This window comes from Phoenix dactylifera, chromosome 13, assembly GCF_051530095.1.
Source record: "Phoenix dactylifera cultivar Ajwa chromosome 13, Ajwa_hap1_PhDact_Kaust_v1.1, whole genome shotgun sequence".
Taxonomy (NCBI): domain Eukaryota; kingdom Viridiplantae; phylum Streptophyta; class Magnoliopsida; order Arecales; family Arecaceae; genus Phoenix; species Phoenix dactylifera.
This window is the reverse complement of record NC_143202.1, coordinates 24,202,190-24,259,088: the sequence shown is the minus strand read 5'-3', so window position 1 is coordinate 24,259,088 and position 56,899 is coordinate 24,202,190. Positions and strand designations below refer to the sequence as shown.

The following is a 56,899-nucleotide window of genomic DNA, read 5'->3' as shown; positions in this document are numbered from 1 at the left end:
GGTCCACTGCCCACCTCTACTCCCTTGGGACGATAAGGTCGCTGACTCTGCACCCAGCCAAGCACTCCGGGTCAAGGAATGTAGGCCACCCACTCAGCGGTCGTGCTGCCAACCAGATGTCCTCAAGGACATCAATCGCTCGTCCATCTCCAACCCCCACCTGATCGCCTCCAAGATCTCCGGGCCTCGACTACAGATCTCTCTCCAAAGAAAGGAGTTCTGATGACCAACACAGAATGCATGTGCTCCCATCAGTTCTCCGTACTTGGCCCTCATCAAGGATCTCCACAGACTGTTCGGCTCGAGGAGGAACCTGGCTGTATATCTGGTCGTGAGTATCTCCTGCTCCTCTACCAAGGAGTGGATCCCGAGGCCACCTCCATCGGTCGGCTGACAAATCACCTCCCAGGTAAGCAGGTGCACACCTCTCCCTTCCCCTAATGTCTCCAGATGAAGGACCTGAAAAGTCGCTCCATCGCCTGCAGTGGTGCAAACGGCACAATGGTGTTGGAGAGTAGAAATATCGGAATCGAGCTGAGGAAGGCGACACCACTATTCATCGTAGCCTAAATGTTTCGAAGCAAGAGGTGGCCCTCTCCACTACCGATGGTGCTATCCTGAATCCATCCACTCACAATGGCCAAGTTATCCTCAAGTATGATTAAGCTAGCTTGCAACATTCATCAAGCATGACCCAAATCGGCCCATGCTGCTCTTAGCTCTGCTTCAGAAACTGAGGTATCGAAAATCCAACAGCTTGCAACAATCACCACTCTAGAGTCTCTCTGAGAAGCCAACATCTCTTCTCCTGCCATCATTAAGTACGCATTCATGAAAGTTAACACTCGAAAATCGGAACTCTTAAGTAAAAAACAGAAGGCGATAGGTGATAATAATTGCTCTCTTTGAAAAAACAAAAAAGCTTTGATAAAAGAACTTTTGTTGGATCGCTTGTTGTTGGATTCCTCCCGCGACAATGGAACGAGAAAAAAAAAAAACCCTGAGAATATGCCATTTCATTATAAATATAAAATTCCAAAAATACCCTCTAACATCACGCACTCGGAGTCACTCGCCACCGCAAGCGCTCTTCTTTTTCTCTTTTATTTTTCGTCTTTCCAGAGAATCCAAGATTGCGTGTCCTCTCGGAGGATTGAGAGGGCCGGGATTGAAGAGATCGTTCGATTCGTTTCTCAGGGAAGTCTTTGAGATCTCTGAGCTCGTAGACGACTTCTGAAGCGATTAAGGCATGCGTTTTCCCCCCTTTTTTCCCAGATCTATTAGAGTTTTTTTCACAGAATTTTTATTTACATTGTCTCACAATTGATCTACCATCGTAAAGATACTAAAAATATATGATTAGATTGAAGAACGGGAGAAGAATTTCTGGCTAATAGTCTCTCTGGATTCCTTCATTGAGAAAAAATCCGCCCATCTTTCAGGAAAAGTCAGATTTTTTTTAGAAAAATTGTTTTTCTCTCGCTAACTGTTGTTTGCAATTGATATTCCAGATCAAATACTTAAATTTCTGATATGTATATTACTTCATTGCTTAATTATCGACTGAAATTTATGATTTTACCGATTTTTTTAAATATGTCATATTTCTCTACGCTTTTCCCATCTTATTATACTGCTGGTCAGAGTTATCGTTTTCTAGAAAATGGTAAATGAACCATTAATTTATAAAGGAATAACTTTTTCTTTCTCAATATGCTAAATTCTCACCTTTCTTTAATTTCCTTTTCGTTCATCGGTATGTTTGTGTAAGTTACAGGTCTCTCCTATCACATCAAGACATGGAGTCTTCTGTCGCACTCTACAACCAACTCAAGGTTCTTTTCTCTCACAGCATGCATCTTTTTCAGGATTGTGCTTTTAAGCTTCACCCACACACAGATTATAATTCGGCAAGCCTTGCATTGGAGAGTAACTGCTTTTAGTTATTCTTTGTTCAAGGGGAGGGAAGATTCTCTATTCTGATTAGAATTATCTTGTGGAATACGACTATGTATGGGTTCGGGTAAATATGAACCGCCACCCTGAATTTTCCATTTGTCCGCAGTTATTGAATTGTAGCCATTTGTTCATTTGTCCAAGAGGCCAACTTTGTGTAACTCTACTTCATGACACAGTTGTCCTAATGATTTTCAGTTTCTTTGTCTTTAAATGTATGAAGTGAGCACTCTAATCATGGGAGTAGAGATAAAAAAGCCAAGGAAAACAGGACATACTATGCCATTCGAATTCTGGTTATATCATTAACGCTGCCATGTTGTCTTAGCACGTAGCACTGCAGCAGCTAAAGTATCATTTAGTTGTGAATCATTATTCACATATTAAGGCACCGGCATTTGTGCACATTCATTATTGAGGTGACAAGTCAAGGAGTTCAAAGGATTTGGAGGCCAGTGGATCAGGGTCAATTGCCAGAAAAAGCACTATTACTGTATAAAAATTGGATAAAATTAAAAGCAACTAACCATTTGAAGAACATTATCTACCTTTCAAATGAAAAAGGCCCTGATCTTTAGAAAAAGATGCATTTGATTCCCTTTCATACAAGTACAAGAGGGGGGGAAGCTGTGCCAGAATGTTTTTGCTCTTGTTCACAACATGACAAGGTCGATAAAAGATCTAATAATTGTTTCCTCTATTTTTTGAGCAGTTAATTTAAATGATTCATATATAATTTGATGCTATGTTTAATATCCATTTATGTCCCCATCTGAGATGTAACATGTACTGCATTATAAGTGAGATATCTTACTTTTTGAGATATGAAAAAGATCTCCATAATTGTCATTAATTTTGTCTATGTTGTCTGTAAGCTACATCATGTCAATGCTATGCGTTCTGATTTTGTAGTCTCTGAACAGGCTGCAGAGCCGTTTTTCTTATTAGCAGGCCCTAACGTAATTGAATCTGAGGAGCATATTCTCAAGATGGCCAAACATATAAAAAATGTCACATCTAAGTAAGTAGATGATGATTTAAGTAACACTTGATCAACGCAAATGAAATATGAGTCCTGTACTATAATTAATTTCTGATTAACATTTTGAGTGACTGATAGGCTTGGCTTGCCGCTGGTTTTCAAGTCCAGCTTTGACAAAGCTAATCGCACCTCCTTGAAATCATTTCGTGGTCCAGGGTTGGAAGAAGGCTTGAAGGTAGCAACTGCTTTTATCTGGTTAACCTAAATTAAAAACCTTGCCTCTTACATATCAATATACTTGATGACCAGGAAGGATGTTGTTGTCAAGGAAAAATATTTCTACTGAAATTGGCATCTTTTTTCATGTAGTTTCAATCATGCTATTTCTTTTTTATTTTTTAAGAAGTAAATAACTCATATTATCTGGATTAATGTGGAACTAAGATCATTTTCATCTTTTCCAATTAGAATTTCCAATTCTGTTTGCAATGCATGCCAAAACACTCCTTCTCATTATAAACTGTGATAGCTTTCCAATAGTAATCGAAATAGTTAATTCAACAGAAAACACTGAGGTCTCTCCACACATTGTTCCAAGAATGAGTTCAAGTAATGCAAAATCAGTCATAGGAGAGTGTAAGAGTGAGGATACAAGCTTCCACATCTCAATCATGTGAAGGCATCTCTTTCCAAAAGAATTCCATTAGCACTATGCTACTCAAACTTTTGTGGTATTTCTATCAGATGATGTAAAAGCTCCATTGCATGTTTTATTTTAAATTGATGTGCTTGAAGAAGACAGGAAAGTCAAAATATTACCTATGAGGTACAGGATATTCATGTATCAATTCAGTTATATTAAAATGTTTCAAGAGTAAAATATTTGTTTCAATATAGTATTTCTAACAATCTAAGAGGTGTTTATAACTGAATTTGGTTCCGTAGGATAGACTACTGATAAATGGATTTAATGTTTAATTTTTTCTTTTCTTAAAAAAACTCAAGCTTCATGTATCTCTCAAAGACATATAGTTAGTTTTCAATATATTTCCTTCTTATTTAGTTATTTTTGTTCAGATAAAAAATAAAATTCTGACTAATGTATTTTATAAATTTATTTCTTTTCTGCAAGCTTTTGAACGCCACCAATCTCTCACAGATCTATTTTCTACATTTGATATGATTCCCTCTCCTTCAAGAACATTTTTTTTAAGTTTACTGTCCTCTGCCTGTCCCACTCCATGAATATTGACAATGCATGCTCAAGTTTTATTCAGAATTCACCTTGGTTGACATGCTTTGATTTAAATTCCAGATCCTTGAGAAGGTGAAACTAACATATGATCTTCCAATTGTAACTGATGTGCATGAGAGTAACCAGGTTAGTTATTGCTTCAATGCTTCTTTTATTTATTGTTTTAATGGGGATGAGACTGTGTGTTTAACATGGAGATTGATTTTAAATGAAGTATCATGCCCTCTGTAGCTGCATTCTCGTTGTCCTGACTTGTTCCTGATATTCTTTTCTAAATATCTATTTGCAGCATAATGGATTTGAGAACATACTTCTATTTTTGGACAAGGATATATAATAAGATGCTGAGGCTTAATCTCCAATTTTTAATCTAGGCTGAACATTTGCATAGAGGTGTACGAAACAGCCGATCCAAGATTTGGCCAATAGCTTCACATTAAGCACACAAGCATGCATTGACTATGATCCTGACTCATGTGTACCACATAACACTCCTTGCTTCACATCAACCAAAAAAAAAAAACAATCAACAACCTTTCTTCATTTAATGCCATAGGAGGAAAATAGGTTTGACATAATAAAGCTTTTTGCCTAAATCTTGATAATGTTTTCCATAACAAGGCCTTTTAATTGATCCTTTGTTACCAGTAAGAAGGTCCAATGTACCCTTCCTTTTGTAGTTTACTCTGATTTGTTAATCTTCTCTGGCTAAAGGTCCTATAGAATCTGTAACTTAATTGATAGCTTATTACATAAAAATGCAAACCATAAAAACTAGATCAATTGTCTCTAGCATTATCAAAGATCTCAACCAGGTGCAAATATCACTAGTTCAGCTCACATGGAGTTGAAATCAAGAGGTATCTGCAATACTAAATGTTTGATCTCAAAGAATTGCAAGTATGTTACCTCTAATTGTAATAAAACTTTAATATGGTCTCCCTTATGTCCTCAATCTACCTCCTTTCCACTCCTTGGTCCTCCCCAGAAAGTTGATACTTCTACTATGTGTTAAACTATTGTAGTAGGTCACTCTTAACTTTTGGCACTGATGGATCTTTTGACATCTCAAAACCCCTTCTTTGTTCTTCTTTTAGTTTGGTGCACTTTGTTGTATTCGCTGTCCATTATCTTAACATTGCTCAACTAATCGATTTCTTCTATTTCACAAAATGCCTTTTCTTATTCTTATTCTGTCTCTTAATTGTTTCTTTTAGATTCTTTAGATTAAGCATAAAATCACTACCCCACCTCCCTTTCCTTCCTGATCCATCCATCAATTGACTATATTTTTGAAATTCAGTTTCTCAACTTACATATTATCAGATTGGAATATATACCAAAGAAATGCTTTCTTGAGTCTAAGACACTGGAAGTTTGCCTGGAAGTGGTCCTGAAAAGATACCAGGGATAGTTTCTAGGAGGATCCTTGTTCATTTGGAAACTGCAAGAAACCTATTGAATCTACAGCAAGGATGCTCTTGGAAATCAGATCAAATTTAAGGTCCCTTCCTGAGAGATAAAATGGCAAATCGTAATACTCATCAAAATGTGAAGCCTTTTTTACACAAATTGATATTGTTATTCCTCTTCTTTTTCAAATGTAAACAATTGGACATTGAAATAATGTTGAATTTTATCTATATTCATTCCAAAAGTTTAGTCTTTCATGATGATTATTAGGTCCATTAACATTTGTAACTTGTGAGCGTGTCCTAAACCAGAGAGGATCTTTTCAATTTATCAGTTAAGTTTTTTACATTGCAATAGTTGTTTATTTCATTGAACTTTTGTTTTGCTGCATCTCCTATGTTTGTCTGTTGAGAATTCTGCATGCTAGTCTTTCGTAAAATAGCTTATAGGTACACTTCTGATTTTACCCATGATCTTTATTGACTTTGTTACTTTTGTCCACGAATCCAACCAAGAATTGATTTCGGTTCTTTCCAAACTCCCTTCTTGTTTACCTGTTGTGTTAATTGAAAGGTTTGATTCTTATGTTTCATGTATTGGTGGTTGTAGCCTTTTGTAGAATAGAAAAGTTTAATCACATTATGAAACACAAGCAGTGCTAAAAGCTTTTAACCTGATTCCTTGAATCCAGTGTGAAGCTGTTGGAAGAGTTGCTGATATTATCCAAATACCTGCTTTTCTTTGCCGCCAGGTATTGTTCCCAGGCAGAATTCTTACCTGTCCATTTACTAATTACTTGATGAATTTTAAATTGGTCATTTTGGTAATCTAAGTGTTTCCTCCCCTTGTTTAATTTAAGGTATTCTGTTGTAACAGACAGACCTTCTAATTGCAGCTGCCAAGACTGGGAAAATAATCAACATTAAGAAAGGCCAATTTTGTGCTCCCTCTGTAAGTGATTGGTGATATTTTGATCTGTTGTTTTCTGAACTCTGTTGACACTTCTTAGGTGCTTGAAAATGTATAGTCAGAATCCAGCATTTGATGCATCCGTAACACATTGATCTGTCAGGAAAACTTCTCCAACTTCCACAAGCAGGTGGAAATGTGGAGTGGCATTTTGCTCATGTTTTCTGTCATATAATTGATTAAGTTGTGATAACAGCTTCTTTTTCATAAAAATAAAACTGTAGACTGAAATTTTCATGGACTGTATTCTGGCTTTAATGAATTGCATGCGGTGTTCTATCTGATATGATATAATTAGAGCTTTTATGGTTCCTCAAAGTTTTTCAAGAAGGACACAAGACTGGTTCCACAAGCCTATTCTTCAATTTTTTGACCAGATGGTTATAGTTAGGCTATTTTCTTGAACTTGACAAGTTTCATGAAATTGATGTATTCTAGAAATAGCAAGTTTTAAAGAGCAGCATAGCTGCTTCTTTTTAGAATCTGCTTGAGAAAAATTGCAGTCTGAATGCTTAAAAACAACTCTCATGGAATACACAGCTCCTTCTTTTAACCTGAAACTGGATGTTATTATCATGTAATTTCATAAAGGTGATGGGCGATTAAACTTGCTGAAGGTGTTTTTACAGTGAAACCGTTATATTGTAGTCATTTTATCTGACGATTACACGTATTGCTTTCTAATCTTACCATATTGTAGTCATTTTATCTGACAATTACAAACCGTTATATCAAAATTTCTTTTTAGAATCTAAACAGTAGAAGTTAAGAATCTCATTTTCATAATTAAGAAAGAAAGTAAATGATCTGCCCCTTAGGCAAACCAATTATTTTTTTTATATTATGATACATATTTATTATAAGCAACTCTTGTAAAACTCAGTTTTGGTGTGCTAGAGCCCCATTATGAATCATGCAGAACAAGTTATGAATTTTCCTGAGAAGAAGTTCACCACTCATATATAGAAGTATTAACTCCATGTGTTTGCAATTTCATGCATGCATTTACATTGTTTTATTCATTCATGCATGTACATTGTTTCATTCATACATGTGTATACATTTTGAGTGACTTTGGAGTTTGGCAGGTTATGTTAAATTCTGCAGAGAAGGTTAGACTAGCTGGAAACCAAAATGTTATGGTTTGTGAACGAGGCACCATGTTTGGCTACAGTAAGTTTCCTTTATTTTTTTTATTCTAACTTCCTAATTTATCGTAGTAATTGTATCACTATGCCCATCATCAATTTAATATCATATATGTGTTTCTTTGTTGCAATCTGGGGTTCACCTCTTGTTATATGTGGGTGGTAACTCCAATGGATCCCAACAGCACTCAGCTATTGTGGCTTGACCTGTGGTTGTTCTAAACAAGGTCAATTTGCAGCATTTGGGCTGTTTGTGAAGCCAGGTTGCATGTGGATCTGCTGTTGCAACAAAGCAAAGAATGAAAGGCAAATGTTGCAGTAATTAGACTTGTGGGAAGTCCAGTAGCAGGCAACCAAACACACGATATATGCAGGATTTCTGCAGCTAACCATTTTTCAATACTAATCTTGTACTGAATGACACTCATTGAACTTTGTCAGTTGGACTATAAGATGAAATGCACCTTGGAGATTGTGGTTCGTTATCGTTGAACTCGGGGATACTGTAACAGAAGTTAGGGTCCATCAGTTGCTGAAAAGGGAAACTTTTCCAACTTAAATTAGATGACTTTGTGCAGCAAATTCTGTTCTTGAAAGCGAGAATGCTGTTTGAGTGAAGTTTGTCTCAACCTTTTAAAGATGGCCGGAACTTGAAATTGCAAACTGAACTTTATCATTTAATGGTCCAAAATCTATAAGGCTGGATGGTGATCTCAATGTTGCCTTGGATTTTTGTCCATTAGAGATAATATTCTACAGACACTCATTGACCTACACCAACAAGTTATCATTCCTTTAATTACATGCATATCGATGGAATTGACTATGTCCTCTTTAATTTTATCAACAACTGGTCAACCATGTAGAATTTAGTATGTCTTCCTGTAAGCTTTAATTTTGTCACTTTTTTAAATCTGCAGATGATTTAATTGTTGATCCACGCAATCTGGAGTGGATGAGGGAAACAAATTGCCCTGTTGTAAGTATCCCATTCCTGTTAATATCTGCATAGCCTCCTTTAGTGTAATTGTTGTTCTGTTGGGGATCTTCACCCACCATGACTTTAGTGAGCTGCTTTCACCCACCATGCGTCACCTCACCAACTTCACCTAACAATCATATTAAAATTAACTGCAACCAACCACTCCCATGCCCTCACATAATGGATACATTATAAGGCATATTGCATTTGAATTTTTTGCACTTCAGTATTGTCCTGTTTCATAATTTTAAATTGTAAAACTCAAAATTCTAATTTCGAAGGCTACCTCAATTTTGTTATGAAATTCTAGGAAAGTCGAAGGATTATTTATTGAGTTTATAATTTTTTTAGGGAATGTGCTTCTTTTTCACATCATAGCATTTTTTCTAACATGATTCTTAACTATCTATTTGTTGTGCTAAAATGTTTTCCAATTCTTATTTGGCACGGAACTTCAATTAAACAAAAGTTCCTGCATATATGCTTTAAAAAATCCTACTATGTTTTATGTTACAGTGCTATAATGCATCAATATCACAATGCGGCAACTCCAGCTAACTGTAAATACTTATATGACTTGTAGCTTATAAAAAGTTCACTACAGTGATGGTCTTGTACTATTATTATTATTATTATTATTATTCGAATATAATATATGAAAACCGTAGCCGTGTAGCTGCATATCATTTATAGTAAGTGGTTGCTATGTCTTTGAAGAAGCTAACTGGCGGTCATTGTTTTATTACAGGTTGCAGATATTACACATTCACTACAACAACCTGCTGGGAAAAAGGTGCACAATTGTATTAACTTTTAAGTGATTGGTCTCCTAAATTGATTAGCAATGAGTTGCTAAATATAACATGTTGACGTATGTATCTGCTGTTATATTTGACACTGGCCCCTAATTTACATCTTGAGGTGTGGAAAATTTCCTTCCCATGATGGAGACTACCTTGTCATCTTATTTTAGAATTCCTAGAGTTAATACCAAAGGTGAGAAAGGACTGTTTGACATGTGAACTTAAAGTCATATATTAAACAACAGTTAACGCTTGATAATATTCCTCTTTCCTGACATATTAAATGGAAAAATACAATTGTTAAGGGAAAATATGTAAAAACATGGACAATAACATATAGGAATGGAGTTTTAAAATTCTTGGGAATGTAATTATCTTTGCTTGGTAGACAATCTAGAATTTCCATGCAAAGATCAAAATGGTGGAGGCATAAGGTGTGATATCAGATTCTTAGGGCATGTTTATGTTGTTTTCTCACAAAAGGAGAAGCCAGTATCTCTTTAGCTTCTCTTAAAAGCAATTATTTAAATTTTTCTTCTCATAGAAGCACTTTGCAAATATGGTTACCAAACACTTATTTTTTCTGGGAAGAACTTCAAAAATTACAGAAGTACTTTCTTAGGCAACACCAAAGATATCCTTAACAAGGAGAGGCAAGTCTTTGTGGCATAAGCCATAGGTTTCATTCATGGGTTTTGTGTACATGGAAAATTATTAAGAAAAGGCAACATAATTTTGTTTTTGGATTTGGTTACCTGATTTTGGTATGACTCATGCAATACACCTCAAAGGCAGGTTTATAAAGAAAAGGGGGCCTATTTGGTGAACATCTCCATGTTTCAATGTTTAAAATAAAGATTCAAGTGCATTTGGGATTCCTTTAGTTGCTGTACTTCTTTGTTTTATTTCCTTCAACTTCAGATGACGTGGAAATTTTGTTCTCTACTGTCCTGTTGCACTGGCTTATTTCCTGGTCTGACCAAACTGTAATTCCCAAGGCTTGTATAATATTTTTAATGTGATTGAAATTCTTAAAGATTATTTCCTTCAAAGCTGAAATCCATAGAAGTTACAGAATTTACTGACTTGAAAGGAAATTTGCTTTTTTCCCATTTAGCTGGAAGGTGGAGGTGTTGCAAGCGGGGGTCTGCGTGAACTAATACCATGTATTGCAAGGACAGCAGTTGCAATTGGAGTGGATGGAATATTCATGGAGGTAATATTTGATAACATTCATTTCTTGCTGCGACTAATTCTTTTTATAATTACTGTTGCTTAGCTTCTTGGTTGACGGGACTTGATGCCTGAGATTTTAAGAACATCAAGAGATCATTCCTCTTTTTTTTTTCAAATAACTCTATTCCTAATTATCTTTTAAAAAACCTCCAACATGCTCTAACTCTAAATGGCTTAAAACTAATCAATAACATCACATGCTTGTTGTAGCCTTCATGAAGCATATGGAAGTTGCAGTCTACGATCTATGAATTTTATTAATCAGAAGAGAGATTATATGATTAATAATAGTGTCAATTCATTTGATTTGAATTTTAAAAGATAAATTCCCTACTTAAGCTTGAGCAATTAGACCTTGATTTCAATTCATGTTCAAGCTAGAAGAGATTATATAATGTTAGAGAGAGAAAGAGAGAGAATTTCAATTCATTTGATTTGAATTTTAAAATAAATTCCCTGCTCAAGTTTGACAGTTCAAACATCAATCTCCACTTACAATAGCTTCTTTATTCCTGTTTGAGTAAATGAACCTTGATCTTCATTTACGTTCCTGCTAGAAGAGATCTTATAAGATGTTAACATCAGCCTTTCTGGGCTATTTTTACATTAGTAAAGTAATTAATGCTATAACTATGTTGAGTTATGCATAAACCTTGATCATCTCTTTCAATCTTCTCCCTTAGAACATCATGATGATAGTTTTTACTGGGTTTATTTCACTTGCTGAAAGAGGGAACGCATCAATAATCTTTATTTGCATACTGAAAGTTGTATAAGCTTGTGAATAAGATTCAAATAAAGAAGTCATAGTTGAATTGTTCTTACATAAAGAGCACTACGATGGATCTGCATTTGTTCCACAACTTTTCAAGGAGATGTCTATTCCTCAAGTTCCTGCTGACCCTTTTTCTCACATGGTAGGTGCATGACAATCCCCTAAAAGCACCTGTTGATGGCCCAACACAATGGGTGAGTCTTGTTTTAATGACATTTCGCAGAGTTAGTTTTCACCAAACAACTTTACTGATTTGAGGTTCTGAATTTTGTAGCCTTTGCGCCACTTGGAAGAGCTACTAGAAGAGCTCATAGCAATAGCGGTAAGTATTTTCATCCTTCCATAACACTGATTTGGAAAGTTGTCAAAATCATATTTTTGTCAATTGGTTGATATCAGATCTTTCTGCTTCATGTATGTAGAGGGTCAGCAAGGGGAAAAAGCCATTCAAGATTGATCTCACACCCTATCAAGATTAATCTGAAGCTACCAGGATGAAAGCGCCTCAATTGTATTGCAGTTTATCCACTACTCATGCGTTAGTGGTCTATCACTAGAATCCGAATATTTTTCTTCATCCCTTTTTTTCCCTTTGTGGTCAGGCCATATGAACTTCTTGTCAAATTTATGTTGTTGGTACGTAAGCTGCTACTTGTGGCTCGCTTTGGCAGCATATTTGTTTTTTCTGATTGTCTTATCTTGTTATTCTTTCTTTTCCAGAGTAGATGGGAAACCTCATTCTGAAAAGCTTTCTATTCCATGCTTGCATTCTAGGCATCTAATTGCAGAATGCTGGCCTTTCAAAAAGCAATTCTGCAATGAGACTTCTTTGGCTGCATTTTGATATCGACAGTATAAGAGGTTGATGGATTTCACCATCTGGGAATAGACCATCTTTTTTCTTGTTACTTTCAGAAAGTTGTACACATACATAGTTGAAAATTAAAAAGCAAAAAATGCACAGTTGTAATTGGCATCAATAGATAATCACAGTTAAGAAAGTGCAAAGGTGGTATTATAATTCTGATTCAAATATGGCGTCATGCAGTTGCAGAGGACATAATGACACAAATAAATGTAATGAAGGAAAATAATCAAGATTTTTAATTGCATGACTGATAAAATAAGGGACAACAATCGGAGGATAGATTGCAATTTGAGCATTTGAACCATATTTAGCAATAAATATAGCTGGTCAAACACTACTTAATCAAACAGATTTTAACTGGTTCACGCTATATTCAGTTAGATGATTACTCACATGAAATTGATCTTTTGGTTTTCTTCCTTGGGGCCATGTCAACTCACATGAAATCATTAGCTTTGATCGAAGAATGTGAAACCAATGAGAAAAGAGGTATTGGTGAAAAATGTCTGCAAGTTCATCAACTGAGGAGATGAAGCAGTCTCAATGTTGATTGCAGATAAAAATAGTTTGCAAGGGGCTTTGGTCTCAACAGGATTGCCGTTCCTTAAAACTTTTCAGTGCTCTTAATCATCAAGTCATCTTATACATCAAATTTTATTTTGGAAATTTTGCTGCAGTCAAGTGTTGTCTCATATTTAGATGGAGAAGTGAGATGTGGTAGATGTTAATATCACAAAGAGTAATTTTTCTTATGCATCCTCTCATGAAGTTCTCACACATGGTGATATGTCATCATTCAAATTTAGATCTTTTAGTTGGAATGAGTTTAACTGCAGATTTCTTGAAATTGAAGTATGATTGTGCCATATTTCTCTAAGTTGTCATAAGCATTCATAATTTATGAATAGAAATCGATTCTTTGCTCTTTCAGGAAATAAACTAACATTTAGCATTATATACTTGCAAAACAATGTATAACATTGGTCTGTGCTTGTTGAATGACATGTCCCCTAATTCCAGAAGGTTTAAATTTGCAAAGAAATTGAATTGGTTTAGCACCAGGTCATGTCTTTGTTTTCATATGAGCTGGTTCTCAAGAAAATTTTAGGCACCTTTATGATGAAGGTGGTGCAATGAGCACAGTTTCTGTGGTGCAACTGGGAGCAGATTTAGTGCAATTGGGTACAGGGGACTAGATATAGATTATAAGGAGGAGTTACCAAACTGGAGGACAAGATGATCATAGGATTAATTAACAAAAATTAAATTAAAGGGGGTTTGAACTCAGAGTTTCAAGCAAACCTAGCTCCCATGGTATGTTAACTTTTGAAACCCAAAAGATGCTATTTTCAATTGCGTCAATAACATGCAACAAACTTAACATGAGGTATGTTAAAGAAAAAGATGGTTGGAGATATAAATCAACTGAAAGTTAAGGATCTTTCTTAGATGCAATAAATCAAAAATCTCAACATATAACTCATCAATCACAAGTTCTTCACTATTCCTTATATGTTTGATTTTGTTTTGATCAAGCACATGGTTTGCATCTTTTTCCTGCACTGGGTCCTGCAGCAGCATACCAACCTGTTAAACAGAAAGGGATTTGAATCATTCACAACTAAAAGAAGAAAAAGGCTTTTTTTCTATTCTTTAAGTTGTGTTTGGGGCTTTGCACTTCAATCTTGGGGGCCTCTGCCCTGTTCACCCCTTCTGCAACCTCCTGTTCAAACCTTCTTCAACCTCCTTTCATTATCTTAATGGATGGTCCATCTTTCTTTCAAATATTGTGTGTGCATGCGTGTGCATATGCGTGTGGTGATGAACTGCACCATTTGCCCATTTTAATTATTTTGCTAGATCAAACCTGAGCATGTCATTGTTCAATAAATATCTTTGACTCAATCTTGTTCTTTAGCGGACTGTCAACCAGCGAGGCGAAAACCTTCCCAAAGAGTGCAATCTTTGGAAGGACATACGTACAGTATTTGTTTGTTTTGATGGATTCCAAATAACTTTAGACAAATGCCATCTTTGCTGACTCCACCATACTAGAGGATGTACAATGCTTTTAGTTGCTGAAACGGAAGGAAACTAACCTTGAAGCCTGACATGCTCTGAAAAAGTTCAGGTGGTGATGACACGGGTATTTATTCAACATTTAGCAGCTTGAAACTGCAAAAAGCTTTACCTTCAAGGTCCACAAAAACGATCCATATCAATATAATATTTTAGCAAGCCATCCCTAACCTTTGACAAGTTGTTGTCTACATCTTTCTTTACTACGAATTGGAAGGACAAATGATCTACTTTGATATTCCTTTGATGTTCCCCTAGCAATGAATTAATGTATCAGAAATATTATTTTCTTATCTAATTTGAGCAGCTAAATATGAGAGAATAACCCCTGCTGAAATCTTCCCATTCCTTGTGAATTTTAAGATACAGATAAATAGAGCAATTAACTAAGAGCCAGCCAGATATAAAATGACCACTCCCTTGCTTTCTATTACAGTTTACAGCAAAGATTTTGCAAGCAAAGCAGCTCCTACACCTACGTTAAAAAAAGAGAAGAAATTGTAGGCAATATCTAACTTGCAGAGATGGTCAGTAAGTAGTTTTCTTGGCACCTGTAAATCTCCTTGGCATCAAGCTTATGTTTAAGCTAATATTTGAAAGAGATATGTGCACTAAAGTGGGGTCTCGGATGACCATATGATGTGGCTAATTTCTGTTCATCATGATCGACATGTATACATCTGATAATCACAATCCTGTCCATCAGTAGTAAAGAGCTGGCTGCTGGGTCGCATGGCCTAGTGGTTCATTTAACTTTTTTTCCTATGCAGAAAAAGCTTCCTCCGAGCAGTACAAGTTCCATGCTTTGGATTTTATTTTTATTGATCATCCTTATTATTGTTTTGTATAGAAAACTATGAGTTGTCATGTCTTACAACCGAACAGATTGAATCAAAATAGGAAAATAAAAAAATGAAATGCAGATTAAATAAAGAGAGAGATGTAATCTGTTGAATATTATTTGGATGATGCTCATGTGTCTATATCAAATCCATCCAAATAACTCATATTAATTCATTTTTTAAAGAATATAATGGTTATCTATCACCACTCATATTAATATTTTTCATGCACCACCTTACTGTTTCATATGGCACAAGACAATTGGATCTGTTTATGGGAGCTATATTAGATGGATTATTTCATTCCCCTGGAGAACTTATATCATATACATCTTCTATTAACATTGCATCAAGCAAATAAAAAAATATTAATTATTTTTATAAGATCTAACTGATATTATATTAAACGAAAAATACTTGCTCCATGAGCTATATCTTAAGGAATTTATCTAATATCATTTATGGAGCATTTTTCATGTCAATTTCCTCAATCTTGCCAACAGAGAATACATATCAACATAGCATTTAATATTTTGTTTATGAAAAAATACATGCCCTGTTAGCTAAAAGCAAATAGTAGAAGGTTTGGTGGGCTTCATATTTTTATCATTCTAATTGAATTCTCCGAAATACTCTAAACTAATCTAAATAAAAATAAGATTTTTTTACGTGAATACCCTTTTAAAAATTTAAATTTATATGAATACACTTTTAAAATTTATATTTATTTCTGTACTTTTATAAAATATTGTTTCTGCACAAATGCCTCTAATGTAATGGTTCTTCTAACGCCATTAGTAAAAACCATAGTTATTTTAATTAAAAATAAAATAGAATTTTGAAATTATTTTTTTTGTCTTTCATCGTGATCGTCTTATAAATATTTCTTTTTATACTTATTATAAGTGTTTTAGTTATTTTAATTGAAAAACCATTAATTTTTTAACGATGTTAGATGGCGTGAGTATATATACAAAAATAAAAATTAAAAAAAAAAGTAGAAAAGCAAAACAAGTGTTTCATGCAAATACCAAATTTAGAAAAGTATTCATGCTAAATTTGATATTTAGGAAAGTATTTATGTAAAAAAATATAAAAATATTAATCATTGAAAATTTTGGCTACTGATAGCGCTTATTCTCGTTCTCTTTTTAATCCAATTAAATAAGCATCTCTCTCCCATTTCTCTTAGATAAGTCATATCTAAATAAATCAAAATATTATGAGAAATTCGGTAATTAGTATTTATTATTGCTCCTTTTTTAATTATTAAATAAGTATTTCCTTCTCAAACATTTCTCCCACGGAGTTACATCTATTCCTTTTAGACTACCTATTAATCATTGCAATTATTATTATTATTTTATTAATTACTGCTCCGTTGTAAATAGGGAATCCCGATTTTAATTAAATTAAATATATATATATGGTCAATGGTCAGGAGTCAAAGGCCGACAGCCCTGACCTTCTTACATGGAGAGAGAGAGAAGGAAATCCAATGCATTCCTACCTTTCAAGGAATCATAAAAAACCCATTCACATGCTGACACCTGTACAGCAAAGCAGCAAACAGCAATAGATTCAGTCGGTACACGAATTATTTCAATCAAAATACCTATTTGGCTTGGAGATCCTACAACAGCCATTGCACTAGATCCATAAATCCACGTCATGGAAAAGTCCCTCTTCAGTTATAAATAAATCTTGGTTTCCAGTTTCTCCTCGGCCACCAACCTCCACAGGCTCTGTTTTCTGTGCTCTCTCCTCCCCTCTCTTCTCCACCATTGGTTTTTTTTTTTTCGCTCCTTTCTCTAACAGCAACAGGCAAGGATGCGAGTCTCTCAGAAGTACTCTCCTTCTCAGATCTCTCTGCACACCACGAAGAAAGATTGCTGGTTGATCATCCATGGCAAGGTCTGCTTTTCTTCTCCCTTCTTCTTCTTTTTTTTTCCCCTTTTCTTGTTCTTTCTCTACTATAAGCCCCTTGGAGTTTAGAATATATGGGTTTTCTATTGTTTTCTAGCTAATTTATTTCTTTTTTTTTCTGATTTTTGTCATGCAGGTTTATGATGTGACCAACTTCTTGGAGGATCATCCTGGAGGGGATGATGTGCTCCTGCATGCCTCAGGTGTCTAACTTTTTTCTTGTCTTTTATTTTGTTTTTTGGACTACTCTTTCCTTATTATTATTATCTTCAACTCCTTAGTCCTAATTTTACTTTTTTTTATGTCCTTTATAATGTAAATAGACAAGATCCTATTGGTTTGATGCATATACACCTCTTCTTTCCTTTTTCTTTCCTTTTTTTTTTCTTTTCCAACACATCATTTCTTTGATGAGATTCTATTTTTGTTAGGAACAGCAGTCCAAACCAATGATCTATCCTTTTATTTCTATATGTTGTTTTCCAAGCAAAAAAAGTTGGCAAAATATTCAACTTACTTGGATTAGATAGACCAATAAGTTCATACAAACAGGACTGCATCCAAATATCTTGCACAATTCCTAATCTTTGTTTTGTTTGTATTGGAAATTGGAACATGGCGTGCTGCCGGGAATGTGAAGCCAATGGAGATGCATCTCAGAAGTTTGACGAGGTGGGACACAGCTCCACAGCCGCGAGCCTGATGGAGGGCTACTTGATCGGCGTCGTCGAGGGCTACGAAGGCACCGCCGGCGGTGGAGGAGGCCCAAAGCGCAAGGAAGCAGTCACGGCCAGGACCGTGCAGGGGAGGAAACCACCATCTTCCTCCAGCTTCTTGGATCTCGTCCTTCCTGTGCTTATCCTTGGTCTGGCCTTTGGCGCTTGGTATTACCTCAACTTTAACTCCAAGGCCAAGGCCTGAGACCTATCAAAGAGGCTCAGCTTTGGTTGGATGTTCATTCCTCAGTTGTTGAGTGGATGGAGAGTCATATGAAATAAAAAGGCCTTAAAGATGATATCTTTTTGGTGGACAGAGTGTTCCTAGTAGTGTATGTTTGTCGTCAGGCTCTGCCCATGTTTATGCTGAAACTTTGAATCAATTTGAAGAAATACATGTTGGAATTTGGAAGTGAACCCATTACATTAATCTCTTGTGGAAAGAGCTTATACTGATCACCTTTCTTCTGCAAATGTCCCATCTCTTCTATTCCCCCATGTTATCCTGATTGAAATCTATGTTAAGGAGTTTTACTGCTAACGAATGCATAGTTGACGCTAGCCTCCAACTAAAGGTGTTTATAAGATGCCACTGAGGTGGTAGCTTAGTGGAACTGAGTCTTACTTCCAACCCCGTGGTTCCGTGTCGATTAAATTGAGGAGATCGGATGCTCCCTGCTTGGACACGTGGACTGGAAGGGCTTATTGGTCTGCTGGTAGCCTCCGTGGTATTGGGGTGACGTACTCACATGCGGATGTTGATCCAGTGAGGGGAGCCCACAGGTCGGAGAGGGCACGCAAAAACTTGCAATCCGCATCGAATATTTTCTGGTGGAAGGGGGAGCCAGTGGAGGCTGCTATGCAGGTGGGTTCGTCCCTCTTCCTATTTTTTTTACCAAAAAAAAAGGAAAGGTGTTTATAAGATGGTATCTCCTTCATTTTCTTAGGGAAAACGTTGCTGTCTTTTGAGAGTGTGATGCAAGTAATCTTTGTTGGTTTACCAAACCTCCACCCATGTTTGTGCCAAAAGTAAGAAACTATCTGACGAAATTCATATTTGCAAGTAAACCCATTATACTAATCTCTCGTGGAAGTAGTTCATACACATCACTTTTCTTTATTACCCAGCTGCCATGAACCAATTCGATGTCACATATCTTAGATTGCCTCTATTATCTTGCTTCGAATCCTTGTCGAGGAGTTTTTATAAGAATGTAGCCAAGTCATCAAGAACACAAGAGAAGGAACGCAGAATTGTGAATTGATTGAACGAATCCAGTGCACTAGTCTCCACTTAAAGGACTTTATACTAATCACCTCGTTTGATTACACCATCAACATGAACCAATTCAATCTCATCATGTTGCCTCTTATTATCTCAATTCAAATCTTCGGGCGAGGACTGATCTAGAATTTAATTCATCATGGAGGCCAGAGCAGCAGAATGTCTTATGGTAGCCGGTGGAACCGGAGTGCAGAGAGCTGAAACGGGTTCGAGCCATTGAACTTGCACTTGGTTCTCTTCTCCTTCTTCCTCTTGAGCACAGTTTAGCATTTTCCGGTGCTAGGATCGAGCCAGAAACAGAAACCTTGCAGGTTTTGCTTTGAGGGTGGATTAATTGACCTCCAATTGGATGCTCAATGATCGTAGTGCTTGAAGATGGACCATGCCATTGTGTTCTACTGTTAGATAGCTCTGTCCATTGGAGCATTGTCCACGTAAGAAAGGAAACGTGTTCAGTGGGATAGAATTATAGTCAAAAGAGGCATGCTTGATTCAACACCAAGCATCCAAAAATTTGAAGATTATTTTGTGCACACTTCTGTTTGAATTTTAGGCCAAGTTGACACAGTTTCACTTTCTAAAGTTATGGTCAAGTCTTGGCTAGGCTGACATAACACAATGAAGACTAGATGGCATAAAGTTACGTTGTTGGCTGCTGAATTTAAAGTCATAAAAGGTATTGGTTACGAAGTCCAATCTTTTATATCATCAGCGAGGAGCCATGCGTGTAATACCCTCTGTGCTTCAAAAGGAGGAAAGGATGCAAAAGTTCTAGGTCTAAAAGGTTTCTTTTGCTTGTAAGGGTGGTAAGAAGACAAATTTATAGTGCAAATAGTTTTTCAGTTGTGTGCAATCAAATGCTTTCTGTTCATCTTGCATGCTTTGAAGGAAATGTGGTAAATTAGAACAAAATATGATACCAACACAGTCTAAATTGTAAATTACATCTTGTCTGAACATCGGTCTATCGATGTCTCTCATGTAGACTGTTGCGAACTTAAAGGGAGTAAGATCAATGTGCAATATAATCATGTTGACAAGGACATCAAGTTTAGATGTGGAAGCCAGAGGAAACGTGTTCAGTGAGACAGAATTATAGTCAAAAAAGACATCAGCAAGCATCCAAAAATTTGAAGATTATTTTGTGCACACTTCTGTTTGAATTTTAGGCCAAGTTGACACAGTTTCACTTTCTATAGTTATGGTCAAATCTTGGCTAGGCTGACATAACACAATGACGACTAGATAGCATAAAGTTTACGTTGTTGGTTGCTAAATTTAAGGTCATAAAAGGTACTGGTTACAAAGTCCGATCTTTAATATCATCAGCGAGGAATCATGCATGTAATACCTTCTGTGTTTCAAAAGGAGGAAAGGAGGCAAAAGTTCTAGGCCTTAAAGGTTTCTTTTGCTTGTAAGGGCGGTAAGAAGACAAATTTATAGTGCAAATAGTTTTTCAGTCGTGTGCAATCTTCTGTTCATCTTGCATGCTTTGAAGGAAAGGTGGTAAATTAGAACAAATTATGATACCAACCCAGTCTAAATTGTAAATTACATCTTGTTCGAACATCAGTCTATCGATGTGTCTCATGTAGACTGTTGCGAACTTAAAGGGAGTAAGATCAATGTGCAAGATAAGCATGTTGATAAGGATATCAAGTTTAGATATGGAAGCTGGAGGAAACGTGTTCAGTGAGACAGAATTATGGTCAAAAGAGGCATGCTTGATTCTAAACACAAAGCATCCAAAAATTTGAAGATTATTTTGTGCACACTTTTGTTTGAATTTTAGGCCAAGTTGACACAGTTTCAGTTTCTGTAGTTATGGTCAAATCTTGGCTAGGCTGACATAACACAATGAAGACTAGATGGCATAAAGTTTATGTTGTTGGTTACTGAATTTAAGGTCATAAAAGGTACTGATTAAGAAGTCCAATCTTTTATATCATCAGCAAGGAGCCATCAATGTAATACCCTCTGTGCTTCAAAAGAAGCAAAGGAGGCAAAAGTTCTAGGTCTAAAAGGTTTCTTTTGCTTCTAAGGGCAGTAAAAAGACAAATTTATAGTGCAAATAGTTGTTCAGTTGTGTGCAATCTTCTGTTCATTTTGCATGCTTTGAAGGAAAGGTGGTAAATTAGAACAAATTAGACTGTTTGAGTTGGCTTTGAAAGCTAAATGAAATAGTTGGCCTCGTGTTATCGTTGGTTGTACCTTTTAGTAGTATGACCGTGATATGTCCTAGATTTGGGGCGGGACACATGCTCATTCTTTTCATATGGTTTAAAGATGGGACCCACGCCAAATGGAAGAGAGTGCAACCACTAGACTAACAGTTTGCTCCCTTTACGTAGTATGCATGTATTTCTCCAAAAGAGTTGCATGTTTTCACTACCAGCGTCCTGAATTCAATTCAACTGACTTTTGAGTATTTTCACTACCAGCCTTCTGAATTCCATTCAACTGTCTTGGTTCTTTCATTACCAGTAAAATCTGAATTCAACTCAACTGATTTACGAAGCTTAGAAATCAATTAAAAGTTTAGAAATCATTTTCCATTTAACGGTATCAACTGAGTTTAGTGGTGCTTATTATGGTATCATTTAATTTTTTGAGAGTCCTTATTCTCAAAAAATAAGAAAAAAGTGGGGAAATCTAGTCAGATAAATAATTTTATTTGTACGGGACAAATCAAAGAACTGGTGCATCTTAAGATGGTAGCTGCAACAACTAAAGCTGATCCAGCGTGCACAAATGTGTGGTTGATCAATAATAGGTCTCCAAAAGGAGTAGTATCCCATTAGCCATCTCTATGTATTAGCTCAATTATGATACCAGACTCTTGCATCTAAACTCTAGACTCCACCTTTGTTTTGTTTGTTATTCACATAATAGTTGATTGCCATCAAATTATTTGAGGGGATGAAAGAGTCTGCCATGATCTCATTCTCCAGGAGGATGGCTAGGCGGCTAAGACAAATGGAATGATATCCCTCATTTTTTTGGTCATAGTCTTCCATTTGCCATTGCCTCTTTGTAATTTAATTGCTGAGATCAAAGACTATGACACAAAAGTTGAATGCAGCCAACAAACATCTGAAAACATGTCCCCTTCTTTGTTGAAGTCGTTGAAGATCGTCATCACACCATTGTTGAAAAGATTGAAGATGGGCAGATGGGATTAGCTAAGTTGTTGGAGTTTAGGCATTGATATCATTTACTTGGTGACTTTTTTTTCTAATGGAGTCACATTTGTGTTAGTTATGGACTGGAGGAGGGCATCAACTCATGTGCGAGTGGGTTAGGTGACCGAGAAAGGCTGGTGAAGCACTACGTACTCTCCCAGATGCCCGTCATACAAGCCTCAGGCTCACAAGTCACAGCAAACCACCTCCCATTAAAATAACAAGAAAAGATGGAGATGGTGATATAAACAATAGTATCGCATGCGTATGGGTGATATAGATTGGTTAAAAATAGGGGAAATACCTATTTGAGAATCAAGTTAGAGACTGTGTCTTCTTCTAGATGAGTAGTACTTGGGAACATGACCTTTAGGAGGTCCCAAGGTAAGGAACTTCTTACAAACATGTTAGAAATGAAACTAGAAAAAGATTCAATATTGAGAAAAAGAATAGAAAATTTTAATGTTGCCTTTTGATATTCTGTTTCGTATTCTCTTGAAAAATATCACAGAATTCCTTCATCTAGAAAAGTTGTATTATTGTAGGGAAACGAGGTATCAATTCTAGTGATAGACATCCATATATGGTTTAACTAATATGCATCTTTTTGAATGAAATAAATATGTATAACAAATATTAAAGTCTTCTCTACATTTTTCATTCTAGACAAACGTCTTTTATAATGGGACGAGCCATAGGTTTTTCTAATCTATAAAATCGGGTAAACTTATTTTTATGAAAAAACTATTTTTGTATCTTCTTCTTTTAAAATCTCCAACTAAATATAAAGTATTTTTTTTATTTTTTTTGTTGACTATACTTTTCTCCCACCACTTTCCTCAATCCAAATATATCCTAGGTGTAACAAATGTCCATCCAAATACCCCCCATATTGATTTAAAATTTATAAGCACTTGCCATGGCTGATGTTGACACAAATATGTACAAGAAGTCATTCAAATTCGCATCAGGAGACCAAGCAACCTACTCCTCAAAAAGCCACACCAATCAAGTATTAATCTCAAGCCGGCATCCAAGCAATTGACCAAGTCAAGTCAAAGCTTGCTACAGTAAAATATCTGCAGATCTCTCTCCATACCTTACATATTAAGCACCACTGTTTCCAACGTCCCAAAACTTCTATTCTTCCCCCCTTGCATGCAAAAATGGAGGGGCTGATCCCCTTGGTCTATAGAGCCATCAAGAGGAAGAAGTCTGGACGTCACTACAAGTGTCCCTCCTCAGGTGCAGCGCTCTCCAACAACGCCGAATTCAATGCCAATGGCCAAATGTTCATGACCCCTCCGCCAGATTACCACAAATATATCTCTTCGGGCACTGAAGCGTTCGAGATGATCACTGAATTCAATACCAGTGTCCATGTGTTCATGACGCCTCTGCCAGAGAAACTTGGAGGTTCAGTGAAGGACATAACATTCATCAGAGGCTCCGGAATTCCCTTGTGAGTCCTTGTCGCTGGAGAAATCTATCGAACCACTTCGTTTAAGGAAATGTTACAGGTAACGAGCCTTCGCATTTTCGCTTGCGTCGCAGGAGGCTGGAGCTTGGAATCGTATGGGGAATATGAGAGGAAGGAGATGATGGTATGTTCCAAGAAGTTTGGTCTTTTGGTGTTGACTTGTGATGTAAGTGTCAAGAGTGTTCTCTACGTAGTTGATGCAAGCAAAGAAGAATTTTTCATTTCATTTAATGTTTTTAGTGTAGAAGCTTGTGCCTTGCAAGGAAGGTTGGTAAAGATAGCTCTATAAGAAAGAAATTCTTTCTTTTCCACCAAAAAGAGATTATTCTTTTGGTGCAACTGCATAGGCAAACTTAAGATCGCAGGAGCTTGGATGCTCCACTTTAGCTAAGGACAGTAGGATAGGATTGGTTATACCTGTTCTGCATTTGATAGGCTGTATACCAGTATCATTCTCCTGTTATTTGATAGGCTGTATACCAGTATCACTCTCCTATTAGGCATGTTTCTATATGGCCCACATGGTTTAGTTGTTAGATGACTTTGGGTAGTTGTTAACTACCCAATAAATTCATGATCCTTAAGAAATTTTGCATTTCTAGCTTCAATAATTCTTAGAGTATGTGAAGGACGATAAAACCTATATCCTTTAGAATTAACTGCATAGCCAATAAAAAAAACCATTTATTGTTCTTGCATCTAGTTTCTTTATGTGTGGATTATAAACCCTCACTTCAATTGGACAATCCCATATGTGTAAATGTCTTAAACTTGATTTTCATCCATTCCATATTTCAAAAGGTGTGGTAGGAACAACCTTAGATGAAACCCTATTTAAGATATACATAGCAGTTTTTAATTCTTCACTCCACAAGGATAAAGGTAAACTAGAATTGCTTATCATGCTCCTAACCATGTTCATAAGTGTGTGGTTTCTCATTTCAGCTACACCATTTTGTTGTGGTGTACCTGTCATCGAGTATTGGACAATAATGCCCTCTCCTTCAAGGAACTTTGCAAATGGACCCGGTACTTGTCCCCTTTTTTATGTACCTTCCATAATATTCTCCACTGCTATCTGATCTTACAATTTTTATTTTTTTTTCCTTTTGTTTCTCTATCTTTGCTTTGAAAATCTTAAATGCATCAAGTGCTTCTACTCTATCAAATAAAAGATAGAGATACATGTATCTGGAATGGTCATTAATAAACGAAATAAAATATTTCTGACCATTTAGACATGGGGTAGAAAATGATCCACAGATATTTGTGTGTATGATCTCTAGAAGCTCGATACTCCTTTGGGCACCTTTAGTGGTCTTGTTGGTCTGTTTTTCTTTTATGCAGTCTGTACAAGTACCACAGTTCGTGAAGTCAAGAGCCTTTAGGACACTATCGTCTGCTAACTTTTTAACTTTCATTATAGAGATATGTCCCAATCTCATATGCCAAAGTTTAGAGGAGGATTCATTAATAATACCATGTTTAATGCCAACTTTATTGTCATGCAGGGTTAGAAGACTAAACTCATAAGTAGGGTCTAATTCAAATTTAAATAAATTATCAACTAAAATTCTAGAATCGACAATATTCTCGTCTTTCAAAAGATCCACAAGTGAACCATGAAAATTAAATTCAAAACCAATACAAGTCAGTCTTGAAGCATAAACCATATTTCTAGAAAATGACAGAATATAAAAGGTATTTACAAGGTCTAACTGAAAACCAGATTTTAAAATTAATCTATAAGTCCCCACTGCTTTCATATGTGAACGCATCCGGTTTTCTAAATAGATGCCTTATTCACTACCTACTAGTTTCCTCAGGTTTAGAAAATTCTACACATTATTAGCAATGTAAATTGTAGTAGCTGAATCAATCCACTAGATAGATTATCAGGAACTTCAATAAAACAAGATTCATAACATACAAATGTGAGATTACCTTTCTTTTCGAGCCATTTCTTATACTTGGTACAGTCTTTTTTAAATGCCTTTTTCTTGTAGAAGTGGCATTTATCCTTATTGCCATCCCGCTTCATTTGCATACTTGGTTTCTTTTTCCAAGGAACACCTTCACCTTTCTTAGCATTTTCTTTAGCACGATTTACATAATGAACACTCTCAGGTGTCTCATGCTTCAACCTCTCCACTTCTTACACACACATGGTCAATAGTTCATTAATTGACCATTTTTCCTTATGTGGTTTATAAAATATTTTAAACGGTCCATATTCTGCAGGGAGAGAGTTGAGAATGAAATGCATTAAAAATGATTCAAAAATATCAACTTCTAGAGACCTCAATTGAGCAGCAATATCCCTCATTTTCATAATGTGCTCTCGCACACTTCTGCTTTTGTCATGTGTCATGCCCAAAAGCTTCTTCTTTAGGATGTTGGCTAATGCTTTATCAGAGCTTACAAATTGTTCCTCAATTGCTTTCATATAGGCTCTGACCTTATTGCATTCTAGGATTGAACCCCTAATACTCTTACTCACATGGGACTTAATGAGTATGAGACTTAAGCAATTAGATCTCTCTCACCGCTCATAAGTAGCCCTCTCATTTGGCATACTTGATTCCATGGGAACATATAGTTCATCCTCTAGGAGAGCCAAATCCAAATTCATACACCCCAGAGTCAAGAATATTTTATTCTTCCGGTTAGAATAATTATCATCCAATAACATTGGAATACGAGAAGAATCATTAAGAAAACAGTAGTAGAAATAATTGCAATAACCAAAGACAAATATACATTAATGCTATAAAAAATAAACTTAATTTAAATTAACCAATTGTTAAAATCAATATTAAATTCTAAACTTTCCTGTAGGTAGTGGTTGCAAACATGCATAGAATTTACATAATTCTTCATTAATAAGATTAGCAAACACAAACATCAAAACGAAATATTCCATACCTGTAGGCCTAGAAAAATTTCTATTTTGATATCTAGTTTACTATATTATTCCAATTAATGCACTAAAATGGCTACCTTCCTGTAGAGTCGAGTAACCATGCTATTAAATAATCACTTGTCCGTATGCGACTAAAATTCACTATACATCATAATGACTTAAGATGTTGTGCTACTCCTAAGCCTATGATGTCTCAAAATGTTATATTAAATAAATTATCAACTTATCCAAATGTTGATAAAATAAAGTAAACAAATTAATCATGTAGCATTCAAAACACACATGCTGTTACATGTAGGTCCCTGCTATCCTTAACTGTAAACTAAACTTTATAAACAGATCCCCAGAAATTATTCACAGGTCCCTGTCTTCTTTATTTGTTACATTGATCCTTATGGTTCCTGTTAAACCCAAGCCAGATTGGTTCACACAAACCGCAATCAAATTAAATCAAATAATGTGTCTATCTCAGTTTAAATCAAATAATGTGTCTACCAGATTGGTTCACAGGTCCACTTGGTTTAGTTGTTGGATGACTTTGGGTGGTAGGTAACTACCCACTAAATATAGGTATGCCTAGGATAATTTATTTGATGGAAGAAAACTAACAAGGTCTTGGTTATCTGATAAGAGTTCCTAGCCTAGTCTATTTATAAGCCTGTGATATCCATCAGTCTTATGGCCTTTATGGAGGCATAAATTAGAAGATTCCTTCTTCTTCAAGTCTTTTGTGGATGATTCTAATCAAATACTAGAACAATTATGTCTGGAGGTACATCTCACCAATATCATCTCTGCATAAAATTATTTTGCTTGAAGTAGTTTCTTGCATCTCAACCATATTGTCCAGGGTATATGTATCCGGCCTGTTGCCTATGCAGAACAGGAAATGGATATCCTAGCAGCGTCTATATCCAAACACCCTTGAAGCTTTGAATGTTTGACATATGACATCCAGATTAACAAGGGCCGTGGGAATGGTGTCCTCTCTGTCCCCACTTTATGACCATATTCTCTGAATATTCTATCCTTGTATAAGATAATAGGACTGTGTGGTGCTTTTTATGTAACCAAAAACTTTTCACTAGGGACAGTTCAATTTAGGTCGATACTTTCAACTCGTTTTCCTCGCTCTTCTACTTACCCCTTTGGTGATCATATGCTTCAAATATACTATCCTTGTGTAGGATAAGAATCATAAGATAATGAGAACTATGGGTTGCACTAGTTCAGAAAGTCCTTGTTTAATTTACTTGGATACTTAGACTTGGCCTAGGATTAGGAAAGTCCTCAATTGGGCTTGGACTCTATGAGGGGCTGCGGCCCAACTGTGCCATAGCAACATTGGATAAGTCCAGCCCGGCCGTGGCCTCGGATTGCAAGAGACAACCCTCCCTTAGCCCAGCCCAATGTACTGGCACAGTAAGCCAGCAGGACATACTCTATTAAGTGGTACAAATCAGCAAAGAATATTTCGTTAATCTGAGAAATCCTATGTCTAATCACAACTATATAACACTCAAAGCTTCTTGATTAATCCATATTTCAATGCTAGATTTAAGGCGCAACCAGTATCTGGCATCATTACCTGATCCAATGTTGCATTGAAGACGGTGTACAAATATATATACCATGTTACATAATATATATGCTATCAAGCTCACAAATGGTTGAACCAAGATATACTTATCTCAGCCGTGAAATGTAGTCTGATACTAGAAAAACAAGTCTAACTATCATTCTAAAACCAAAATTAATAATTGTAGAACTTAAAGCTATCAAAAGAATAATCAGGGAAAAAAGCTGTAGAACAATCGAGGATTAGGGACAATCTGTTGGTACTTCCCTGACTGGAGATTGTTGTGGCTTCAAAACAAGTCCATGGCTTCAGATGTTATCGCAGTGTCTTAGGATTTTCAGAATTGTTGCAGCCAAAGTACTGTTGGAGTCCTTGACATGGTCATATGACCAGTTTAGGGCTCAGTGGATTCCTGCATTAACGTTAATTGAATTGAGAATGTTTATCGGGTAAATTGATAGGAAAACAAATCCCAAGACAGGGAAGCTCAGTGGATTAAATTGTTCTAATAGTGTTTACTTACCTGAACATCCAAGTTAAAAAAAAGGGGGAAAGCCCGGTGCACAAAGTTTCTGTAATTGCATGATCTAGGAAGGGTTACATTACATCCTTACCCTCACGAGAAGAGAAAAACAAACAAACAAAAAAAAAACTCTCTCCATGTTTTGAACCTATGACCTCCACGTTACGTGTAAACAAACCCCTCTTTTTTTTCGCTTAAAATAGGTGCATCATACAGTACGTTTGTGAATACACCCAATAAGATCAAAATACAGTAACTCACGAAGTGCCAAAGGCAACTCCCCCTCCCCCGACCAAAGGGCATACCCCGAATGGTGGGCCACGTAAGCAGCTACCCAATCGGCTGCCCCGTTGGCCTCCCTGAATACATGTTTGGCCTGGATGGCCATCCCATCTCTCATCATCACCACAATATCGCGGATCAAGGGGTGGTCAGTGCCCTCACCCCTCAACCCCCTCTAAATCCACCCGATGACAGTGGCCGAGTCACCCTCCAACATAATCGAGCTGGCCCGCAACACAGTCCGTGCATGACGAAGGCCTGCCCAGGCTGCCCACAGCTCTGCTCCGGAGACCGATGTATCAAACAACTGGCAGCCACCTGCGGCTACCGCCCTAGCGTGCGAGTTCCGTATGACAAAACCTGCACCGCCACGCGTGCCGCTATCCAAAACCGACCCATCGAAGTTGACCTTGAGGAAGCTCGGGGGTGGGGGCTCTCAGGTGAAAAACACTATCCGAGGAGCTGCCGAAGCAAGAGGGGAACTCCAGGTGTCCCAAGCTGTCAAAGATCTGTCTATAGGTAGGGTATGCCTGATCTCTCTGTGGCCTGTGCCCGAGCAAGCTCTGCCACAAACCTCGGTGACATCCTGCGCTCGCCAAGAGTACGAGCGTTCCTAGCCAACCAAATCTGATATGCTGTGCAAGTCGCTCTGATACCCTCCTCGCGAGTCTGTGAACTGGCTAACCACTGTCGTATCACCCTGAGAAACTGTAGTCGCGCACTCCGCGCTCCCTGCGGGATCCCAGTCCACTGCCATGTCGCCCTCGCCCATGTACACTGGAAGAGCACATGGTCCACTGACTCCTCAGCTCCACACGTCTCACACTCTACCGGGACCCCCCAGCCACGCCTGCTCAGCTCTGCTCTCGTCGGAAGGCGGTCCCAGCATATCTTCCATAGGAAGAGAGCTACCCTCGGGTGAAGACCCGACCTCCAAGACCAGGTGCAGTCCGGCCCCGGCTCGTGCTCCGCCTGAATAATGCGGGAGAGATCTCCTAATCTGACACTGGCCCGGCTCGAGGTGCCCCACACCTTGACGTCCGGCCCCCCACATCCGGGTAACGGAAGGGACCGAATCCTTGCAACTAGGTGTGCCCCAAACACCAACCTGAGTCTGGCCTCATCCCACTCTGCCCCTCCTGGGACTAGGAGGTCACACACCCGTAGCCCTTCCACTGCCTCGGTGTCAACCATAGTCGGCCAGCAACTCAGGGGAAGGGAATCCACCCATGAATCGCCGGTCACATCAATACTCCGGCCGTCTCCAATCAAACACCTGGTATGCGCCAATACAGATGGCATGTACCTCCTGATCTCGCGCCACATGAAGGAGACTCGACGCCCCCCCCCCCCCCCCGCCGCCGCCACTGAAACCCCCCGACCATATCTAGCTGCCATCACCTGACTCCAGAGGCCATGTGGCTCTAACAAGAACCGAGCCGCGTGCCGAGCAAGGAACGCCTCGCGCCTCACTATGAGGGACTGCACCCCCAAGCCACCCTCGCCGGTAGGAAGGCACACCTGCTCCCATGCCACCAGGTGCACTCTGTGACCTCCACCGTATGACCCCCACAAGAAGCTCTGAAGAAGGCGCTCGATTCTCAACAGAATCGTCTTCGGAACCACTGTGTTGGCCATAAGATACACCGGTATGGATCCCAGCACCGCTCTAACCAGTGTCACTCTCCCCATCATGGATAGGGAGGACGCCCTCCATCCCTCTAACCTGCTCTGGACTCGCTGCACCAAACCCGAGCACTCCGCCACCCGTAGCCTCCGGCCAGTAATAGGAACACCTAGGTAGGTGAGCGCCCCCTCCTGCTCTGGTATCTGCAGTATCCCTCTGATCTCCTGTCTGACTCTGCTCTCCGTGCTGGGGCTGAAAGAAATGGTAGACTTAAGCAAATTCACTCTTTGGCCGGACGCCGCGCAATAGTCTGCCACCACCCTGCGGAGAACCCGAGCGTCTGAAGTCCGTGCCCTGGTCAAAAGAAGACAGTCATCAGCAAAAAGTAAATGGGAGATAGGTCGAGCCCCCGGGGCTGGGATATAGGCCTCCAGCTCCCGGCTAGCGCACACCCTCTCCAAAGACCGAGACAAGATGTCAGCACAGATAATAAACAAGTAAGGGGATAAGGGACATCCCTGTCGTAATTCTAAGGTGGACTCAAAGAAGGATGACGGTGTGCCGTTGACCAAGATAGAAAATTTTGGCCCACGGACACACCCCATCACCCAATCAGTCCACTGCCTCGGAAAACCGTAAGCCTCCAATGCCCGCTGAAGAAACCTCCGCCTGATCCTATCATAAGCCCGCTCCATATCCAACTTGACTGCCATTAGGCTGTGCCGCTTCGAAGCTCGCCGAAGATCCCACATCATTTCCTGGGCCAACATAACATTGTGAGAAATATTTCTGCCAGCCACAAAAGCCCCCTGCTCCTGACTAATGATGTCAGGTAAGAGGGGCTTCATCCTGCCCACCATAATTCTTGCCACAACCTTGTATAAGGTTGTGCACAAGCTGATAGGACGAAAGTGACAGGGCTCGGTCGCATTCTGACGCTTAGGAATAAGCGTGATGAAGGTAGCCTTCCAACCCACAGGCATGGCTGCCTGGGTAAAGAAGCACTGAATAGCCTCCACCACCGCTGGTCGGATAATACTCCAGTACTGCCGAAAGAAGAAAGGGGGAAAACCATCAGGTCCAGGGGCCTTGTCCGGAGTCAAGGCCCAGACTGCCTCCTGTACCTCCAGCGCCGACACCGGCCGGATCAAGGATACACTCTCAGCGTCACGAATACCCACATCCACCCTCAGAGGGCGGTCCCCATCACTGGCCTCCTCATCCTCCATCCATCTAGTACGGAAAAAGTCGAGTAAGACCTGACGGATGGCAGGCTCGCTCTCCACTCGATGTCCGGACCCATCTCGCAGAGAGTGAATCATGCTCCTCCGTCTCCGTATAACCGTAGTCCGATGGAAGAACCTAGTATTACGATCCCCTCTTTTTACTTCACCAAAGTTACTGTTTGTAACATTTCTAAAAAGTGCATGCAGCACCTTTCTTATGCATTCATATTTAGCCTAACTTTAAAATATTCAGTTCGAAAAGAATATAATCAGAAAACTGAATTAGTTGCATTTCCTTGAATCAATTTTTTTTTAAGTCGCTAAAACCTATGATTGCTTATTGCTACAGGAGCCCCATAAATATCTCAACTCTTTGAAAACTGTCTTGTAGAGTAGTTGTTGCTTCACTTTTTTTATGTGAGAGGAGGTTCTAAGTTTAAATCATGGTGCAGTAGCTTTCTCGATGCTTGACCCATATAGTGCTACTTGGTGATACTCCCGTAGTTATTCCCCAAAAAAGAATATCTGAGCTAGTTGAAGCCATTATGGACAAAGTACCTAGAAATCAAGGACCTTCAAGTACATAATGCCACCTACCTAGAAGCCTGCCTTAGAGGCCATGGATGGTTGGATGCAGTTATGACCAGTTCTGCGGACTTCTAATGATCCAGTTCCAAAAGATTCGAAACATATCTACGTATTAAGAATATAATTTGTGAAGTTTGCCGGTGAACAAAGTAATTGAAAATATCAGTAACACTCGAAGACCGGTTTCCCAATGTTCTTTCTAACACCATCAACAACCCTCATAAATAAGCAAACCAAAAATTCCAGAAACACCACAAGTATGATTGATTATCCATCTTTATATTCTGTAGGTAGCAACAATATACGTATCGATGTTACAAAACTGAGCTTGTTCCGCCCTCACTTCTCTCCACTGTGAGTAACTATATGAATTCACACCAGACATGAAAGAAATTTCAGATAAAGGAAGTTAACCTCTTCCCTTCTCAGAAAAAAACTCATGATCTACTAGGGCTGCAAAACCCAAGGGGTTAAAAAGGGAAGGAAGTTTTCACCTCTTTCCTTCACCGTGTAGAGCTACCTGAAGCAAAAGATGTTGCCTATTGACACTGAAAGAAGACTAGTTCTTTCTAATTACCATCAGCAACAGCAAGCTGTAAAGGGTAAAAGATGGCGGGTGGACTGCATGCGGAGTCAGGCAGAGAGCCGGAGTGCCATCTGCTGGAGAAGCAGTCTCTTTTGAGCAGCATTGATGACACCATTGCACTCTGCATTAACAAGGACCTCTGTCATGATGGCTGCAGCATGCCCAGTGGGCTCCTCAGATGCCCTCCTCAGCATAAACACCTGCACCAACATCAAATCACTCTGTATACATTGCTTCCATAAAAAAAATGCTCTCTGTACAAATAATTAAACACTCCGCTGCGTTTTTAGCTGAATTTATCTGGTATATCTAGTTCTGGTTTAAGGCTTTCACTAAAATCACTGACATGGTTAACAATTATAAAAGATTAAAAGAAAGTTAGACAACACTTTAATACAAATTGAAAAGATGTATGCATCACAGGTTTTCACATACAGCCTTAAGATATCCAGGTAAAGGCCTGAACCCTCATGCATCAGAACATAAACAAAAATGGCCTGGCATCATCGATGCATGTGGCTTCTTATTTTCTTCTTATCTCAAGAGTACTTGTTTTTAACCAGAAAAAAAAAGGAAGGTGATTGACTCAACCAAGTTATATGCTTCTATTCTGTCCTTTAAAATGCATGAATCTAACTTCTCTAGACAAAAAACTAGGCTAAGCTAGAAGCAAATGATGCACGGAGGAAAAGACAGACTACCTGCCCATGATGAGTTATTTCCAGGCAACCGGGCTGCTGGATCCATGGTTCCCCATCGACCTGGACAGGAAATGGACTGTGGATGTGCAATCTTATCACCTTTCCTTGGGCCAGCCTTCTGGCTTGCGAAAGTCCTACCTGTCAAACATTGAACATACCACTTATTAGAGAGGAACATATTGTTTAGTTCTGTGTTATTTGGATTATACTTTTCCAGCTCATGATCTCAAAAATGTTGCTGGCAATCATCTCAGTCTATAACTAGTACTTCTAACTTTTCCTCCAAAAACTTGTATTTCTAAATTGTATGTTTTGATGCATCTGATTCTCGACATGTACATAATTATGCACAACCATGCAGAAAAAGGGCTTGAAACCAATCATTCTAAATCCGGTGTGTTAATAAAGTTAACTGATAAAAAATTTTTATTCCCCTCATAGTATCAGCAAGGTAAATTTGAATTTCTAGTAGAACTTGAAAGAAAATAATCAAACCTGAAGTTTCCCGAGGTGCCATGTTCCAGATATGCACACAACTTCAAGTGTTTTATCATGCATTGATTGGAGACCAAAATCATCATCATGCTCATAGTCATTTTGCCAAAGATCCACCCCTCCCATATAGCTACCAATATTTAGCACAAGCACACCTTCAGCATCCTGATAACAGGAAAGTGAAATGAGAGAAGCACAAGGGATGCAAGAGAGCAAGCAGCAGATCAATCAAGTGCATGCATGCCAGATAGATAGAGAGAGAGAGAAGCAGAGAGAAAGAGTACAATTTCACCTCTGGGATTTCGATCTCATCACCATCAACTTCAAGGCTCACTTGCCATGGTAAATCAGCGCAAGCTCTGTCCACCATATCCTTGGCACCTTCTTTGGCATATCGCAATTTGTTCACAAACTGTAGATAACAACATCAGTCAAACACAAAGTTTCACAGGTATAGTGTGGAAAAACTTATATTACCCTTTTGTCCTCATCTTGTTAAAAAACATGAAGGCATACCAAGATTCTTTTCGACAAAATACGGTTGAAAAATTATGTTCTCCACAAAAATGAGTTGCTTTGAATTTTCATAGTTGCCTAAGTAGTTCTTGCACAATAGGAATCTTGTTTCATCTACAATCAAGAAATTAAACTAATAATGACGGTTAAATAAAATCTTGGCCGAATTTCATTTTGGCATGAATCATGTACAAAACTGGGTGTCTGCCTATACAACACCACCTCATGCTTTCTTCAAAGCACAGATTGCTCAAGACAATGATAACTGAAGAAATGCATCTATTCAACAAATACATAACCTTGCAATAAACCAAAAATGACTCTTGACTTGTCCACTTTGAAGATTCTTCCTCTGGAGAACCTAAACTTAAACTAGCACCAACATCTCCCTCAATTTGTTAACAATTGTTCGTTATTTTTCATTTGACAATGGCTAAGAATTGACAATGACCTGGTCAGAAAAAGCTCATAGTAAAAGGGATGTATGTTACTTCATAATTTGCACCAAATCAAATCCAAACTACTATTTAAGATCTTTTATGATAATGTCTCTGTAAAGAAAAACCATAGATTATTCTGTCAGAATTAGTTAGACAGTTGAATAGACACTTAATTTGTGACCAGACACTCGACTCCTATTTCTCTGCTCCTATAATAAATGTCTCAAAATGAATAATGCAATTCCCTATATCACATATTTTTCTTGCTCCTATATCGAGGCTCTTTCCAAATATAATGAACCTAGCAGGGCTGATCTCTAATTATACAAGTTTAACTGCTAGATCAAAGAAATCAGTTTTTATACCTGCAAAGTTGTTGTAGGTTTTATTGCATGCCCCACTCTTGTCCGAAGTTTCACGAGGAAGTCCGCACCGACTCAAAAAAATCCCATCAGATTAAGAGCAGGTCATAAAGCATTACTCCAATGTTGATTGCTCCACCTTAGTTTATAAAACCACTACTATATAAATGAGAAGATTTATTTGTTCAAGGAAAAATTGGTTCCACAACAATAGATCCTTTGATTTCCTTCTGCTATTTACTATTGCTTCCCTTCTTACATCACCCACCTAATGTTACATGATATCCAGGATCCATACCATATCAAAATGTTTATGTAGTTCTTGGAATTATATCATAACATGAGATAGGCTTTGAACATAAAGACAATTTCTACATTCCAAATTCTTCTAGATGTGAAGCAAAATAGGACTCCATGAATAAATATTGCAAGTCTAAGATCAAGACCTCAAATAAATTTGCTTCCCTGATCCATATTATTGACACATTAATAAGATTTCTTCTCCTTCCCTTAAAAACCAGTCAGATTAGTTCATTGTCCTAAAAGAACCCTTATGATATTACAATGAATGAGTACAATGAGTCCATGCCTCCATGGTTCTATCACGGAACAAAAATTAATGTAAATTAAAACAAAAGTTGGATATCATGAAACCTAAAGAAATAAAGCATTACTTTAAGTCTTTAGAAAAGGCTTCATATTGAACCTTGTTTTTTTTGAGAAACTTCATAATGAACATTTAACAAAACTTATGAAAGCAGTTCACTGAAATTTAAACAGTATGTTAAATGAGAAATATGTAAAGCAATATAACTACCCAAGATAAAAAAATTCCAGTGAAAAGGGAGTGCAGGAGTAACCTGGCTATAGAACTTATCAGGTCTTTCTTCGCGCATCATGTGAAAGTCGTATGCAACCTTTGCATCACATCCAACACCTACATGATATAGGTAGAAGGGAGGAAAAGGATAAGTACTTAAGAAAATTCACACCGACCAAAAAGGGCAGCAATATAAGCCAGCACACCTAGATAATTTGTCATAAACTTAAGTTTCTTTGTACTGCAGCTTTGCTCCCTATCATATTCTTGGATAGCAACATTCCAACGGTCGAGCATTGTGACTGCAGCATGGTCAATGTCATGCAGCAGGGCACCCAAACCACCTTGTCCTTCAACAGAAGACAAACCTCCTCCCCATCGCAAAACCCTGGACAAGTCATTTCCTGTTCCAAGAGGTAGTATAGCAACAGGTGGAGGAGATTCGAACCTTTCCTTTTCAATGGCATCGAGAACCCAGGCTACAGTACCATCTCCACCACATACAAGAACTCTAAAATATTGCACGTTACGGAACAATGCCAGTCCTACCTCTGGTCCCTGTGAAGCACTAAGCTCAAAAACCTGAAATTATAATCCTCAGAATTAGTAATATCACCAAATACTGATAAATATTGCACAAGAACTGAATACTGATGACACTCCAAATGGTATTGCATGACAACTGAATACCGAGGACACTGAAATGGTTTGAAAACATTCATTTAAGAAGTACAAATTTTAGAACTTTAAAAATGCAAAGCTATCAAGGTTCTTCTTTCTAATCATTAATTTGAGCCAATTCATAAAAAATGCTGCAACATATTCAAGAGAAACAGAAGGACGCCTCTCCCACAACAGATCAATCGAAGGCAGAACATGCTAAACAATTATCAAGGACAAATGGAAACAGGCACAAATCCATCATTCCAGGGTTCAATATATCACAGATCAGATCATGTCAGACATCTGCAATCATTTTTCTCCATGCATGTAACATCTTACACTATAAATGAGGAAAAGTATTAATAAGATAATGTCATAGCTAAAGCAACCTAAGGAAAACGGACCTGTAGAGGATTCAACAACATGTTCAGTCTCCTTCTAAGAGAAGGTCCATATTGAGCTCCACTCTTGGCATTGATGAAAACAAGAAGAGGTCTGGCATCCTGTGGCAAATCAACCAATTTGTGCTCCTTTTTATCAGTTGTGATCATGGTGCCTCCATTCTTCTGGATGCAGCCATTTCCAGTGAATTCAAGACTTGCTAACCCGCCGTCCTGCTTCATAAAGTATCCATTCTTCTTTTCATTCGTGCTGACCAATGCAACAAGCCCTCTAAGCATGGATTCAAATACCGATCCTTTTTCTGAACTGTTCTGCAATTTGCCATTAGGATCTCCATAAAAAGAAGCATAATTGTACCCATGCTTGCTCCGGTTACGTCGCCTTCTCATCCGACCCCTAACTGATGATGCTATAATCTCTTCCTTGATAGAATTTAACATGCCACCAGTTGCTTGCCCTGTGTTTAATTCTTTCACACAAAGAGGAGACAGAACAAGCCTTCTAAAAGGACCCAAATCACAGACATTACCCGTCTCTTTTAATAACTTGGCATGACAGTCAACATGTATCAGGCGCTGACACCACAAGCAACGCCATATAGGTGAAGCACCAAGGAAAGGTATACCACATGGTTCATCACAGTAATAGCAAAAGGAAGATGTATCAGAATTGTCATCCATTTCAACCCATCTTTCTGACCAATGGTGCAGCAAGTGGGATGCACCACCTTGTGCTACACACTTGCAATCCTTTGTGGCAGAGTGGGAACAGTGAAAATGAGCTGCAACACCACATATGGAGCAACGGTGAAGAGGAACGCTACAAGCACCCTTTGCACCAACAGTTTGTGTAGAGACCAATGAAGATAAACAGACACAACATGTTGAAGGCTGCTCACTATGACAATAATCTTCCATCCATGTATGGCGTGAAGTTGGACATTTTAATGTCTTCCGTGCCTTCTTCTTTTCCCTAGCAGCAGCTTTCACCCAGTTTAGGGATGCCTGTCTCTGCAGCTTAAGGAATGCATAAATGAGGGCCAACAGTCCAAATGATCCAGCGGTGACAAGCCACCCGAAAATATTCGGACCAGACACATCAGATTCAGCAGCTAGTTTCAAGAGTGCAGAACCCAAGTCCATCACTATTGACCAGACTTGCACCTTCCCAATATCTATTGCTTCTTATTGAACTCAACACTCGCCACAAGCCCTAGCAGCAACGAGACTCCGAAGCAAACCTGGAACCAAGGTGCAACCAACATCTAGTTTCTAATTAAACAGCACTGGATGGCACTAGGTTTGCAGCAAACAATGACATCATGAAAAATCATGCAAATTGAAAAAGCTAGATGGTAAACATCCGATAAGGAAAAAAAATAAATTAATATGACAACCGATGGTATGATAGCTGTAGCTCAAACCTTGCAAAACAGAAACAAAGAAATCAAACAGAAACTTGGCTCGGAGATGCATTCTTAGAACAGAAAATGGTTTGACCCAAGTACAATTTCATATCACAGCCTTCTAAATTCATCATACCAACATAAATAGGTACGCAAAAAAATTGTGATTTTAGGGCAGCAATAAAAGAGAAAGTACAATCTTCTTTTAAGTCCAATACATATAACAAGTCCAATCCATTAATCAAGTTTCAACCAGCCCCCCTTTCCAATCAATACCAAACATCATGCCACCCAATCTTTATCTAAATCTTCACAGATAAATCTCTGCCTTCCCACCATCAATTACCGTTCTTCCCGCAGAATTGAAACATATCCACAGTATTTAAACATTATTAGCAATTAAGAACTAGGAGACCGACCTTATATCAAATTCATTACAAGAAAACACAGAGAAATTTCAAAAAAAAAAAAGAAGAAGAAAAGGAAATACGAGTTTACAGATGACACGCACGCATTCAAGGTTATATCGATCCAGAATCCAATTAAAAAAAATCAAAACATTGCATAAACCCAAAAAAAAACAGCCAAGAACAACAACTACAAGCAATCGCCCCACCATCCAATCAAACCCAGAAAAGATCGGCACCAGATCTATCCAAGTTAAACCTCAACCAAAAAACCAAAACCATCCCCCGATCCACATTCCCAAAACCAGAATTCATCCCGGAAACGAAGCAAAACGTACCTCCGAAATCGAAACCAAACGCCAAACAAAGAGAGAGAGCGAGAGCGCAAGAGATTCGAAACCGCCCGAAAACCTAAATCTCTCTAGATTCGTCACCCTTTATCGATCTCTCGCTTGGAATCTTGAAGGGAAAGGAAGCGCGGAATCGTGGGACCTTGTTTAAGGGGCGGGGCGGAAAACGTCGTCGTAGTCGTCGTCGGAGGTGCCGGTTTAAAGGCGGAGGGGGCGGGACTCCGTGAACGAAAGCAGCGATTTTTTTTTTTTCTTTTGTGGTTTTCGTTTCTTTCTTTCCGCCCCTCTCCTCGCCCTCCGCTTTTTTTCCTGTCTTTCTCAAATAAAGAAAAGAATAAAAAGGAAAGGAAGGAGTTCGAACTCTTTTTATTAACTTCTCCGTCACGCTGTTTGGACTTTAGGGGAGCTCCCACGAGGAGGGATTCCTGGTATTACCGAAAAGGAAAGAAAGTGACCGAGAACGCTTGGTTAAATCTTGGTAGCTTTTTCTAACTACTGGTTTGATTCGTGAAACCAATAAATAATCTTAGCATATTTGATTGATCATGAAAAATGATCCAAAATAACTATGTTTAGTTAAATATCTACTTTTCTAAAAAAAAATATAAAATATATATTATATTCTTAATAAAGAGAAAGATCTTATCTATATAGATTTTGATGGCTTAAAAAAAAAAATTTTAAAAAAAATTTTAGTTTTCAATCAGTAGAAAAGTAGTATTTTCATGTCTCTCATGAATTTTTCTTTCCACCAATCAAACAAGAGGTATTTCTTTATTTTCTTGTTGATCACACTTTTTCTTCTTTTTTTGCGAACTAAACGAGCCCTAAGGGTGCTTGTCGACTATTGATATAGTTTTTTTGAGTTATATATAGTAGATAAATGAACACATTATTCTATAATGAAAATTTAGGTTTTTGATTTCTTTTTCCAATGATCATGAAAATAAATAGTTCTAAAAGCTCTACTTGAAGGATGAGTAGGCTGCGAAAATGAAGCTCAAAAGTTGGCTAATTTAGGCTGCTTTTTTTTTGGATATTTTTATTATTTTAAAAATTCTACCAACCAAGGTAGCAAGCGTATGCCGTTAAAGCTAAGTATTAATTTAATTTTGCATCATGCAAAAATCATAAATCCACTCTTCTACAAAAACAACTCTGTACTAATTGAAGACCAAATTTAATCCTATTTTTAATTGCTCATAATGGATTTAATTAACTATTCAACAAATAGTTGACTTAATGAATTTTGGTAAAAGCTAATATAGTTTTAGCTAGTTGGAGCATACATTGAGCTAGATTGGTCTTATACGTTGGACTTGGACGTGACGCACTTGACAAATGCATAAAGATTTATTGACCATACCTACTCTAGTTGAAACATTCAAGGTCCACTTTAATTGAGCCTATTTACACACACAAACCTATTATTCTCAACTTACATAGTATAGTAGTAATGGCACTCCTGCCTTAACCTCAGATTGTTACTCTATTTTTTAAAAAATTTTCTTCAGATAGAGTACTCAAAATGTCTGAAACAACATCATGCCAAAGAAGTGGCACAAGGCTACTTCGCATCTCCTTCCACCGCTTTTATAAAGAGAGTACACACTGGTTTCTCTATAAAGTGAAGCAAAGTCATGTTCACATAGGCAAGTAGGAAGGAGATGATACCACCGAACTGTAACTTCTTGAAATTGCATATGAAATTAGAAATTAAAAATATATTTTTGGATTGCCCAGAGAGGCTTTAGATGACTAGACACACAACACTTGCTCATTAGCTCGACTCTTGCCTACCCCACCAGACAAGGGATTCATCAGTTCTTAGCAGCCGAATTGCAAGTCTTTTTGTTCGGTTTGATTGGGAGAAAATAAATCTCATTTTAGATTATCATATTTAGTATAAAAAAATAGATAAAAAATAATAAAATAAAAGATAGAGAAGATAATAAATATCACTAGAAGGATGATATTTGTTTTCCATATTGGATTACTGAGTGGAAGTAATCTGAAAATATTATTTCTTAAAAAAATACTTTTACTTATATTATATTAATATTATATTAATTATATCATATAATTAATATTAATTATACAAATATATATTATATTAATATAATATATATTCATTAATAAGCATTAATTATTAATAAATAATTTACAAATATTTCTTAATTATCAATGAACCTAACAAAATATTTATTGATAATTAGTATATTTATTTATATACCAAAATATACTAAATTATATTTATAATAAGAAATATATATTTTTTAATATATGTATAATTAATTTAAAAATATATATCAACTCACATATGTTGAAATTAATTGAATGAGTTCAATATTTTCAGCCATACATTATTATAATATCTAAGACTTCAGTGAGCATTCAACTGAAATCTTGATGAGCACTGCAAGACGATATAGTGTCCTTAAATAGTTTTTGGAGGCTAGGTTTTCTAGCTTTCATAAAAAATCGAGATAGATGAGGAGTCCATCTCTCGAATATGGTTCCATTTCCTACTCCAAATTAAATAAAATTCTATCTTTTACTCTAAGTCAAAAGAGCTCTATTTTTTTTTTCATTTTCTATTCCAAGTCGAATAAGATTTTATCCTTTCTTTTTCATTTTCTACTCCAACTTTTATATCCGAACCGGTCAAGTGGACTAAATTCAGTTTTTTATTAATTGGGCTGTGTATTGCATATCAAGAACTTGGAAGTAAAAGATTATTTGAAAATGGTCCAGATTCTCGGCCTGGGATGACTTCAGTTGGAGGCATTAATTGCTCTTCAAGGTGGTGCAGGGGATGGGCAAGTCCGCGAGGATGACCCAAAACTACCATAATTTATTGGTCTCAGACAAACCTAAGCTTTGACAGAGTAAAAGGCAGTATGCCGCAGACATTTTTGTTTTGAATCCAGAACAAGAAGCCTCAGAAACAAGCAATTGGAATTGGGAAGAGGCTAAATTGGATCCTGTTCATAAATTTCAAGGATCATAGTGAGAAAGCACAATCCAATTATTGATAAAACAACCATGTCTTGTAACAGAAGTTCTACCCAATATGAACATTGGATGCTGCTTTACATTTAAAATTCAGATCCAAATGCAATAGTTGCTGGATTCCCAGTCTTGGTATCAATAAATTCCAATCAGATTTTTGTTTTTGCAATAATGTGCTCACAACGAAATGTTTACCTTCATCATTGATGTCAGGTCAGTAGTATATCAACCTAATTATAATTATTAGCTAACGATAAGAACCTCCCTTCCGTTACTGAATCTTTCTATGAGCATCAAGAACAAGCTTCTTGAATCCAAGAAACTATACAAATATCTTATAGCCATTTAAATTCAAGGAGCACAGTATGCTGTATATCAAACTTGACTGGAAGAACTGATCTCATTTTCAAAGTTCAGATTAGCAGGTCCAACAAGTATATATCACATTTCTTTGGTTGTTACACTAGGTTTCACACTTGCACAACTTCAAACCTTATTTTTTCTTTACAACCACTAGTTCGTTTAGATTGTTGAATTCCTTATCCCCTTTACCTTTTAGTGGCCATGCCTTAAGCAATAGACTACAGAAAAAGGCAAGGAAAAAGGCCTTGCCTTTTTCGCGAGATGATTTTCACTTGAAATGGTCACTGCAGGCTGTAATTTAAGGATAAAGATATAATAATGACCACCAATATCATGCCAACCCCAGATCAAAAAGGAAAAAAAAAAGTCCAAATTCAATAATAATGGCTGAGGTTTTTACTTCCAAATTCATCTTTATTGCTTTTCTGTGGTTAAAGAAATGTCAGAATTCTCAAATTTGTCTCCTGGAAGTTCTTTGGTCTCAAGGAATATAGAAAGAGGACGAGAAGGTTTTAAAAATTTAAATCTGAGTTTCCAATATCATGAATTTGGGATTTATTCTAATATATCAACTATCGAAATTTTATGAGTTTACAACTTTCTTTCTGAAACTCATTTAAAATAACTGTAATTGTAATTTTCTGGTATGCTGAAGCCTGGCTTTATTGGTTATTAACACAGATATCGTATAAAATACATAGTTGAAAAAGTAATGGCAAGTAAATATTCCCTTGCACCATTTCCATCCCATTATATCATGATCATGTGGAAGGTTATCACATGTGAAAGATTGCCAATAGTAATAGAGTATGCATCGTAGGCTCACAAATCCACAATGAAGAACACAAGTGTTACAGAATTCTGATTTGCTAGCTTTTCTGCATATATTCAAGTCTGTCTACAATGAGAGTGCTTGTGGTGCTGCTTTCAAGGTCTTTCTATAGAACAATGTTTTGGTATGAGACAACACTGAAAGGGGAGTACAACTATCTAAAAGGAAAGTATTTATTGATCATTCAACGCCCAACTAATTCATCATGTACATTCCAAATGCCACATGCTCGTCACATGATTTAAACTATTATAGAAAGGCATATTGACACAAGGTGAAGAAAAAACCCCAAGCAAGAAATATAGCACAACCTTCTTTTCGTTAAAAAAAGAAGAAGAATAAAAGAAGGATCTGTGTGGAAGATCATACCTTATTCTGAAAATTTAGCATCATACCTGGATTTCCTTTTTATTTAGCACACCCGCCAACAAAAGCTTTATATTCTGCAACAAAAAATATGAAAAAACCTAAATTTGAACTAGAAACTAGGAATGAAAGATCAGATTGCAATTAAAGTCATGGAAATTAGAAGAAGAGTAGTCTTCAATAAACAAAAACAATAACATTGCGACTAGACAGACATCAATTAAGATTCTCCATACTTCAATTAAGACAGACATCAATATCAGCTGGACATCAATTAAGTGGCCATTGCTGGGAATGCTAGTGAATGGGGATTTAGATTCTCCATACTTCAGAAGAAAAAAGATTTGAGGGCAAATATGACATGCTTTACTTAAAGTTGCTCTTGTTAACTCTTTGATACTAGTTGAGTAGGACTGAACAACAAAGAAAACTATCTTGGATAAGAGCACATGCTGGCTGTGGTGATTTGTATACAATTTTGACACTGGTGATTTAAGCCGTTAAGCAACATGAATATTGTCAATGATCATGCACAACAGGAGCCAACATAGTATAGCAGATGGCTTAGCTAGGGACGTGGTAGCAGTTCTTTACCTTTTTTGCTTCTCTTGTATTTTCCTCCTCCCATTCAGTGGCCTTATCTACTAATGGAGCTTGTTCTCTACATTATTTCCCTTCCTTCGGGAATATTATAATATAAGCACAAGATCAGAAGAATAGAGCCAAAATTATAATATAACAACCTATGCATTCAAAATTCTGAGTCCTATTCTTTCAGAATTTTTCAAGATAGAGAACTCAATAATATGTACCAAACACCAGTATCCATGCAACGTAGACACAAAATAGCAAGAAGTTTCACAAAGCAACAAATCACCTAGTGTAATTGACAGAGAAGCTATTTTAACAAATGTATTTGTATGTGCCCATCTAATGTTTTAAAAGATAGAGAAAATAAAGCTATATGCATCTCTTGAAGAAGCAAATGTTGTTTCTTGCAGACAAAGCAACTAGGAAATACTTGATATGAAAATATTTCTGAACTAGATGCAAATAAATATTGGTATATCATAAGTTTCCAACTGTCAATCATGTAGAGAACTAGAATGTGTACTCATTGAAAGATAAAAAGAAGACATAAAAGCAACTTTATAAATAAATTATGAGATCATTATCCTTGAAATGATTTTTCAGGATTGAAAAACAAAAAAGATAGACCAGACAAAATAAATTTGCATGACACAGGAAATACACTACTCACTAGAAGGAATCTAGCCTAGCTGTAGGGATATTACACAGAAAAAATAATGAGTTCCAGCCATGTTTTTTTAGTTTTGCCAAGTACAAAAATATTCCACATCACCCATATATGTTAATCATTACAATTGGGATAAGATAGTCTAGAGGGAATTTTAACAACTAATGCACAATTTTGCATCTAAAATGTGATGCAGCCATCAATTTCATGATAAAGAACATAACATGGGTAGACATATTTGTGTATGTTTGATACTGGGGTGGGGCTGTTGGGGGTAAAATGGAACTAGTTAAAAGAAAAATGGGATGATATTTGCACAGCATATCAAGCTTTGGATGTGCATGCTTGCATGTCTATCAAAGTGAATTGGTGGGCATGCATTTGATGGAATCACTCATATGCATGTGACAACAGTGCCTTCAATTAAAGTTCTTGTCATGATGCATTTTACATAATCTCAATAGTCAATACCATATACATCTCTGAGGTGTTGCCATGACTCGACATAAACAATACTAATTTTTCAAAGCAGATTAGAACAAGATAAGATATCTTTATCATATGAGAGTAGTATTGTCAAAACTCTCACTTTAATCTTGTGTAAGCACCAATAGCAAGTTCTTTCAAGCACTCTAAGAAGGCTTTGTTTCAACAGTTGGAATGTTGCATCAGACACTCTCATATCAACTCCAAAGAGTTACAAACTTACAATAGTTCTCATATTAAAAATTGTAAAACAGTCTGATATTGAACCTCCAGTTAGTCGATAAAAACAGAACAGTTCTAGCTGCTACTTGTGTTAATCAAAATAATCCACATAACATGATTTGCATATGCTTATCATCCCAAAACAGTAAGATTGGCTGACAGTTTTCAATGGAAGATAAGGAACAGATCTAGGATCATCTGTGAAGCCTATTGTGGTTGCTAAAATTTAGTCGAGGCAGATTCACCTGTAAGTATGCTGAACTTACAAAAGTAAAGAGGACCAATAATAAGAACAAAAAAGAAGAAGATAGAATCATCCCTTGGATCTTTAGATATACAAAGTTTCAGCTGGATTTGCACGCTGTAAATTCTACATAAAATTCTAGTGTCCAATCCAAGTCAAAGTATACAAGACTAAACAAAATATCATAATTCGAACAAATCGTTTTTGTATACAAGATTCCAATCAGAATCACCAGAAGAGACCAACTCAATGCAATCTCCACTAAGGGATTCTGTGCATGAACTTGGTCCAGAAGGAGCCTCTGCCATGCTCTTTTGAATTGCAGTTTCATCACAAGCAAATTCAATAGGCCCAAACCCACTGGCTAAGTGCCAGTCATTTCCATCTTTTGATATAGAGCTTCCAATATTTGGCTCAACTCTAAGACCAAACACTGGCTCCACTTTATCTTCTCTATGACCATTGAAATTATCCTCATCATCAGAAAGTCACTGACAGCAATCAAATCACCCATCTCAAAAATCGTACGGATTTGTCCTTCTCTCCATGATATCCTTATCTCTTACCATGGCAAACCCCTTCTTGAAAACAAGCTTCTTTTGCAGAGGTCCTATTGCACGAGGGCTTCTGAAAATGAATTAAATCTACAGAGTTTGAAGATGCGGCTGTGCATCCAAACTGGAAACTATGCCCTGGTGATGGCAAAGGATCATTTACCTCATCAGTTTTCGGCTATGGCGACAAGTTTTTGGTCCCAAGAAGTGGCACCATTAAATCCATCGAAATGCAGGCAAACCACCTTGTTTCTTGAGCTAGAAAAGGTTTCCCCAGAAAAGGGTGAAGTCTAAGGCAGAACCATAGCGGCATCCTCCTCTTTGTTTGTAAGGCTTAGGAAGCTTACATTTGGAAGATGTTGCAGCCCTTTCTAAAATCATAGAGAAAGGACTAATGCCCGTCCTGGTAGAAGGAGTATTTTGAAAGCCATAACCAGATAACGGCGTTGTTTTGAGGACAGGCAAGTCGAGACCCAACTGCTCTTCAAGCTCAGGCGATTCCATAGGCTTAGAATTAGCAGGAGAAAACCTCCAAATCCCAAGATCAGGTAAACACTCAGACCCAAAGTAGACACCTTCGTGGACACCAAGCCATTTTTCAGCACATCCTCTTCTCCTTCCTCACAAGGAGATAGAAGCCAATTCACAGAAGCTTCAGCATTGCAATACGACAGCTGAACTCTAGAAATAGAACTGAAACTACTGCCGATGCCGGAATTCACATTCTCTGAAGGTGAAGACAGCCAATGGATGATGGAAGCACCAGCGATGGGAGCTGGTATCAAAGAATCCCAAATTTCTGAATTCATGGTGACCTCCATTCCACCTCCACCGACAGTGAGTATGCCTCTCGGCCTACATTTCATCCGGTCGTGGACTCCAGCGATGACCTGGCTGGCGGTAAAGCAGGCAGGCGTGGGAGTGACAGAGGACCCGGCGGGGACCTCCGGGGATATGGAGGCCCGAATTGAAGGCGTCGTGGCTGACGTTTGTGTATTTGAAAGCATCTGCTCTCCTTCCTTCACGTCCCAGACCACCTTAAGAGCAAAAGCAGGAAGAGTTTTCTCCGGCGTGGAAACCGGACAATCTCCAGATCTGAACGGATTCAAAGTCTCAACCTTTCCCTCAAAACCGACCTCAGCGCAAGGATTCGTAAAATCCGAAGCATCGCCGGAGCTCCAACCCTACCCTTCGGAGCTTGGCTTCCGCGTATTCCACCTCTGGAGTAGATGAGCGGTTCTGGGCGCTACTTCGATTTAAGCTGTTTGGACGCTTCCAAGCTAGGTTTCGAAGCATTCTTCCGAGAGCCCGGGAATGCCTTCCCGGAATTCTTGGAGGCCAGCGTTCTAGAGACCGGAGGGGCCGCTCTGGGAGTTCTTGAAAGCAAGAAGAGGAGTTTGGCAGAAGAAAGCTGAAGCAGCTCCTCTAGATGCCTCTGCGGAGCCAGAAGAAGGACGAAACGTCCTTCAATGGATCCCTCGGACTCGGCTTCTTCTTCACCTCAGACTTCTTCGCTAGGGTTTCTTCCGAGCTCCTCCTCCCGAACTTCGAAGCTCGGTCCTGGCGTCTCTTTTCCCTCTCCCAAATCTTAACCTTTGCTCTAGGCTCCGAAAAGGTTTTTTCCTTCTAAAAATATAATTTCTAAAAAATACATTTCTAAAATAAAATATTTAAAAAAATATTTTTAAAAATATTTAATTAATTATAAAAAAGTAATAAACTCTCAGAGTATGGATAATTCATTTTTTTAAAAAAAATTATGTATAATTTTTATTATACTTTTAATAAAAATTAGATTTTTAATATTTTTTTAATACTATTTTTTTAAAAAATAAAAATAAAATAATTTTTGATTTATGAAAAAGTAGCTTTTTTATATTTCTAATAAATTTTTTTCATAAATCATATTTCTATAAAAATTATATTTTTATAAAAATATAATTTTTTTATTTTTTAAAAATTTAATTAAAAAATATTTCAATACTTTTCTGTTGATCATATTTTCTCTACTTTCCCCGCCAATCAAAAGATAAATACGTCGAAGAGAGGAAAAAGAAGCTTTTAAAATTTCCCACTGAATTGAGGTGAAAGAGGGGGCCCTTCGAGATTCGATGAGGTTGCCCCATTCCCTTTTCTCCAGTTCGGTAAAGGTGGATCCCAGTGATCTGGGCCGTCCATTTGGACATCTGATCCATTTTGGACGGCCGACCGATTGGTGGGACACGAAACGGACGGCGAAGATGCATTGCGCTCTCCTAGCGCCGTGCGGAGTTGTTCGGTCGTTAAATAAACGACGGGAGAAAGGAGAAGAAAGCAGCTGGAAAAAACCTTCATTATTATCTGCTCGTGTACTCTGCCCACAGCCATGGGTGAAGCCGGGAGGAAGAAGATCGTCATCGACACCGATCCCGGAATTGGTAAAACCCTAACCCTGATCTCCAAAAATGATTAAAAAAACCATAATTTCTAGCTTCCAATCTATTGTTTTGGGGTTTTGTGTGGTAAAATTTGTGTTTTTAATGTGAGTTTGTGTTCAGATGACGCGATGGCGATATTCGTGGCTCTGAACTCGCCGGAGATAGAGGTGATTGGGCTGACGACAATATATGGGAATGTCTATACGACGCTGGCCACAAGAAATGCATTGCATTTGGTAATTCACCGCTCCCATGAATCATCTTTTTTCTTGTAGATCTTTTGGATCTGGTCTGGAAAATTGATGAACTGCTCTTCTGGTTAGTGGTGATTCTTCTTCTTCGTCTTCTTCATCATCATCTTCTTCTTTTTGAATCGATCTTCTGAAAGGGTGTTGACCAATGTAGAAGTGTGTATGAATATCTTCTGTTATATATGGAAACAGATTCAATTTCATAAAAATATCTAAATTGCCAGCTTGAAAGAGGAAGTTGATGTAGTAATTGATTCAAAATGCAGTGAAAGCTGCCAAAATATCACCACCGAAGCATCATCCCTGATGATCACTCGAGAAACACTGCTCTACCATATGGTATAGTTATTGGGCTGAGCTTCTCAGCCATTTTGGATATGAGCTTTTCTAATCCTGATGGAGATGGTTTCCATTTTGATACAATAAATTGAAAGTTTGAGATTTACAAGATCTCTAATGTAGTGATGTAGGGGCTGGGGGATGTAGCTTGATAATAGGTACTTAAGCTGGTAAACCATCCCATGATCTGTGTTGGCTTTTGGCAATTAATTACCCATTACTATATTTCTTCTTTGTTTTTCTAGTCTTCATGAACAAACCAAACCAAATCAAACCATGTATAAACCCTGGGCACTTGGTAACAAGTGCCTATGATTGCGTATTGCATGAGTACTGTAAATTGAAAGTTTGAGATTTACAAGATCTCTAATGTAGTGATGTAGGGGCTAGGGGATCTAGCTTGATGATAGGTACTTAAGCTGGTAAACCATCCCATGATCTGTGTTGGTTTTTGGCAATTAATTGCCCATTACTATATTTCTTCTTTGTTTTTCTAGTCTTCATGAACAAATCAAACCAAGTATAAACCCTGGGCACTTGGTAACAAGTGCCTATGATTGTGTATTGCATAAGTACTGTATAATTAGCAACATAGGATAACCATAAGAAGTTCTGCTATGACAGCACTATAGTAATAGTTACTGTAGACCATGGGATGGTGCATGAGTATCGGAGTCCTTTACTTATTTCACTAGGCTCTATAATGGAAATTCAGCTTCCACTATATAATTAGTAGTTAACCTAAAATTCATCCTTTTATTAGGTCTTTTGCATGTATTCTGCTTTCAGTAATTGAAATTATGTATATACCCTTACAAATTAACTATTTATATGCATAACCATATAAATTATTGCTTATTGCACATCTACCCTCGACATAGTCATAAAGAAGGATTGTAGCAAACTTACAAACTTGAGAAATAAGAGATATCACTCTAGCAATATGGAGAGTACTGCTGAAGAGACTGATGCCCTGTTAGTGCAATTAAAGATTCTATGCACTGGATATTTGTATACATGAGATTATAACCCACTGTCTAGTATATCTTTTGAGAGGAGCGCTGTCTACTATATCATTACACCATTTTACTTTGTTTTTGTATAAACATTAAATATAGATCATTTATTCTGTTTCAGAAGTGTTATCTGTCAATTTTAAGGATAACCATTTCTTCTTGGTTATTTGGTGTATTTTTTTGGTACATTTAGATTGGTGTGTTTGAAAGTAATAATTAAATTTCGTCTGCTTCTCTTCATTTTTTTTGCAACTGGTTTAGTTGGAGATCGCAGAGCGGACAGATATTCCAGTGGCTGAGGGATCTCATGTGACAATCACGGTATGTAGTGACCAATATATCATTACTTTGTGGCTATTGCTGGAAGACCACTTGTTGATCTTTTGCTTCTTTCTTGACCTAGATCAATTTGTTGTATGTAAATAGTGATGTTTATTAAAACAGCTGAAACTAGTATTGACTGTAGCAATGTTTACAGTTGTACATCCAGACTAGGATGTTTACATGCCAAGTTGTTATGTAGATTCAAATCTATCTATATTGAAGATTCTTGAACATAAAAGGTTCTGCGGGGCTCCTTGCAGCAAAAGTTTGTCAATATCTCTTGAGTTCTGGTCAAAATCTCTTAATTTTACTAGTTCCCGGGGCAGTTCTTGGACTTCTCAGGGTGCATGAAGTTACCTGCATGCTTTTTCAGCTGCATATTTAGACTTTATTGACACTTATTTTTTCCACCTGCATTTTCATGAACAAGCTGGATTTTGGTTTTATTGATGCATGCAAATGAGTATAAACAATAGGCTAGGTATGTCTCCTAAAGTGAATGTATCAGCGTAAATAGTATTTAGTTTCCTGTGCACCTACTCATGTGAGCATGCAGTAGATCCTTTCTTCCACACTGATACTTTTTTTTTCCAAAATTATTGATCAAGATATCGATTAAATATTTGAACAGCATTACTTACTTTGCTTTCTAAAAATGTGTAAAGAAAGGTACAAAGCTTAGAATTGCTGACTTCGTACATGGTGCGGACGGACTTGGAAACCAGAACTTTCCTCCACCTAAAGGAAAGCCCATTGATCAGTCAGCTGCCGCTTTTCTGGTTGAACAGGCGAATCTTAATCCTGGAAAGTTACTGTGGTTGCACTTGGCCCACTTACAAATGTTGCCTTGGTCAGTTTGTTGTTCAGTTAACTTGTATTCTGAACATATTACTCTGAATATGCTATCTTTAGTTAACTTTTTCTAGCTCTTCTCGGCATTGAATCAGGCCATTCAAATTGATCCTGCATTTCCTAAAAAGATAGGGCAAATTGTTCTTCTCGGTGGTGCATTTTCAGTGAATGGGAATGTCAATCCAGCAGCAGAGGCCAATGTATGCCTAATCTTTGTCCTGGAAGCTTTAGTACATTTATTCATATGATGCATGCATCTATGATTGGTGTAACTTTGGATTTTCCATAATTTAATGTGATTGCCTCACTTCATTATCATCTTGTTGCATAATATTTGCAGATCAGAATAGTAGTTTATTCAACTTTTTTCTAGTAAACTCAAAAATACCATTGAAATTTTAGCGTGCACCCTGGATATTTCAAGGCATCCTTTCTAAGTTGCACATAGGAAGATACTAAATTGTCAGTTTTCCTTTTTGCTTTCTTCAAGAAATTAGACTATAAGATCTAGTAGAGAAGAGACTGAAGACTGAAACTTCGACAGCTTAAAGCTAAGGCAACATGCCAAGTCATATATTTGCTGAGTACGCTAGTCCACCTTAGAGTTGCTTTTCTGATTGTACAAAAATTTTCATAGAAATTTGTTTTGAGTACGCTAGTCCACCTTAGAGTTGCTTTTCTGTAAATTCAATTTTAATGCCATTAAAGTGCAGATTTTTCTTTCAATATACAATCAAGAGGATGATTGCTTTATATACAATACAGCACATTTCTATCATTATGAAGATAAGCTAACATCCTGTTATTATCTTCTAAGAAAGTTATGTTATATGAGTTATCTGCTTGTTTAACTGAAGCAGTATATGTCAAAATAACTTGTTTAAACGAATGGACTTTTATGTTTTGTTTGTTCCAACCAGTGTCTGCTCAGTGTGAGCTGTATCTCGAGGACATGTGTTCTATGAGTAAAATATGACTATTGACTATTCTTACTTTTTTACCAAAAGTTGACTTTTTTTTTAACAAAGACAGACCCTCATCTTTTTCTCTGCGAATGGATAAGCAGATCTTTGGTGATCCAGATGCTGCTGATATTGTGTTCACTAGTGGAGCTGATATTTTGGCTGTGGGAATAAATGTAACGCACCAAATTGTTCTGACAGGTAAACTTTCAAATCAAATAACTGGTTGTTTATTATCCATAGCGTAGTCTTTAAGCTGTCAAACTTAAAAACATTTTGTTTCACCTGTCAGGAAAATATTCTGCTGTTTTTTCTCGGGAGAACAATTGTTAAAAACTTTAAAAATTAAATTTATTCACAGATGTAGATTTTTACCATAAGATCATAGGATAACTCTTTATAAAATGTAAAGTGTCCAAAAGAATATTTGTTATTTTACTTGTAATTTCAAATCTCTTCGGCGACCTGATCATGAATTCATTTTGTTTCACCATACAATGCTCCTCTGTAATAACAAACATGTGTATCTACTTACATAAGCTTCTTAACACATCTCTGTTGCTCACTCATTCGGTCTGTCCTCATTTGCGTACTATATGTAAATGGCCTATCTAGCAAGAAAGGATCATCCTATATCTTTCAATTGCTTTGATGGATATGATAACCAAATTTGAGAAGTTACTTCCTCTGACATCTTGAAGATTCTACTTATCATTAGTTATTCTTTGATCAAATATATTCAAAATTAAATTCATTGAAGTATGATTCACAGAAAAATAATGTTAGCTGCAGATGGTCTGGCCTTAAGCCTTTATTCGGAGTTCTTACTTTCACAGGGCATTGATTAAACATGACAATAACTGTCATAATCTGTTTTGCTAGCACACAGGGCACATGCCTTCATATAGCCTGCTGTTTTTCCTTATTTCTTCTCCTCGTTCCATAATCATTTACATAACCTGTTTAGTCCCTGTAGATTGTAATTAGGGATCATGAAAGTCATTCCTGATGTTAACTCATTATGAATTGATTATCAACAATTAAAGAAACAGTTAGTCAAGACAGGCCTTTTTATTAAAATTCATGCAATAATAATGACATGTAAAGTTGATGGTGCTGCATTATCTATTTTCTCATTGAGCAAGTAACATTTTGACATCATTGCAGAAGCTGATCAAAACAAGCTTGCACTATCAAAAGGCAAATATGCCCAATACCTGTGCAAAATCTTAGGGATTTACTTTTCGTATCATCATGAAGCCTATTCAACACAAGGTTCGTTGTGGAAGGAGAAATTATTGAGAAATGATGCAAAGGTAGCACAAATTGTAATGTTTTTATGGATGTCTTTTGGATGCAGCTGTCTACCTTCATGACCCAACAGCACTTCTTGCAGCAGTCAATCCATCACTGTTGACTTATACTGAAGGTGTGGTACGGGTTCAGACAAGTGGCATCACAAGAGGCCTTACAATATTTGATAATACCAAGAAAAGGTCAGCAGATTTTGCTATTTAGAGATTAATCGCATGCATGTTTAACAATAATAGAAGGTGAACAAGAAATTTAAACGGAGATGAGCTTATTGTAGTATAATCCATTTGTATTTTCCAGTCACATGCTGATATGCATTTATCACCATTCTCCTAAAACTACTCTCATGGTTATTGGAGTTTACTTAGATGTCAAAGATCATAGTTGTGATGTAGGTAACACTAGTGCAATATATACCAGATCAGTGGACATTCTCTTAAGTTCTTCTCATGGTCAAGCTACAGAAGCAAGTATGAAATTCCAAATTTTATTATTATATTGTTCATTTGGATGTCAGATGATAAATGGTAATGATGAGACAGATAATCACATAATGCTAGGGCGACTTACAAAATTAACAGCAAAGGACTTTCAAAATAAAAATTTACAGTCCATTTCCCTGCAAAGATCATGATGAGATTCTGGCCATCTACTGCAGAAAAGGTAGTTATAAACAGTACCAATATAAGTGTCATATCACATGATTAAATCCGAGTACACGTTATCACTTCATACAAAACTTTAGAACTTCCTTGCACTTTAATATGAAGATGGACATCACCTTTATAGAAAGGATCTGTTTTTTTTTAACTGTATAAATGATTTTAATGCAAAATAGAAATCTTATATTGCTTAATACTATTATAATTGGTTTTGTTCTTGGACATTAAAAAAAGAATCCAACAATATTAGTCATGCCATGGCACTCATTGGTGCTTTAAAATGCTTCAGCACTCATTAATCATTTGCACGCCTTAAATAGATAACTGAAGATTCGAAGGAGTGTCTAACCACCTGTAATTTTGCATAAAACTGCATGTTCTATGGAGATAAATTTGTTTCATAAATGGAATAAGACCAATGAGTGTATTTGCATAAGAATACTGAAGATAGATTCATAAAACAGACCTGAAGAGAGGACAAGGCTTGTTGATCATTATGATGGTTGTTCAATTCCTATCAATACAATCAATGCTACATGAGATTGTGCACCCATGGAAGGCAGATAATTTCCATTGCATCAAAGATTCTGTCCTACATTCTTGCTCATATTGTCATGATTCATACATCTACTGCATATGTGTGTGTGACGCACACACGCAGGCATAAAACACATACACAGGGGGGGAGAGAGAGAGAGTCGCATCTTGCATTTATGTTCGTATGAATTCGTCCATTGCTACTTCTAATTAAAGATAATTGTGTTGACAATGGTTTTCTTTGTATAAATTGATAAAAACAGAAGGGTTTTCATGTCCTGTAAAGAAATTTTGGATATACAAGAGGCTTGTACTACTAAATTGTAGATCTTCTGACTCAGTATGATTTTCTTGCCAAAACATTCCAGGTATGGCGAAATCACAGAGTGGTCCGATAAGCCAACTGTGAAAGTTGCTGTCACAGTCGATGCTCCTGCCATCATTGAGCTGGTCATGGAAAGGCTCATGAACTCTTAGCATCAGTGCTCCATAGCCTGGAAGATATCGCAGCTAGGGAAACAAGAAGTGGCCAGAGCCTGGTCATCAGTGATCAATTAGTTGTTGCATTTGTACCAGTTTCCTTTTACTTCATATTCCGTGACAAAAGAAGGGACCAATATGATTTCTCCCCTGTACTCTAAAATGATGGCATACAATCAAATATTGAGGAACATCTTGGAATTTTTATAAATGCTCACCAGGCTCTTTTGGTACAGATTTCTTAGTGCAATGAGATTCTTATATGCAGTTCAGGAACTATAGTGCCCTAAAGTCCTTGTAGTTTGGTGGGTTGTAAGTCCATTGATGGAGCACTTACTTGAAGAAAGCAAAGATCCAAATTTCACAGGGTTTTGGAAAGTTTAATGAGCACAGGCCACACTAGAAGGCAGATTTCCCCATGTAGGGTAGATTCTTGATTCATCTCACTCCTACTGTCATGTAAGAGTACAATAGTTTGAACGGGGAAGAGAGATCTCCCAAGCAATCCTGCTTTAGGAACTTAAGCCTGTGGAATGAACATATGCTACAGCTTTACGTAATCCAACAATAGCAACAAAATCTTTCAGTCAACACCAAGATAGAGGGCTATCTGATT

General features: G+C 37.3%; 4 protein-coding genes and 1 pseudogene across 5 annotated transcripts; 3 read left to right on the top strand and 2 right to left on the bottom strand.

The window, feature by feature from the left end:
• Positions 1 to 959: 959 nt before the first annotated feature.
• LOC103701596 (2-dehydro-3-deoxyphosphooctonate aldolase) lies at positions 960 to 12,326 on the top strand. Of its 2 annotated transcripts, XR_003384591.3 has the most exons (15): positions 960 to 1,247; positions 1,778 to 1,835; positions 2,880 to 2,977; positions 3,077 to 3,173; positions 4,254 to 4,319; positions 6,298 to 6,357; positions 6,483 to 6,557; positions 7,664 to 7,748; positions 8,644 to 8,702; positions 9,454 to 9,498; positions 10,626 to 10,724; positions 11,666 to 11,713; positions 11,794 to 11,841; positions 11,942 to 12,155; positions 12,240 to 12,326. XR_003384591.3 is itself a non-coding variant. In XM_008783720.4 (14 exons), the coding sequence occupies exons 2-14, from the start codon at positions 1,800 to 1,802 to the stop codon at positions 11,996 to 11,998; spliced, it is 873 nt and encodes a 290-aa protein (XP_008781942.1). In that variant the 5' UTR covers positions 960 to 1,247; positions 1,778 to 1,799; the 3' UTR covers positions 11,999 to 12,326. The 2 variants fall into 2 exon arrangements, 1 of the variants encoding a protein (XP_008781942.1); XM_008783720.4 differs by having other exon boundaries at positions 11,942 to 12,326.
• A 4,693-nt stretch (positions 12,327 to 17,019) lies between these two features.
• On the top strand, positions 17,020 to 18,805 carry LOC103701595 (cytochrome B5-like). Its single transcript, XM_008783718.5, has 3 exons — positions 17,020 to 17,222; positions 17,371 to 17,437; positions 17,875 to 18,805. Exons 1-3 carry the CDS (start codon positions 17,139 to 17,141, stop codon positions 18,153 to 18,155), a joined length of 432 nt encoding a protein of 143 aa, XP_008781940.1. The 5' UTR covers positions 17,020 to 17,138; the 3' UTR covers positions 18,156 to 18,805.
• A 14,098-nt stretch (positions 18,806 to 32,903) lies between these two features.
• Positions 32,904 to 40,208, bottom strand: DGK2 (diacylglycerol kinase 2). The gene is made up of 8 exons (XM_039122763.2): positions 39,781 to 40,208; positions 37,633 to 38,870; positions 36,772 to 37,147; positions 36,606 to 36,682; positions 34,720 to 34,839; positions 34,428 to 34,592; positions 33,933 to 34,070; positions 32,904 to 33,431 (listed from the first exon to the last, which is right to left on the bottom strand). The coding sequence occupies exons 2-8, from the start codon at positions 38,770 to 38,772 to the stop codon at positions 33,279 to 33,281; spliced, it is 2,169 nt and encodes a 722-aa protein (XP_038978691.2). The 5' UTR covers positions 38,773 to 38,870; positions 39,781 to 40,208; the 3' UTR covers positions 32,904 to 33,278.
• A 2,206-nt stretch (positions 40,209 to 42,414) lies between these two features.
• On the bottom strand, positions 42,415 to 49,324 carry LOC148700285 (uncharacterized; annotated as a pseudogene).
• Positions 49,325 to 49,385: 61 nt separating this feature from the next.
• URH2 (uridine-ribohydrolase 2) lies at positions 49,386 to 56,518 on the top strand. The gene is given in 10 exon segments (XM_039122764.2): positions 49,386 to 49,546; positions 49,667 to 49,782; positions 51,414 to 51,473; positions 52,142 to 52,280; positions 52,283 to 52,326; positions 52,424 to 52,528; positions 53,395 to 53,491; positions 54,458 to 54,565; positions 54,651 to 54,786; positions 56,172 to 56,518. Coding segments are annotated over 10 exon segments (966 nt in total). The 5' UTR covers positions 49,386 to 49,494; the 3' UTR covers positions 56,281 to 56,518.
• Positions 56,519 to 56,899: the final 381 nt, after the last annotated feature.

What these genes read in the sequence shown, in the direction of transcription:
- LOC103701595 (XM_008783718.5), top strand. Translation starts at nt 17,139, where the DNA reads ATGCGAGTCTCTCAGAAGTACTCTCCTTCTCAGATCTCTCTGCACACC. An exon ending in GGTTGATCATCCATGGCAAG is followed by an intron (nt 17,223 to 17,370) that starts GTCTGCTTTTCT and finishes TTTGTCATGCAG; the next exon opens with GTTTATGATGTGACCAACTT. An exon ending in TGTGCTCCTGCATGCCTCAG is followed by an intron (nt 17,438 to 17,874) that starts GTGTCTAACTTT and finishes GGGAATGTGAAG; the next exon opens with CCAATGGAGATGCATCTCAG.
- LOC103701596 (XM_008783720.4), top strand. Translation starts at nt 1,800, where the DNA reads ATGGAGTCTTCTGTCGCACTCTACAACCAACTCAAG. An exon ending in CACTCTACAACCAACTCAAG is followed by an intron (nt 1,836 to 2,879) that starts GTTCTTTTCTCT and finishes GTCTCTGAACAG; the next exon opens with GCTGCAGAGCCGTTTTTCTT. An exon ending in AACAACCTGCTGGGAAAAAG is followed by an intron (nt 9,499 to 10,625) that starts GTGCACAATTGT and finishes TTTCCCATTTAG; the next exon opens with CTGGAAGGTGGAGGTGTTGC.
- DGK2 (XM_039122763.2), bottom strand. Translation starts at nt 38,772, where the DNA reads ATGGACTTGGGTTCTGCACTCTTGAAACTAGCTGCTGAATCTGATGTG. An exon ending in ATGAGATCGAAATCCCAGAG is followed by an intron (nt 34,593 to 34,719) that starts GTGAAATTGTAC and finishes TCCTGTTATCAG; the next exon opens with GATGCTGAAGGTGTGCTTGT. An exon ending in GGCACCTCGGGAAACTTCAG is followed by an intron (nt 34,071 to 34,427) that starts GTTTGATTATTT and finishes AATGTTTGACAG; the next exon opens with GTAGGACTTTCGCAAGCCAG.